The 72,089-nt window shown below is 40.6% G+C and overlaps 2 protein-coding genes and 1 long non-coding RNA gene across 4 annotated transcripts in view; 2 read left to right on the forward strand and 1 right to left on the reverse strand.

The window, feature by feature from the left end:
- Nucleotides 1-27,142: 27,142 nt before the first annotated feature.
- On the reverse strand, nt 27,143-58,036 carry LOC146545812 (uncharacterized). The gene is made up of 3 exons (XR_014881112.1): nt 57,948-58,036; nt 33,495-34,050; nt 27,143-27,257 (listed from the first exon to the last, which is right to left on the reverse strand). It is a non-coding gene; the product is annotated as an uncharacterized LOC146545812 (long non-coding RNA).
- MMP7 (matrix metallopeptidase 7) lies at nt 39,966-44,491 on the forward strand. Of its 2 annotated transcripts, XM_085216297.1 has the most exons (7): nt 40,029-40,186; nt 40,296-40,375; nt 40,701-40,924; nt 41,031-41,179; nt 42,978-43,103; nt 43,613-43,774; nt 44,298-44,491. In XM_085216297.1, the coding sequence occupies exons 3-7, from the start codon at nt 40,773-40,775 to the stop codon at nt 44,318-44,320; spliced, it is 612 nt and encodes a 203-aa protein (XP_085072423.1). In that variant the 5' UTR covers nt 40,029-40,186; nt 40,296-40,375; nt 40,701-40,772; the 3' UTR covers nt 44,321-44,491. The 2 variants fall into 2 exon arrangements, with proteins under 2 accessions (XP_003203531.1, XP_085072423.1); XM_003203483.5 differs by lacking the exon at nt 40,296-40,375 and having other exon boundaries at nt 39,966-40,186.
- Nucleotides 58,037-67,964: 9,928 nt separating the features above from the next.
- Nucleotides 67,965-72,089, forward strand: part of TMEM123 (transmembrane protein 123) — a 17,064-nt gene continuing 12,939 nt past the window's right edge. Inside the window, exon 1 of the mRNA XM_085216301.1 lies at nt 67,965-68,127. Coding sequence (XP_085072427.1) covers nt 68,058-68,127 — 70 coding nt within the window. The 5' untranslated portion in view covers nt 67,965-68,057. The remainder of the gene's footprint in view (nt 68,128-72,089) is intronic.

Here is a 72,089-nt window from a genome sequence, read left to right on the forward strand (position 1 = left end):
CACATAGCAGGAGGATTAAAACTGGATGATCATTGTGATCCTTTTCAACCCAGGCCATTCTATGATTCTATATGATTTATGGATATTCCTGACCACCAGAAGCACTTGTGTGTTGTGCAGGTGACAGAGCACATTTGCTTTAAAAGAAATGACAAACTCATGAGGAAGGATCCTGAACTTTGAGTGAGAATGATGATTAAGTGACAAAGGACAAAAATAAGGACTCTGCCTCTTAACAGCATCTACTAGGGACAGGAGATAAGTGACTTTAATAAACTAGGACCAGTAACTTAGTAATGCATTAGCATTTTGTTTCAGAGTAGCAGTGCAGTTTTGAAGTCAGTCTCCTCCTCGTTCTCACTTGCCATGCATAGTTTCAGTTTGCAGAGCAGTCTGGGGCCACAGAAATAAGATTGCTGGTGGAGGACAATCTGTCACAGCTGCCCACATACTGACAGAGATCAGGGTTCAAACTGAAGAATGGCCCTTTGGGTACTTTCTAACGATGTGGCCACTTCAGAACCAGAAATCTGTCCCAAGTCTCCTCCTGAGTGCTTTGCCTGTGGGCAGCTAACAGCAGGGAGTTATAAAACAGATGAGTCGAGCCATCTGGTAATGTTTCTATCAGCAACAGTTATAGAAATGCAATTATGCATGACTGGGATTGTGCTGGAATACATTTGTGTTGTTCAAGGCAAGCAGATGAGTACATAGTCTGGGCACGTCTCCCTGACAAAACTGTGTCTGTTTGCTGGTGGTAACCACAATCACCTACACTGATATCCATGTATAAGCTTCCATTTCATATTTTTTTGCTTAGAAATTGCAAAATCATTCAGTTTTTCAGAAATATAACTGTAAAGTCTCTGGCAGGAGTAAATATCTAGAGTAACTCAGATGCCAAACAGGTAAAACAAATTTGTGCAGGGAGAAGTCAGTGGAACTGAAGGCTAAGTGCACAGTCAGAGGTGTAGCTGTCCCACAGAGTTGTCCTGCAGCTATCCAAAATCCCACAGCTTCACTTCAGGGCTGCACTTTGAAAGGTCATGTCAGAAATTAAAGTTCTATGAATGATACAGAGCACCTGTCAGTATCCAAGTGTTGCAATGTGAGCTGAATTCAGCAATCCTGCTGAAAAAATCGAAGGATTGAGTTTAGTTTTACACAGAAGCGAACAGAGCTGAAGAGCAGTGATGAGCCAGAACCTGCATTCAAAACCTATCTGGGTTTCTGTATGTCCCTCCCATATTCCCCTGGCTGTTCCCTGCACCTCATGACAAGACAGCTAGAGACATGTAGGCATACCTAGTGTCCAGGGACAGCGGAAATGGCCCACATCACTATGTTCATGCTCCAGAGACCATGACATAGGGTTCCTGACAGCAAACTACCAGCTTTTTTTTTTTTTTCTTAGAATCACAGAAACACCAAGGTTGGAAAAGACCTATAAGATCACCTAATCCAGCTTTTTCCAGAAGCTCTGAGTTCTGGATTTTCTGGCTTTGGAAATGAGTAGGCATTGTTTGGACGATTTAATGGGCCACTGGCATTTCTGAATTTATATCAACACTTCTCCTGTTTGTTACTCAAATCTCTTACCTTCATTCTGAATTTAGCCCAAAAGATCCATAGTGCAATTTTGCTATAAGGTACAGTACTTGAAATTACAGAAAGGGTCTATTATAAAAAAAGGCAGAGTGCAAGTTCAGGTGCAGGATTTTTCATCTGTTTTAGTGAGAAACACATGCTACACCAAGTACGCTGCAATATGTTATGAAGACTTTTGAAAATATTTTAAAACATAGGTTGGTTGTCACTAAACGAAATGCTGTTACTGCATGCTAATCAGTAACATTTTCACCTGCTATCTCATTACTGTTACACAACACTGCCACTAGATGTCATGTTATAAAACACATTATATTCATCCCCACAAATGCACGAATGTAGTTAACAACTGAAGTAGAGGAAAGTATTGCACATCTTACTATTGATCTTTATCTTTCAGCAGTAGAAAACTATTGGTCTCCCCTGAAGACTCCACTGTTACAGCATATAAAACTATAGGAAAGGCCATGAAACCACGAAACCACCTCTCTCATTTGGGCTCATACAGTGTTTTTAAAGCATCTTTCAGAATGGATCCTGGTTCATGACAGGAGGGTTTAGGATTTATCACATGGGAAAGTGTTTGTGGAGTGCTTTTTGTTCACAATGCTCCAGTCTGTTAGCAATAAATTAGTCTCCCTGAGCTGTTTTGCTTGCGACGGAAATTGACTCATGATAACCCTATCCTTATCTCAATCCATGAACCTTTTTTTCCCTATATTTTCTCCCTCCGTTCTTTTGAGGACAAAGAAAGAGAATGTGGTATTGTGGAGTTCAGCAACCCTTCCGTATGAAATGACCACGCAGATCAATTCTGAAGCATTTATCTGCTTGTAATGTTAGAGGAAAAGGGTCCAGAAATACATGTGGATCACAGTGGTCCCTTATCTATTCTTGAGTAAATTAAGCAGTGTCACAGAAGCATTAATCTATGCCATTACATTATTACCTTGGTTCCTGGCACTGCTTTGCCCTGGATAAACATGATTCAGGAGTCAGTACAGTTCATCGACGTTTCTCAAGAAGTAATCTACATGTAGCTCCTTGTATTAAAAGATAATTTTAGATAAGTGGAGAGTGTACAGCGATAGCCTGTGTTTGTATCTTGATAGCTTGCCGCACTCGTGTGATAAGTACGATGTGCCTGAGCCTACCTTCTTGTTAATACCACCAGGTTTTACTCCCACCTGATAAGCAATCTTTCATTCACCTGGATCTTGCACAATCCTTTCCCCTTCTCTGAAGTCCTGGGTTCTAATAGCCTTTCTTTTGGGGGCTGGAAATGAAGGCAAACCTGACCCTCGGAAGTCAGAGATCCAACTTTAAGACCTTTTTAAAAATTGCAAAAGCTTGTATTTTCTGGATATTCCATTCATACCTGGCTTTCTAAAAGCACATCCTCTCATTCATCTCAGCCCTTCGCTCAGTTATGCCACTGAAATCAACTGCAATGGGAAGTCTTGTTCAGTGCCCAATAATTCTTTATCCTACCATTCTCTATAGACTCCATCTCTGTAAGGCAGACCTAAGAATAATGTCTACTACTGCATCACTTGTGCTCTGTTCAAAACAACCAAGTCTGAACATACTCAGATAAACTTCCTTCTGCGAATCTTTCTGCCAAGTCTTAGGATCTTCAAAATCTGGTCCTTTTTCCAGTCTGTCCCAGTGTCCCAGCTTTCATCTGCCTGATTCCAGCATCATACAGATTGTTTAATCTGAACGATTTAGGAGCCCAATCATTGGCCAAGTGAAAGCATCCCAGGGACAAAACAGATTTCAAGTATCTCTTCTGAGTTTCTGGGAATGATCATCACTAATTTTGTTTTTCTCAGATATTGTAGCATTTGGGAAATGTTTAACTTTTCTAAAAGTCTGTGTAAACTCAGAATCCTGAACTTCAGTTGTTAAGTGGTAAGAAACAGAACTGTTTGCACGTGATGGAAATGTGGGCTTTTTTTTTTTTTTTTTTTTTTTTTTTTTTTTTTTGTTATGGTGGTAGCTTTGTTGTTGGTTTTATTTTTGTATTTTTGTTTTTTAATTATTTAAGATTTAATATTTTTTACTGTTGCTACTCATGAATTTTGAACACACTCCAGGCCTTGACCATTCCACTGCCCCCTCTGCTTTGATGTATCCTACTTACAAACAACAGTCTCCTTTTGAACTTTGTTTGCCAGAAGACAATATGAAAGGCATCCAAGCATATAATATACTTTGTCCTATATCGTGGTGTTGTATGTATGTGTATCTCTTAATAAGCAATCTGCTAAATACGAAATGAAGAGAACTGCAAGAAGTTTCTGCCACTTTCAATGCTCTTACATTGCTGGGAAAAAAAAATCTCCTCCTCAGAGATGGGCAAGGTTACACCCTTTATGTCATACAACACGTGATTTCAGAATCAGTAAATGTTTCCAGAGGTTTTGTGAAGTTCTCTTTGTTAGCTTTTGTTTGCTTGTTTTGTACAGTTTCTCAGTGCTCTGTATAGTTTCATTTTGGAGTAGCTGAAACCTGAGTTTCTTTTCTGGCTATAAGCTTTTGAAAGATATGAAAACTGTATGTTTCATTAAGATTTTGTTGCCCAGTTATGATAAAGGATATGGATGTTTTTATCCTTCCAGGCAGTTTTAACGCAGGTCTGAATGAAAGTCAGTCAAAAATGCATTAAGACCTGAGGGGAATCTCTGTCTTCCAAGGATTTCAATACTGTGACCAAAAAAAAAAAAAAAAAGAAAGAAAGAAAAGAAAAATTCTGAGATGATGGGATCTGAGCTATGGGACAGGTGAACCCTCCTGATTACACAGAGTCATTTGGAAACACATAGATCTACTTAGTCCTGTTACCTCCAGAGCAGACATTGCAGAGGTTGCAGAGGGTGAAGGAAGATGGGTGTCCTTTCTGCAAGAGCACTGACCAAATTATCACTTTGAATGGGGCTGCAAATGGTTGTTTGGATCTTTTTGAGCCCTAGTGTACAGCAGAAATGACTGAGACAGGCAGGATATCATTGAACCACACAAAAATCAGACCATACGACTCAGAGCGCTGCCCAAACACTCCCTGAGCTCCAGCACTGGGGCCCTGCCCACTGCCCTGGGCAGGCTGTTCCATGCCCACCGCCCTCTGGTGCAGCCCCTTTCCCTCACCCCCAGCTGCCCTCCCCTGATGCAGCTCCATGCCGTTCCCTCGGGCCCTGTTGCTGTCACACAGAGCAGAGCTCAGTGCTGCCCTCCCCTCCCTGTGCGGAGCTGCAGCCGCCATCAGGCCTCCCCTCAGCCTGCTCTGCTCTGGGCTGAGCACATCCAGGGGCCTCAACCGCTCCTCATACGTCTTCCACTCCAGATCCTTCGCCATCTCTGCAGCCCTCGTTTGGACCCCCTCTAATAGTTTTGTGTCATTTTTTTGTGCTGTGGTGCCCAAAACCGCAGACAGGACTCAAGGTCAGGCTGCACCAGTGCAGTGTAGAGCAGGACAGTCACTTCCTTTGACCAGCTGGCAACGCTGTGCTTGATGTACTCCGTGACATGGTTGGCCTTCTTGCTGCCGAGGCAGAAAAATCAGTGCCAGCAAAATGCATTTTCAAAATGCCATAGTGCATGAAAAACTTCTCAGAAAATATAGAAAACTTTCTGAAATACAGTGTAATTACTTTTTATTTCGTCTTCTCACCAGAAAACTGAAAAAGGCCCGAGATCCCAAAACTGTTTGCTGTATCTTTTGTGGCCTACTCATTGCCTGGATCATTAGAAAGGAGAATTTAAAGAAATAGCAGCTTTTACTATAGTTTGGTCTTTCCAAGGCTCTTCTGAGGCTCATAGAGGAGGTAGTGCCTGTGAAGATATCTGACTAACCAGAAGCAACATGCTTATTGCCAGATTAATGCACTGATCAGTGCTGGGGAGTGATCTTTAGCTACAGATGTAACCTATATGATCAAATCAAAGAGAAACCATAGGACTGATATGATGAGCTACAAAATTGAAGTGCATGAGACAGCTTTTCAAATGGAGACTAAAACCTAAGCTACCTCTGTAGCAGGAAATCAAATATGATTGGGACATGGAGGCCAACAAGTTTAAAATTGCTTATGCCCACACTGTTTGCTCACTCTCCAAAGTAGGTTGGATACATCCAAACCAGTTACTGAAAATACTCCTTGGCTCATGACATATCCTGAATATTCCTGGGAATCGTTCAGAAGGGTGAGATAAAATGGAACCACCCAGAAGCAAGTCCAGCAACAAAGCAGTACAAACTTTGTGCCTGGGAATGCTTTATATACTTTATATGCTTATATTCTTTATGACATTTTAAAATATCATCCATAGCCTGAACATCCACCCATCTGTCTCAAACTTCTGCTAACATCAGGCTCACAGATTCCAGTCTAGCAGCTTCCAGTGAGGCCAAAACTGTATGCTTTATGTTCTTCTCTTTCCTTTTATTTTTATGACCATTTAATTAGTCTCCATTTAATTTCATTCTTGGTAGTCTGAGAAAATAGATTACTTCAACAAGAATTTCAGTCAGAGTGGCAGCTGTTGAAATCGTTTCACAAGACACAACATAACAGCATCTCATAGGAAGCCACAAGACCACAACAGAGAAGGAAAGATATACAAAGCAGGATATGCTTTGGAGACTGCTACTACTCATTCAAAACAGATGTGAAATGCATTGGTCTAGTGAAAGGATGAGCAAACACAAGATTACCTTAGAGAGCTGGCCCACTAAACTTACACAGAATATTTTTAGACATGCGTACATTCACATGCAGATGAATATAAGCATATATATGTATGTATGTATATATTTAAGAGCAGAGGCTCATCTGTGAATGCCTAAATAGATATGTAGGTACATATGATATGCAAACAAGTGTTGGATACAACATGTCACCAAACATTAGCGGAGGACTCAGCCAACATACTTCTGAAGTGCTGTGTGGGTGTTTAGTGGCTGCAAATGAGAAAGACACACTCAGTAGATACATAGTGTTTTGACTGTCTTCTGCTACTTGTCCTGTTACATGCAGCCTACAGTCTGATAGCTATGGTCTTCCTATGAGCAAGGCAGAAGTCATAGTTGCAGTAGATACAGTGCAGATTTCCTATAGATTTCTCTCAATGGATTCTCCACAGAGTGAAACTGTTTTCCTACTTGCTGAATGAAAGCTCTACAAAATTAGTCTTTTATGTATGTTCCTCTTATATTATGTGTTCAGATACAAATGTAGGACACTTTCTCAAACAGAGCTCTTTTCTGTCCCAGGCTCTCTGTAGTGAATAATCATGAGCTAGGTCATTCCAGTAGCACATCTACATGTTACCACCAGTTAAGAGAAACAAGTATTTTTGTGGAGTGAGATGTTTCATTCTGAAGTCAGGAGAGATTAATCCATTCTTAACATCCAAACCTGCTTCTGACAGTATGGGAAATACTCATGCATGAGTTATTTTAGTGTCCTTCTTGCTAGTCCTATGGTGCTGGTACAACTCTGGCAGATTTCCTGAATGTCTTTGTTTCAAGGGAACATAAGGTAGTAGCTGACAAGGAAGTCACTGCTGTGGTGAGCCACTGAGCAAAGCAGTGCCATGTAGAACACAGCAGGGAGCACTGAGCAGTCCTTCTCAGAGACAGAGTTTTCATCTGTTTCCCAGAAATGTTCTTCTGAAGAATACAGACTCAGATGACCACAAAGGTACAGCCAGTTAACAGCAGGAGTTCCTCTCCTGAACTCATATCATATGTTGATGCTGTTGATGAAGTTCTAGAGACACACTTGGCTTATTTTTTTTCAAAAGCCAGTTATTTTTTTTTTTGGGGGGGGTGGAGGGGGGGAAGTAAAATAATTTAGGAAAGATAAAGTTCTATTGGCCTCTTGAAAGATGAACACAACTGTCCATAATTTATATGGAACTTAAATCATTGGATTTGGTCAATGGAGTAGAGAGACAGCACTGAGGATGAAAGTCTCTGAAGTAGCTGTCACAGAATCACAGAATCACAGAATGGCCTGGGTTGGAAGACTGTTAGTTTATATGGATCATGTAGCTGGAGGTAGAGAAACATGAGTTAAAAGTTAAATTTAGTAATCACAACAGCAAATTAAACCAAATTCTACCTACTCCTAAGCTACCTTTAGACGCATAGTCTGGAATTTGCTAATTCATGGCAATATGCTAGTTTCCTGACAGTCACTGGAATAATTCTGTATGAACTAGGACTTCAAGTTTTGTACATAGGTTCTAACTCTGTATAGAGAAGTTATTTCTGCAGAGGAGAACACTTAGGGATGATAACTGAGCACTACTGAACACTAAGTAGAAGTAAATATACCAATATTTCTTAAGAAAGGAGTTGTTTACTAGCATATTTGCATTTAGAAGATGCTATTCTATCATTTCTTTTCACTTCTTGCAACTCAGAGAGTATAAACATCTCCAGTAGTTCTTATTTTCCACTCAAAAGGCCTTATAGTTGAGTAATTTTTTTAACAAATGTGTCCAAACTTTCATGAAATACATCGAGTGATGAAGAATTTCCAAATATTAAATGAGGTGTTTTAGTATTTGAACTATTTTCTGTGAATGTGGATGGAAAGGTACAGCATCTTTAATAAAATCCAAGAACTTAGGGCTTCAGATACCATCAGTCAGTCCTAAAGCTATGCAGAAAAACCAGTGCAGACTCTGCACTGGTGGCACTTACATCCCAAAGAAATATATCATCGGTTGCATCATACAGCACTTCTTTTTTTTTAACTTGTGCTGAACTGTAGCAGTGGCATCTTTTTCCCTAAATTCATATTCAAGGACTGTATCTGCAACTGCAATGCAAAGAAGCCAACAATTTTGGTATAACATCTTTCATTTCCTTAGCATGAACACCTCTTCTGCCTTGGTCACTGTTCATCTTCTCTCCAGGAAGATGTTCTGGAGGAATATGCACAGTCCTTACGCCCATCCAATCAAACCTGCAATTAAAATAGAATCAATCATCCTTCAAGTTTTCTGGTTTTCTTTGAGTAGAGGTGCAATTTTAAATACTTACAATACTTAAGGAAACAAAGAATAAAAGTATCTTTAAATTGCTGAATGAAAGGAAAATCTCAGTGGAAAAAAAAAAAATGTTTTTATGTATTTCTCTGCCTAAACAGTTCTGATTATTTTTTTCACTTGTCCAATACATTGCAGTTTTTTCTGATCTGTCTAAATAATTCTGGTTTTTTTTGCTTTTCAAAAGGAAATGAGAAAAATAAACAGTACTGAAAATTGCTGAAAGATGCAATTACTCCAAAAGAAAATTTTTAACAAATCCACAACTTTTCCAAGAAAAATTTTCTGGGAAATTCTAGTCTATCTATCTTACAATCAGTTCACACTTACTAAGCTTATGAAGTAAGGATGCAGAATGAATGCAATATTATTACAGCTGTTCAAATGACTGAGCAAACACATTGATTCATTCTAAAGAAACCGCATATGGAAAAACTGTAAAATCTTTAGAGGAGGTATTAAATTAATTTGACTTGGTGAATACAGAGCATGTGTATATTGTGGTACAGGCATGGGTAATAAAATAAGTAAGAATGAAACAAAACCAAATGTCTGTGCTGCTGTAGTTGTACTTAGCAAACTTGTTCAGCTGATGGACTCTGAATTTTGATGAAGTCTAACATTCACAGAATCACAGGAATCACAGAATAGCTGAGGTTGGAAGGGACCTCTGGAGATCATCCAGTCCAACCTCCCTGCTCAAGAAGGGCTCTTTAGAGGATATTATCCAGAACTGTGTCCAAATGACTTTTAAATAACTTCAGGGAAGGAGGCTGCACAACCTCTCTGTGCAATCTGTGCCAATGCTCTGTCACCTTCACAGTAGTTTTTTCTCTTGTTCAAATGGAACTTCCTGTATTTCAGCTTGTAATTGTTGCTTGTAATTATCTTATCACTGGACACCATCGAGAAGAGACTGGTCCCATCTTTTTGACAATCTCTCATCAGGTACGGGTATTCACTGATCAGATCCCCCAAGTCTTTTGTTCTTTGGGTTGAACAAGCCCAGTTCCATAGGAGGAATGCTTCAGTTCCTCAATCATTTTAGTAGCCCTTCAAGTTCTACACTTTTGAGTCACTAAAAGTCAGCAGCTGTACTGTCTTTACTGAATGCTCTAACTAATCACAGAGCCAGTCGGGGAATTGCAATAATGCAACCATACTTAATGTCTAGTTTTCTGCAGAGTTTCACAGGGCTCAGGTCATTAGGAATAGCCACCCACAATCTATTCATGGAGTTACATTATTTTTGGCCATGCAACAAAACAGGTAGCATTAAAGATTTCAATCTGATTTTCCATTTTACAGAGTTGACACTAGGACAATAACTTTAGAGAAAGAGACATTGAGTTAATTTCCAAGAGTCTTTTCTACCAGTCCTAGAAAACTTCCGTTATTTTATACCTACTGATTGTTACTTTCAGTTTCTATAGCTTTTTAAAGATTAAGGCTACAGCCTTATAAGTTTTCTCCTGTAACCAAATTTTTCATACATTTCTTTGTTCTGACCTGTGCCATCTATTATTCTTAAAGTATCAGAATGCATCCATAAAGACTATACCATCATGTCTGCATAATCCAAGTAAAACTGTCTTAAACCAATTGCAGTGATGATAACAGTTAGGCATAGCAGGTGTACTGGGACTGCTCATGCTGTTCTGAGGGAGAGGCAGCAGAAAGAAAAAGGAGGAAGGAAGTACTTTTGTTGTCTTACTTCTTCTTGAACGCCACTGAAAAGAGCTGTCTCTGCCCACTTTCTGATATTCTATATTCAAACTTCTGTATCAAAGGCAGTTAAAGATCTTAATTATTGATTACAGTGAAGAAACCTTCCCATCCCAAATATATTTTTAAATATGTGAGAAAATAGTGCTACCATGGACCTATCTATAACATTTATAATAGAATTCTTCCAAATCTATTATGAAAAGCAAAGGGCAGAAAAAGACTATCCCAAGGGCATTGGGAAGGATTTTGTAGGAATCAATGGCAAAACAGATGCAGCCCTGGAAGTGAATGGTGAGTATTTAACTATACAGCATTTAGGCCTGCTCCTGCCAGTCCGCCCTCTGTGAGAGTAGGGAAGTCAATATAAACACAACATCTACATCAAAAAAAAATCTTCTTTATTGTTTGATGAAGCTGAATAAGACTTCCTGTACTGCTGCTTTAACCAAGACTCTGAAGGATATCAGTTCCGGATTTGAACTATGAAATTCCCTATTGATTTCAAATCCTAAGTTATAACTTGCATTTAGGTTAGCATTTTTCTCCATGTTAATTTTAAACTTAAGAAATTAAGAAATTCTTAATATTTCTTGTCTTCAGTTTTCTGCTGAAAAGCCCACAACACACAAAAATGATGAGTTTCCAATTAGGAAAAAACTGTGCATATTTTTATTATGCAACTGAACAATAATCTCTTTAAAAGTGACTTGGAAATCTCACACAAAGTCTCTGCCAGAGAGGATGTCTTTCTGTTGAAATATCCTGCCTCGATCCTGGGTGCTTTTCAGGATCAGAGCACCCCCATATGGGCACATTGCCCCTTCACAGGGTGTCTGGTCCTTGTCAGCCTTCTGAGTCTTTCAAATTGGAAGTCTCCTGCTGGGACAAGCTGTGGATCCTGGGGGAAAAGCAACATAAACTACTGAATTTTTAGGCATCTTGTTTGGTCAGCCTCTGAAGAGTCCTACTCCTCTCCAGAAAGAGGATGAAGAACCTGGACCCAAACACAGACCTTTACAGGATTATCTTTTAGATGAACTCCTACTTTAGAGTTCTTCATATTTTGATTCTTGTTAGTATTTTGTAACTTAAAGATGAAGCATAGTAATATTCACTGTTCACCTCTCCTTGTAGACCTCTTATTACCAGTACTAATTACTTTATAACATCCTGTTTTAAGGGCACAGCTGGAAACTTCCCTTCTGAAATTGGCCTTAAGCCTACCTAAACCTTAGTTTGTGCAATCTGAATGCAAAGTGGTTTTAAAATGCTGATCAATTAAAACTACAGAACTGCATTGTGAAACTCATTCTTGTTCACTGAGCACAGAGCTGTTAAGCACACACATTGCATGGCCCCCTTCATAAATTTACAAAGCCCTTTTCTTAAATCCACTTTAATTATTGCTCTTCTCTCTAGAGAGTTATTACAGAGCTTCATTCATGGGGTGATTAGAAACTGGCTTGTTATTTCTTTTTTATTTTCTCCCTATAAATTTCCATGTCCTTTAAATTCGTTTATCTCAGCTCTTATTTAATCTCAGGGATGTGTTCTAAGAGAGCAATTGTGTGTCATCTTCATTTCAACAAAATAAACCATTATTGCCAACTAAAGGTGGTTGGACTTTGCTTGTGAGATTAGTAGATGTTCTCCAATATTGATCTCATTCATTAGAGTTAAAGAGAAGCACTCCAGAGTAGAAAGCGAAGACCTTCATACTGTATAATATTCAATTTCTTCAGCTTTGAATGTCTTGGGTGTTAGCCTTGAAGTGGCTGTTAGGCAGTTGGACTAGGTTATCTTAAAGATCTCCTTCAACAGGAATATTCTATTTTCTCACAGATAGTTCTCCCACACAGTATAAGAGTATAGAGGCACAGTGGTGCAGTGAAAAGAAAGGCAATTTAATGGTATTTAAAAGGAAGGCATATTTCTGCCCTTCCTCTGCAGTCTTACTGAGTTTTGCATTCAGTACTTCATGCATACATGCTACAGATAACTATGTGTAGGATTACTCAGTTAATTCAGCAGAAGACTTAATGCATGGCGTAGAAGAAAGTGTGCTTTTATAAATGCTTTTGTAGCTTATAGAGAATTCCACCCTTTTGACAGCTTGCTATTGTGGTTGTGTAGCAGATCAACAAAAAACACTTTATCTGTGATATTCCTGGAACTGTCTCAAACACTTGCAAGATAAAACCACTGCTGTAATAACAGACTAACAACTAAAGTTGTGGTCAGAGGAGGCAGCTCTGTGGGGACAGGACTGACCTGCTCTAGCCAAAACTCCCCTTTTGAAGGGAATAATACAGATGTTGATTGTGGGCATGTTGACTGCAGACTTCACCAATTGAGCAGGCATAAAAGAATGCCTCGGAGAAGCTCAGATGGAACTCTGGGACTTTGTAATATCCTAACTAGTCCAGAGCTCTCTCACAAGCTGAGGACAGCCGTTGTCTGAACCAATGCTGGAATCCAGATCAATGATCTCTGTCTCCCTGTCTCTCTCCTGCCTTCTCTTTCTCTTCTTTCTTTTTTTTACTCTTAAAAGAGGCTTATTTCAACTTCTGGTAAAGTTGTGTAGTTTAGCCACACAGCTTAGATAGGCATTATTGTAAGAGTGTTAGTACTTTTAAGATAATTGTATTATAGAGATTCTTATTAAAATTTGATTGTGTTTGGACCTTGAGTGTCATTTCAACTAAATTTGGAAATCTGGTCACCCCTCCCTGCCTTCACTGTCAGGACATGACAGGTTGGACCTAGACCACAAGTAGATGTACATTATGATCAGAGTGAAAAATAATGTCTACTGGGGTGCATCGTGGAAACAAAGAAAATAGAAGGAAGAACTCATCTTCAGTGCTTGAGCATGATTAGACCAGGCCACAACCACATTTTGTTCAGGTCTGTCCTGTATCAAATCAGAAATTCCACAGCTGTTGTTTGATATTTCTTCCTGACTGAAGCTATATACCACTTCCCTGTGACACACCATTGCTTCAGCTTTTGGAACAGCAATTTCTCCTCTATGTTAACTTTTCCACCTGTTAGCTTACAATTAGTTTGTCTGCTCAGTCTGACTTTCCCTTTCTAAAAACAATCATCTCTGATGCATCCACACAACAAAACAGTGGTTGGGGCCACTACATTTTCTTGAGGATATGTATATGTTGCTAACACTCTATGACATGAGCTACATTTTACAGTTTTGTAATCAGTGCATCAAAGTGCGTTTTATGTTACCCAACAGGGCTGGATGCCAAAAGCGTCATTTTGTTTAACACCAAAATACAAAGATGATCAATGTGAGGGAACATAACATAAGGCTAATGTTTGTGAACTCAAGGATATGAAGCTGAAAGCAAACATTATGTGAAGAGGAAACCATAAAGGGTGCCAAACTCAGCAAATCTCTCCTAATACATACCTTTTTATGCCCGCATTCATAAGTGTCCTTTCTCAGACTCAGTTCTGGAAACACTCAAACATGGGGAAAACTGTTTCCTGAGAGCAATCTTGTTGGTTTCCCAGAAAATGCGTACGTGCTTGAAGTCAAGTGCATAGAAACAACTGAAGAACCAGAATCTTCTTTTAAAAAACTGTCTTGATTTTTTCTTTGCTTATGGCACTGTTAATCTCGTGCAGTGCTGCTGAAAATGAAATAAAACTGCTAGAAGTGGCTAGGAGAATAAAACTCAACTCAGGAAAGATAAATTTCAGAGGACACAAATCTGGAATATAACCACTGTGCTTGTTTCTCAAGACCATGGATCCTCTTGCACTGCATCTCAGGCTGTAAACACATCCCACCTTGTTTGACATGAGAGAGAACCTCCAGCTATACTGACTGCTGTGCGATGTCAACAGGAATTGTTTATTAATAAAATATTTTCCACCTTACTTAGAAGATTTCATAAGGATTAAAACTATCCTTGGCTGAAATCAAAGCTGCCACTGACTTTAAGAAAACATGGTAATTCCTTGCTGGCTGAGATTCAAGATTCCATGACAGTCAGTGGCAGATGCTTCGGGAAAAAAAAGTACAAGACAAAATACGTTAACCATAGTCCTTGTCCTGGAAAATAACTTTAGTGTTTGACCAAGTACTTGCATTCACAATTTCATTCATTTTAAATTTCCTAGGAACAGTCAACCCAAACTCTCAAGTGAAACTAACCTAACATTTGTTCTTGTTGGTAGTTTGAGGGAAAACTGTTGCATTTTTTTCAGAAATAGGTACAGTAAATATTGTACCATATAAATTCTGGGAAAAAGGGAGATATGCAGAAACAGGGGTTTTTAATCACTCTTTTCATCAGTGAAGTGTCATTAGTGTCTAAAAATATTTTTTCTTGCCGGCCAAATGTTATCTCTGAATGTTATAGCCAGAGTAACAAAAACACAGACTGTGGCCAAAAGATCAGCAGAGAGGGAGCCCAAAGAGTGCTAATCAGCATTTAAACATCACTTCCTCTGCAACAATGAGCAAGGAGCTTGTAGATAAACTCAAAAGGTAGGAGAAGGTCCATGAGATGTGGGAAAAGGTCCTGTTCACTTGAGAATAATAAAAGAATGTTGTCAGGTCTTGCAGAGATGCAATGGGGAAGGTGAAGGTCCACTTGGAATTAAGTCTGGAAAAAGAGTTCAAGGATAAGAAGCAAGGCTTTCTGAAGTATGTCAGTAGTAAAAGGAGGACTAGGGAACATGTGGGTCCACTACTGAATGAGGTGGGAGCTCTGGTGACAGGGGATGCTGGGAAGGTGGAGATGCTAAATGTCTTCTTTGCTTCAGTCATTACTACAGATAATGTACCTTGGGAATCCTCAACCCTGGAGGTAAGAAAGAGAGTCTGGGGAAGGGAAGACTTCCCATTGGTCAAGGTGAATCTCATTAGAGAACATCTAGCCAAAATTAACACACACAAATCCATATGCTCTGATGGAATGCACTTGTGTGCTGAGAGAACTAGCAGAAGTCATTGCTGAACCACTCCCTACCATCTTTGAAAGGTCTTGGAGTATGGGAGAGGTGCTACAAGACTGGAGGATAGCCCATATCCCTCCAGTCTTCAAAAAAGTCAAGGACAATCCAGGAAACTACAGACCAGCTCCATCCCCGGAAACATGATGGAACAACTTGTTCTGGATGCCATCTCAAAGCAACTGAAAGAGAATGAGGTTATCAGGAGTGGTCAGCATTGATTCAATAAGAGGAAATCATGCTTTACCAATCTAGTAGCCTGCTACAATGTCATAACTGACTGGATAAATGGGGAGAGAGCAGTAGATGTTGTATACCTTGACTTCAGCAAGGTGTTTGATACTGCTCCCACAGCATCTTTGTAATGAAGCTTAGAAAAAGCAGGAGAAATGAGTGGATGTTGTGGTGGGTTGAGAACTGGATGACTGGCAGAGTCTAATTGGAGGCCTCTAGTGAGCAGTATTCCAAAGAAGTCAGTGCTGGGTCTAGTCTTGTTTGTCATCTTCATCAGTGACCTGGATGATGGGATAGAATCCACCCTTAGCAAGTTAGCTAATGATACGAAGCTGGAAGGAGTGGCTGGCACACCAGAAAGCTGTGCTGCCATTCAGTGAGGCCTGGAGAGACTGGGGAGTTGGATGGAGAGAAACCTGATGAGGTTCAACAAGAACAAGTGTAGAATCCTGCACCTGGGAGGAATAACCGCATGCATCAGTACAGGTTAGGGGATGATCTGCTGAAGAGGAGCTCTGCAGAGAAGAACCTGGGTCCTGGTGGACGACAGGTTGGCCATGAGCCAGCAGTGTGCCCTTGTGGCCAAGAAGGCCAATGGTATTCTGGGGTGCATTATAAAGAGCGTGGCCAACAGGTTAAGGGAGATGGTCCTCCCCCTCTGCTCTGCCCTGGCCACAACTGTCTCAGTTCTGGGCTTCTCAGTTTTAAGAAAGACAGGGAAATGATAGAAAAAGTCCAGTGGAGGGCCACGAAGATGGTTAGTGTCCTGGAGTATCTCCCATACAAGGAAAGGTTGAGAAACCTGGAGCTGTTCAGTCTGGAGAACAGAAGGCTGAGAGGGGATCTCATTATTGTTTAGCTAAAGTGTGGGAATCAAGTCAATAGGGGCAGAGTTTTTGCAGTGGTGTGCCACAACAGGGCAAGGGCAGTGGGCAGGAAGTGGAATACAGAAAGTTCCGTACAAACACAAGGAAGAACTTCTTTACTGTCAGAGTGACAGAGCAGAAAAACAGGAACAACTAGAGAGGTTGTGGTGTCTCCTCTGCAGACCTGTCTGGATACCTTCCTGTGTGACCTACTGTAGGGAACCTGCTTTAAAAGGGGTTTGGACTTGATGATCTCTGGAGGACCCTTTCGACCCTTACAATGCTGTGATTCTGTGAAAAATGGAAAATAGAAAAAGCAGGCATCATTCACACATAGTCTAGGGGGAAAAAATATGGTTCCTGTCATAATAGAAAAAAAAATTCAGTGTGTTTAAAGGTATTTGACAATACCCTTAAACATTAAATTTTCATCTATCAAGAAATGTCAGGATGAGGCAGATGCTACTTTCAGAAGATAAATAAAGTTTTATTAGAATGATCTTACTACATACTTGATTAAACATCAGTGCTTTTTATTAAATCTTCTCATTTAAAACATGATATATTTTCCAAGATAAACTTACTTCATTCTCCTATTCAGTCCTTGAACATTTGGAAAATTTGTATTTATACATACATACACACAACATATTTCATCATTTGGTGACCATAGACATTATTACAATGTCTGAAGCGATATTGATATATTTTTTCTGGATGAAACTTAACAAGAAAAGAATCCAGAAGACTCGAGCTCTGTTTTGTTGTCTGGCTGTCAGTGTGAACTAAGCACAGCTCATGTTGAAATCATAATCTCTGGTGCCAGAGTGCTTCAGCCCTGGGATGTTTTTACATACGCACCGTTACATATGCACAAGATTCTCCCTGCCTGTAAGATACTGACCATTAAACATTTTACATCATTTTTCTGTATTCCAGCTACAAAATCTGGTCTATGCTGAAACTTCTGTTGAATTCCACAGATGCATATTCCTAGGATAGCTATATGCAGAAAATAGCAAGTGATAGATGTCATCAGTGTTAAAACTCTTTTGTTTGTCTTTGTCAGTGAATTTTTCATACTGTATTCCATGTCTACCTTAGCAAGGTACAAAAACACTAAGACAAACAAAAGAGAGCTTAGCTTTCTTCTTATAAGCTATCCTTTCCTCTTTGTTCAACAACATTCTCTTAATTCCTAGAAAATGCCAGACAGCAGAGGTTGCTGTAGTCTTCTAGGAAATGTTTCATCCTCTTTCTTGCTTATGCTGGAGTCCTACAATCTATTCGACTGTGCCCCTCTCAGACTTGTTTTTGACCCTCTCACCATCTGCCAGTTCTCCAAAAGCTGCCTTTACCTGAGCAAGTTTTATGGGAGAATTGATTTCCTTCTCCTGCTTTGGATTTTCTCCTGGACTCAGAGAGCTACAGACAAGAAAAGGATACAGGAAGCCTGTTTGGTGCCAAGGAAAGTGTATTTAATTAATGCCAACACAGCAGGTCTTTGACTGCAAAAACAAGGAAGACAAAAGGCTGTTTAAAAGAGTTAACTTTCAAACACAAGAAGTTTCAATGCCTTTCTGTTCAATGTAAGCAGGCTTCTTTACCAAAACAGATTTTGTTGCACTTCAGTATTAGCTTTAAATCTATGATCACAGATCTGGTGCTGTGGACATCTGGATATAGATGGTTAGTAAGATGCTAGCAGCAATTAGAAAGCCCCTTCTTCAGGAGGCATATGAACCTTGTATTTTCCATGTTTTAAATTTTGTTGCAGCTGATGCAACTTTCTAAGAATAAAAGCAAAGTTACCAATATTTTTCTGATCTTTTTGTAATTTGCTCTATGACATTCATCAGTCAATGAAGGTTTTCAATGTCACATATCTTCAAAACAAAAGAAAAAGGATGTTTTTTTTTTCTTCTTAACTGAGACTTAAACACATACAGTGTATCTATTGTTTGAATCCTAAACAATTATCTGCCTTTTAAGAGTGACTTTCTGGTTCTTCTGTTGAGAAACTGTAACTGCATGCAGCACACCAAGATATTTTTTTTTTACTAATACAGGATTCTGTCACACATTCTGTAATCTCTACAGATACAAACTATTAAGAAATTGGAAAAGTTTTTGAAAATGTAACATTATAAGAAAAAAATTATAGAAATAAAATGCAGTATTTAAGTACATAATGTATATTTTTTATATCATTAAGGAAAGAAAAAAAAGAAAACATGGCAATAAAAATTCATGTGTTAGGTTTATTTTGCAGTGTGACTGTCATGGTTCTTTTTTCATTTCCATGAAGAGATGTTCTGACCACAACAGAGTATGACACTTGAAGGCACACCAAAACAGCATATCTTCTACATTCTTATTTACTCCATTGTCCATTAGCATTCGCCACCACTCTCTGTGTTTGGCCATCCAGCCAGTTCTTTAAGCAGCTAAGATCATTCCTGTCCAAGCCATGGGCTGCCAGCTTCTCCAGGTTAATATTGTGGAAGACAGTGTCAAAGACTTTGCTGAAGTCTAATTGGACTGCATCAACAGCCTTTCCCTCATAAACCAGGTGTTCACCCGGTCACTCGACCATAGAAGATAGAGTTGGTGAAGCAGGACCTGCCTTACAGAAACCCATGCTGGCTGGCCTGATCCCCTGGTTGTCCTGTACATTCCATGTGGTCTCACTCAAAATCTGTTCCACAACCTTTCCTGTCACCAAGATCAGGCTGACAGGCCTGTAGTTCCCCTGATCCTTCTTGCAGCCCTTATTATAGATGAGAGTCACAGTGACAAGCAGAAAAGCATGAGATAATCCCCCCATTCAGGAGGAAGACATGACCCTGTGACTTAAAATTTTTTTACTACTTGTTTCAGGTGATCAAAGTATTTTATTGCCTGTTTTAGGATGGGATAAATCATTTCCTAGTGGCGTTTGCTACTCTTGCTAAGTACAAAGCACAAGTGGCCAGCTAACATTAGAGAAGTCCTGTACTCATAAAATTGCAGACACTGGTGTAGCAGGGGTTAAGTTCCCCATTTAACTAATCTGTGCTCATCTATCCACTCTTCTGATACATTCACAAAGGAAAGCAAAGCCATGAAGGCATTAAGTTTAACTGGTATAGTGTTGAAAGGCTGGGGTTAAAATATAGGAAAGAAAAAAAAGTCTGTTTTTGAAGTATAAACATGAAGGAATACTATAATAGCAAAAAGAAGTATGGGAGCCATTGGGAAAATTTGCCCACCCTAACAATATCGACTTTGCATCTTATAACATTCTCAGACTGTCCATGAACAACTGAAATAAGGTTCTATCAGCAGAGAATGAAGACGGACTGCTAAGAATAGAAGTGTAGCATCAAAAAACATAGGATCAAAGAAGTACCTTTAGTTATTCTTCTCACTGAATGGCATGAAAAATGAGAAGAAAGAAACCTCCACACTGATTTGTAAGTAGGCTTAAGAAGATGACAGAAGATTTCAAGGTTATTGGCCCTGCAGATCTGAGCTTCAGTTTGTCATGTTAGCAAATACATATTTAGAAATTGACATTTCCAGTTCATTGTTATAAGTTATTTGTCGAAAGATAGAGGTTTTGACTATAATAATTAGTCTTAAATAGCTGCTTGATTCTTCACTTGTTTAATACGAAAGACTCAGTGTCTAATGGCTATTTAATTGTTCTTCATTGTGCAGAAAATTTCCTGAATTCACATGCAATCAAGCATGCATATGTGAAAAACAGAATTAATCAGATGTAACATATTATGAAATTTCCTGTGAAGGAGAGAACACAAAACAATCTCTCTTCTCATAAGTCTCAGGAGTCTCAGTTCAGCAAAATTCTTATCAGACACTGCACATCATTATGCTTGCACTTCTCCATCACTTTGTCATTCAAATTTCCTACCATATTCAGAAGCACAATCCATATACTATGAGCAACATTGCAAATCACACTTGAAAAATTCGTGTTGGTCAAAGTGAACAGTTCATAAGCCAACCATAGTTCATAACTGTATTTTCTAGCAATCTGTGAAAAATGAACACATTCATTAGCAATCCAATGGTCAAATCTAAGCACAGTACAAGTCTATACACTAAGCAATTCCATAACAATATCATTTAGAAATCTCTGGTCTGTATGCATTTGTGTAACTCTTGCCAGATCTAGAGATGAGGAACTGGGCTGGAAAATCTGATTTGGGAATGTAAGATTCACAGTGGGAAATTGAACCCAGACATCTTCTCTTTCAACTGCAGAGGGCTGGCATTGTCTCTACATGCTTGTTAACTTAAGAAGCCCTGAGAGTTCTCAGGAGAAAACTGGGGTTCTGCATGATTAAATTCTAATTGGAGGAAGTGATTGTTTCACTATCACATAACACAGCTGCTTCTCCATTGTTTGTTGTTGTTGTTGTTGTTGTTTGTTTTGTTTTTTTTTTGACTGGATTTTAATGAACAATTCATTTGCATAGAATGTTTTGTTTCCTATTTTGTTTAGGGAGGACAGAAGAAAGGATTAATGTGTCCTAGTTTCTTTTAGTTACATGCTTCTGGAGATTATCCAGAAACTAGGGAATAAGATTGTTCTGGGTGTACTGAATAGGGGCATTAAAACAAAAACACTTGATTTGCCATGAAAGGAACTCAGACACAAAAAGTTCATCTAATCCAACTGATAGATGCAAATGTTTTAACAAAAGTTGCTATACAAGAGGAATTGGGTCAGTATATCAGATATGTTAAACTGTAGAGACTACAAGTTAGGGCTTACTGTCCGGATAAAGCTCAAAGTTGCTTTATCTGTGTCTTTAAGCTTGTGTTGTTAATGCTTCCTGCTCTAAGTCAGTGTTGGATGTACATCATGTTGATCATAGAATCATAGAATGGCTTGGGTTGGAAGACACCTCAAAGTTAATCAATTTCCAACATGCCTGCTGCGGGCAGGGTTGCCAGCCACTAGACCAAGTTACCGAGGGCCCCATCCAACCTGGTCTTAAACACCTCCAGGGATGGGGCATCCACAGTCTCTGTGGGTAGCCTTTTCCAGCACCTCACCACTCTCAGTAAATAACTTTCCCCTGACATCTAATTCTCCCCTCCCTTAGCTTAAAACCATTCCCCCTTGTCCTATCACTATCTATCTGTGTAAAAAGTTGATTTCCCTCATGTTTATAAACTCCCTTTAAATACTGGAAGGCTACAATATGGTTACCCCACAGCCTTCTCTTTTCCAGGCTGAATAAGCATAGTTCCTTTGTCCTGTCTTTGTAGGAAAGAATGCTATACTCTGGTCATCTTCATGGCCCTCAACTGGATCCTCTCCAAAAGCACCATGACTTTGTTTTGTTGGCTGCCCCAGACTTGGATGCAGTTCTCCATCTGGGGCCTCCTGAGGGCAGAGTAGAGGGAGGCAATCATTTATCTGTCCCTGCTGGACATCCCTCTTCTGATGGAACCCAGGATAACATTGGCCTTCCAGGCTGCAAACGCACACTGTTGGCTCATGTTAAGTTTTTCATCAACCAGCACCTCTATGTCCTTCTCAGCAGGGCTACTCTCAATGAGTTCTTCTCCCAGTTTGTATACATACCTGGGATTACCTCAGCCCAAGTGCAATACGTTGCACTTTGCTTTGTCAAATCTCATTAGGTTCACAAAGGCCCAACTTTCAACTTTATCAAGGTCCTTCTGAATATCATCCCTTCCTTCTGTTATAACAACCACACCATTTAGCTTGTCATCAGCAAACTTGCTGAGGGTGCAATCAATCCCATCATCTATGTCATTGATATAGATGTTAAAGTGTTATTGGTCCCCAGATGGATTCTTGGAGGACAGTGCTCATTATTGGCTTCTATGTGAACATAGAACCATTGACCACAACATTCTGGCTGCAATAATCCAACAAATTCCATATCTTCTAAATAGTCCTCCCTTCAAATCCACGTCTCTCCAATTTAGAGATTAGGATGTGATGGGAGACCATGTCAAAGGCCTTGCAGAAGTCCAGGCAGATGACATCAGTTGCCTTCCCTTTGTCCATTGATACCATCACTCCATCAGTTGATGTACAGGGGTGAGCCTTTAAGACCACAAGAAATTAAGCATTCAGCCCATAGTCTCTTAAAGCATAGTCTCTTAGAGTTCTAGCCTTTATGTCATCTCATTTCAAGGACAAAGAACTGGTTATACAAACCAAAGGTTTCCTACTCAAAGTATTCAAAGGCTCAGGACCATTTTTCCAGTCTGACCTCTTTAGAAAAATTGATGTTCCTTTCTCAAAGTACAAAGAACATATTTGAAGGTATGGCTTTGTTCCAAGAAAAAATTAACATTTGGACCCTGGATTATGAAGAAACTGTTGCTTCAATATTCAGTGTATCCACACATAAGCAGGTTTTAGTGGCAAGATTACAAAAGGGGGAAATTTGACAGGATTGAATCATTGTTCAGAATCAGTCATCACCTGTAATGTAAATGCTTTGTTCATCAAGCTTAACGCACATTCACAACATTCTTCCAAAAGTCTCTGCTCCGTCTATTTCCTTGTTGTCACTTCCATAATAATATTGGGCTCAGGAGTAGATTTAAGTTTTGTAAAACATGAGTATTATCAGAAAGAGTTGACACCTGTGAAGCAATTGCTGTTGTCTTCATTGAAACAAGTCAGACTGAGAGAAGCTGCCTGCAGCAGATGGGGGTACCTCCTGCATTAGCTCTCAGGAATTAACCTCACTCCAGTGCATTATTTTGGTTGACTAAAACAGTACTGGAATTCCACATGAGATGAAGTTTATGACTGGGATAAAAAAGTGAAAAAGCAGAACAAGTAATATGTCTGTCAGGACTTGCTGATGTTATGGGTCTTTTGCAACCCAATTGATGTAATGATTATACAAATATGGTACCTTCACACTGTTGTGGATTGTCACAATCACACAACCTCACGTCCTTCCAAATTTTATGGAAACTCTATCTAATGTATGCTCAAAATATACCTGCACGTTATAAATTCAAGTGCCAAAAAAACGATGAAGGATAGACAAGCAATATGCAGCATGAGTTATTCTGACGTGAGAATAATTTAATGTAGCAACACTGTCACCATGCTGGTGTAGGCAGTATAGCCCTCTGTTTGAGCTGCCCTCATTTCCCATTGCATTTGCTTCTACCAGAACTAGCTTCTCAGGAGTCAAAGCAAGCTTTACTTCATGTCCTGTTTTATGATCATGCATATTTCCCTGAACACATAATATTTGAAATATTTTTTTTTTAATTTCAGAAGTGCTTTGTCAGAAGAATAATGTTGAAGTTCTATTTACACTGAAATTCTGAAGATACAATAATCTGTATTGTATCTGGAAATAGAATGCGATGACACCATTCAAAATATCCATTAGGTGACAGAAGTCACAGATACACAACTTTGCAGAATGAATTGAGCAATAAAATAGCACTGAATGTAATTAAAAAGAAAGGACCCTTTGGTCTACTAAGATAGTCCATCACTATTATTGTAATTCAAAGTAAGAATATGAAATAATTCCCCTTGATAATTTTGCTTCTAGAGATAGAATAATGGTAGAGATGGATTACAAATAAATAAATAAATAGGAAAAAAAGTCTGACAAATCCATTTTGAAGTTAGTTCCTAAAGCCACGTAGTCAAAATCCTTCCTGGATCAACTTCAGTTGATCAGAGTAATTGTATCACTAAGCAGTGTGATTTTAAAATATTGAGGTTCGTGCTCTCTCCAGAGCATTAGGAGGATCTCAAAGGATGTGGCCAAAAGCCTGTTTTTCTTGCCTGTAACTCTTTCTCTCTCATGTGGATAAACTTTGAGCAGTGGTTCATATCTTTGTCTCCTTGATTTTATGTTGAAATGCCCCACTGCCTTCAAACCATGATGAATTCATATTAAAGGGAAAAACAAAGAAAACATTTTCTGTCATTTTGTTTAAGCAATACCAAAAAGGAAATTTCAGTAACATGAAAATCTGCTGAAGGAGGGAAAGTACTTCACAATTTCCTTATTTCTCCAGATAATTCTCCGTACAGAAAGGGAATTTCCAGAGTAAATCTATAACTGATTTAGCTATAGTTAATATTATCTGTGTGAGGTTATAAATTAATCAAAACTTGCTAGGCCAGAGAACAAAATATTTGTATATCAGTACTGATATTTTTGGAACATTCTTTGCATGCAATGATACAAAACTGCTCCAGGAAGAGGTGACTCAAAAAGACAAAACATTTCTAAGAAATTCAGGTGATGTCACACCTGTGACACCTTTGATCTTCGTGCAGCTGCAGGGTGGAGACACGGGTGATCAGGATAACCGCACTTTCAAAGGTGTTTTCTTTTCCCATGTGCTCCTGTAAATCACCTGACCAGAGGAGATTTTGAAAGGAGAGGTTTCCTTCTAAACAAAATGATGAGAATTTTCATGCAATGTCACTTTCTAATGTAAGTACTGCAGAATAAAGAAGCAATTTTGAGCATAAGCTCCAAAAGGACTTTGAGTACCACCTGTGGAAAAACACCAAAGACCAAAGATAAGTAATGATTTTATGTGATCTTTTGGCTTCAGAAGTGCAACCCTACCACGATAGAAAGGAGCCCTCATACAGAGGAGTGGTTTAATGGGAAAGCTTTTGAATTAGTTACCTATTTCTTGGAACTCACACAAACTGCTTGCAAAGAAACACGTGCGTGTTACATGAATGGAAAAAACCTGTTAACTGGAGAAAATCTTTCTGAATCTCAGTTGCAGGCATCTCACCCAGTTCTAGGCATGTAACATTTTGGTGTCTAACCTAGGTCCCATCACTGGCCAGTAGTGAGAGAACAAGTACTCCATCCCACCTATAGAGTTTGTCATTCTGGAATAGGATGATTTGCCTCTTGGCATTGACTGTGTCTATATATTTAATAGTGCGTAAAACTTGATGAATGAAATATGGCAATTTTCAGATGGCCAAAATACTTACTGCTGTGCTTTAATCCAGCAGCAGCTGAGCCCCACACAGCTGTTCACTCCCTTCCCTCTCAGTGAGATGGCAGGGAGAATCGGAAAAATCGAAAAAAAAAAAAACGAGTGAAACTTATGAGTTGAGATAAAAGCTATTTATTAAGACAGAAAAGAAACAGAAAAGGAGAATAATAATAGTAAAGGTAATATAAGATGTATTTACAAAATGAGTGGTGTGCATTGTAATTGCTCACCACTCACCAATTCCCGACCAGACTCAAAGCAGCAGCTGCACACCTAGGCAATTCCCCTCAGTTTTATAGGTTTTTTGATGTCATATAGTATGGAATATCCCTTTAGCCAGTTTAGGTCAGCTGGTTTGGCTCTGTCCCCTCCCAACTCCTTGTACCCCATCAGCCCCTCTCACTGGCAGGGCAGCCTGAGAAGCTGAAATGTCCTCGGCTCTGTGCAGCACTGCTCAGAAATAACTAAAAACGCTAGTATAATGTCAACATTGTACTTCTTCCAAAGCCAAAGCATAGCATCGTACCAGACACTATGAAGGAAAAAAAAAAAAAGAAACAACTCTGTCTCAGCCGAAACCAGGAAATGTATTCTGGCTCTTCTCATAAGTTTCTTTCTTTTTGAAATAATTGCTTTAGTTTGAATAGAAGGTGGCAATCAAAATGCAAGTTTAGGATAAAAACAGATTTCGTTTGTAATTATGATTGAATATAATGGAGTGAGAATGAGAGAGGGAAATGGCATAAGTAGGCTAAACTATGATCCATTCTTGCACCGTTTACTAGGAGAGAGACACCATAGGATAATCTCTTTAATACCGCCCTTAGAAATTAAACTCTGGAAATTCCCACTTTGGGGGGAAAAAAACACTTGAATCAGTCTGTATACTTTTAATTCTCTGCAGCCCTTGATGCTGCCCATACTGTAGATAGAAATACAGTAACTGTTGACTTAACACTACAGATTTGAAATAAAATCAATTGAACAGAAAAGGAAAATTCAACAGCTATCATCCTCTGGGTTCAAGTTACAGTAACTATTGCTTGAGATGATTGTTTTCAAGCATCGCCACCACCAGCTCAAATTCAACGTGCATTTTGTTATAGCACTGAAAATTTGTTCCTATTTGATGGGCTTCGTGTTGGGCTAAGTCATGTATAAGGAAGTGAAATAGAATAAGTGGGAGGTGATAATGAGAAGAAGAGGAATTTTTGACATTTGGTCATGTTCGTTTGCTCAATCACCTACCTCCTACCAGCAAAATCTTGTTGCTGATTTCCATGAACTTTGGATCCTGACCAGGATGATGACGCGGCAAACCAGGAAGTGTGAAAATCCAAAACCACTTGCATGCCCCAACTAACAATTGTGCAATTCAGCAGGCATATTCACATCAACCATCACTCAAACATATTTGTTTCCTCCAAGGATTTTGTAAGTCGATACATGCCAAAGAACAATCTGTTTACAAGAATCCTTTCAGGAAGGGTTTTTACTGCTTCCTTCTATTTCATAGCTCTAGCTGAGAACAGGTGTATCTGCTTGGAAAGTTTAAGGTTACTGCACATGTTCTGCATGTTGCCCATTACCCCTCTTAGCTCCCCATCCACAGTGCTGCTGAGTCGACCCAAAAATATATATTTATTTAGACATGCTCACCATTTAATCATATTCTTCCTCTCAATTCTTTCTCCAGATGTGCTCCTCATTCCAAGTCAAATTTGACTTTTTCCAAGGAGATAACCACAGGGTTGGTGCCCCAGGAAACTGCAGACAAAAACACAGTAGAATTTAATGACAGAAGTTAAAGACATTTATTTCAAAACTGATTTTATATTTTAGTTATTTTTATAATCTGAAATGGTGCCCACGTCAATGAGTAAGTTTCAGTCCTCTCCTGTGGTGGAGCACAAGATCACAGCACAATAATGTACATTCCAGTTAAAAATCTGGTGATCCATTTGCTGCAACCTGAAAGAAAAAGTACAATTATAGGTAAATTAAATATATGTGTGTCCTTTAGCAATATAAGTCTTCATTTTTAAAAAATAGCATAAAAAAGCTTTTGACTACTGAGAGAAAACACGTATGTCCTTTGGAAAATTAGCTCAATAAGACCATCATTCTGAAACAAATCCAAGAATTTTGGTACAACTTCAGCATTTGGAAAAGAGAGGTGCCCTACACTGCTGTGGTTCTAAGTACATACACATTTTCTCTAAATAGATAGCTATGGGCTCTTGTCATTGGAAGTGAGTATCTGGCCTCAGAAGAAATAAGTGAATAAATAAATGTGTTTACTAACCACAAAATAGTCCTTTTTGGAGTGGCAGCAATGGCAGCACTGGGAGAAGCAAGAGTGGTTTAACATTGAAATAGCTGAGTCAAGCAGATTATAAAATCCAAAACTGCTGTGGGCCATTGAATGACACTGCACACAGACTTAATGCTGCTAGAAGTTTCTGATGGACCTTTGTCCATTCTTGCAGCCAGTGAGAGAGAAAAGTGAAGAGTAATTCATAAGACTGAGGTTACATTTTTTCAATACATGAAGATAATCAAAATTATATTGTTCGTTGTTAGAGAATTACTGGGAATGTTGTAACACCTTCCTTAACACTTCCATTACAGTTGGCATCACAACTACCGTGGCGAAATGCTGTGGCATCAGGATGCCCAGCCATGAGAAGCCATCTGCTATGTTGTAAAGACAGAGGACAAGTAATCAGTGATGCCTGAAAGGAAAAGAATTCCCATTTTACCAGACTGTGTGTGACCCACACAATATCACAACTTTTAGCAAAAATCAACAATAATAATACTTTGTAATCATTACACAATACTTCACAATTCTATCAAATTATTAAAGTCAGACATTTTTTCTTTGAAAGAGCTACTGCTTTTAAAGGTATGTAACAAAATGAACAAAAATCCAGAATGCAGAAGAGTGTATATATCGCTATTTTTGTTCCAGTAAAAAATAAATGAATAAAATAAATAAATCCTGTTGTTATGACTAATGCATTGTGACCTTACTCATATTCTTTTAATTAAGTTCATATTCTCTTCTGCAATACTATTTCCTTCTTGAACACGTGGTATATGCTGCAGGGAAGGGATAGCTCAATGAACTGTATGACAAGCAACATGTCATCTCTACAAGGTACAAGTCCTAACAAAATATGCTAGCTGATTCCATCAGGCAACTAACAATACTGACTTTAAACTACTTCCCTGGTTATTCTACAGAGGGTGCAGGGCTGTAAAATGACAAGCAGAGCTTGCTGAGACCACTGGCATGCTGCAATCATTCCTGCAGAGTGCAGAGAGGAAAAGCAGGTGCTCCTCAGTCTTTTACACTGCCTTCACATTGGTGTGTGGTCAAGAAAATTGATGCTGGCCGTGATCCAGCACACTCATTATTTTCTTGACCTCATCAAAGTTTATTGTCTTACACATAGTTCATAGGAACTATAAACTAGTAACACTAATTTCTTTTCTACCTTTCATGTACCTTTTTATTGAACTAGAAGAACATGTAACTGCAAGTAGGAAAAAGTCCCATTTGGATGTTGATGTTTAGAAGCATCAGAAGGATACTGCCATTCTGCAGCTGTGGAATTGAGCACAAAGCACTCCTTTGCATGCCGCAGCTTTGAGCATGTGGGTAAATATGTAGAATATTTCAGTTTACTAGAATCCATGGCACTGTGAGAAAATGGTGCATGCAGTGTACATTTGTTCACATAAGATCATAACTGGAAAATGTTTCACTTACTTTTGTATATGATCTAATAGCCAGAGTCAAAATTCTGGTTATCATACCCCTTTCTTCCTAAAACCCAATGTTGCACTTGGAAATGCGGTTCCAAATCTCCAGGGAGAGTAATAGGTAAGTGGCTGATGTCTTTTTAACCTGTTGTCCTCAAAAGTTTCTTGTTACGGAGATTTGAAAACTCACCAGGTAATCTGCTGCAACACTCAACTATCTTGACATGAGAGCACATTTCCTGCCTGCTATGCTAAATCTTATCCACTGCAGGCACTGAGAAAACTTCCTTCCTTCTTTCCCCTTTGTCACTATAACCCATGCAGCTGTGGAGTGCACACATCTTTCTTCAAGTCTCCCTTCTCCAGACTCAGCAGTTCCACTGCCTTAAACCTTCCACATAGATAATGTTTAAAATAGCACTCCTGTGACTCACCACTGTACTCTCTCCAATTGCTCCCTGCTTTTCTAGATGCATCCTGTTTCCCCCTGGTGTGGGGAGCAATTTAAATGTGTATCACGGTCCACTTTAATGTGCAGCTGCAAACTCCAGAGGCCTTCACTACTATGAAGTTCAATACCCGTACTTCACATTACATGCTTAGTTAAAAAATAATGGCTGTGGCTGATTTTGTTTCCTAACTCTACTATATAAAACACTTTCTAGCATGTTTTTAATGTCTCTGTGAATATTTATTTCTAGTATTAATCATTCACATTGCACTAGGAACTGATATATCCTTGTGTTTTTTCCAAGTAGGAATATATCAACAACAACTTAATAAGCAGAGCCTCAGCAAAACAGCTACTGCTCTCTCCCCAGTGATCAGCTTCCCTTGGGTTACCTGCAGGATGCTGACGTGAGCTGTTCTCGGCTCCACATAGAAGAAGAAGCTGGGGAAGTCACATCTATTTCTAAGAAAATAAAGCTAACCACTTTGAATGAGACACTAACATGTAACACCCCAGTTTTAATAATGTGGTCAGACAGAACTTGGCTAGGCCTTTGTTAAAATGTAGTGGCATTGGTAGGTCTAATATTAATTACCTCTTGTCATTGTTAGCATTTTCTACAACTTTTACAAGAGGACTTTAGCATTAGGTAAAAGGAGCCATCAAAATTACGGCACCAAATCAAGACAAAACATTGAAGAAGATGTCTGGCACTACACTAACTTCTTCAGGGAACATATCTGTGCTCTGAGAGATCAGTAGCTGAAGCATGTACTGAGGCTGAGCTGTAACGGACAATGTGATCCCATGGAGGAAGTGAATGTTGCAATGCTTTGTCATGTGCTTTGCCAACCTGTGTCTCAAGGCCATATTGCCACATTTTACATTGAACAGATTACTCAACTTGCTAAAATTATATTTTTCAACATCTAAGGAATCAATATTATTGTTTCGCGAACCCTTCCCTCATTATACAGAATTAAATTTGATTGGTCAATCATACCAAACTTCCACACACCTCACATGACTCCATCAATTCTTTTAAGGGCAGAATTGATACAGGGTTTTTCTCGGTCATTTTGCTGTAATTTTGGATTTAATAAAACTTGATACTTTAAGAACTTTAGAAATACTGATCTAGGTTAACATGCAGCATACCTCCTATGTCTGTGGTTGCCTTTTTAAAGGCAATTCAGTCCACCTTCATCCGTGCAACTTTGGCTGTCTCGGAATCTCAGAATTATAAGATTTCTGAGTTTGGAAGAGACCTCTGAGTCCCTCAGGCCCAAGCCCTGCTGCAGCCGGGACAGCCAGAGCAGGGTGCCCAGGGCTGCGTCCAGGCGGCTTTGGAAAATCTCCAAGGAGAAGACCCTACAGCCTCTGGGCAGCCTGTGCCAGTGCCCCGTCACCTGCACAGCACAGCAGTGCTCCTGGTGTTCAGAGGGAACCTCCTGTGCGTCAGTGTGACAATTGCCTCTTGTTCTGGCACTGGGCACCACTGAGCAGAGCCTGACTCCATCCTCTTTGCACCCTTCCTTCAGATATTTATGGATCCTAAAGAGATCCCATTGAGTCTCCTCTTCTCCAGAATGAGCAGTCCCAGCTCTCTCAGCCTCACCTCTCTCTCCTGTTGTAGAATTCCTTTTCCTCAGTCCCGTAATAATTAAACATTAACATAACTTAAATTGTGAGGTGGTGGGTGGTGTGTTTCAGTACTGGCAACAGCAACAAGAAAGACAAGTCATGTTCCAGATGGCATTGCACAGTTGCCACACCACCAAAATGGAGAGTAACTCAATCTGCTCATCCACATGAATTGGTAGATTATAACCAGGGCAACGTGTACAGAGCTGAATATAGGAAACAATGGTGACAACATTGGAATATCACAAAGTTTGTCCTGGATGTGTACCATAAATGCACCCACAGAAAGAACACTATGCACATTTGTCAGGACCTACAGAATAAATATGAGGCTGCAGGTAACAGTTTCCTGGATTGCATTATTACCAGTGGTGAGATGTGGTGTCACCTCATCAAAGAAAAGGTTCCAGTCCTCAGCAGGTACAGTGACATGCGCTGTCTTTTAGGAAAGGGATGATCCTTCTGGATTTCCTGGAACCCAGATAAACCACCAATTCTGACCACTACATTGCAACACTAAGGTGAAGTCTCAAACTTCCAGAGTCAGGTCAGAGAAGAAGACAAGCATTCACTTGCAACACAATAATACCAGGTCCCTTCCCAGTTTGAAAACCATGGATCAAGCTGCCAATTTTGGCTAGACTGTCCATCCACACCCACCGTATAGTCCTGATTCAGCACCTTCTGACTTGCATCTGTTCTTTCCAATGTCAGGCAGACAGTGTGGGCAACATTTTCCTAGCAACACCATCATAGCAATTGTGAAACAGTGGGTTGCCTCCACTGGTGCAGATTTTTGTAAGTACGACATGCAGGCTCTTTTTTATCACTGGGGAAAATGTGCAGCTAATGGTGGTGACTATGTTGAAAAACAGTGTTTTGTAGCTGAGAATTTGCTCTATCAAACAGGGGGTTGGAGATTCATGATCCTTGAGGTCTCTTCCAATCCGGGCCATTCTGTGATTCTGTGATTTGTATCAGTTGCAGTTCCCATGGAAATAAATAGAAGTCATTACTTTACTACATAATTAATGTAACTAACCTCATTATTTCCAATCAGACATCCCAAACAAAAGCCTAAAGAGATGGAGATTTTGTCTTTTCTCGAGAAATCATGGCAATGAATGATACGACATAATGAAGACTAATAATTCTAAAACCGCTGGTGTCAGCAAGTATATGATGCATCTGTTCACTCAAGACTGGGACTATTGCTCATATTAACCACAGGAAAAGACATCCCTGCTTGACAGGAACGTTCACATCACTGAAATGATCACTTTTTTTCCCAGAATTTGGGAAGCCATCATAATCCAAAGTGTAACATCTGTAAGAGCCAACACAGGCTAACATCTTTCTGTTGGGATTAATTTAAACTAATTGTAAACTACAGAAAAAAAAAACATCCGTAAGGGAAATGTATAAAGCATGGTGTACTTGGTATTTTTTTATTGGTGATAGTACAGTCACTGATCTGTTAGCACAACCTGTTAGCAAAGTCTTTCCACTCTTTAGAGCAGTAAATGACAAGTATCTCCAGAGCAAACCAGATTAAAATCCATCTAGGGCAGTTCATATTCAGACAGGTTGCTGTCACAAATTAATTCTAACTGTAGAACTTACATATAACATATCAGTTATAATTGTCTCTAGAGAAAATGTAGTGATGACAACTTGATTTTAAAGGCCCAGGATGATGGGCAGTATTTCACTCCATAGGAAGTGTGGGGTTCTGAAACCAGCCCCCTGACCATCCCCATTGTGTCCATACTGGGAGCAGCCAGATGTGGGCAAACTCAAACCTCTTTAGATGGTACTGACAAAAAGCACACTGCCCTTCACCTCCCAGATCTACACCACAATATAGACATATGCTGGGAAGGAGTATAGGCAGACTTTCAGCAGTGACAGAATTGTGATGCAAAATTCCCCCTTCCCTTTTTTCTTCCCTGAAAGCTTAATAGGTACTGGGCTGACCTTGACTGGATGCCACATGCCATCCAGCTGGTCTCTCACTCCTTGCCTCAACAGGACTGGGGTAGGGAATATGATGTACGAGGTTGGGGAAGATTAATTTTATTTACTGTCAATTAAAAATATAGTAGAACAGTGAGAAACAAAGGCAAAACTAAAATCACCTTCTCTCCCAGTCTCTATTAAAACTTCTTCGCTACTCGCTCTTCTTCCACCAAATCAAGGGGCGCAAAATGACGCAGTCAGTTCATAACACTTTGTGTTGCTCCTTCCTCTGCACACTCTTCTGCTCTTGTCTGAGGTCTCTCATACAATCTTTCACCAGCTGCTCCATCTTTGTTGTTCCCAAGGCCTCCAGTTCTTCATGAACTTCTCCAGTGTGCACAGTTCCTGCCAGCCCTCCTGCCCCACTGTGGACTGCTTTCTGCAGGCTTCAGCAGCTCTGGCCCAGGGCCTATTTCTGCAGAGGCTCTCCATGGGCTGCAGGCTCCCTCAAGCCATAGCCACTGCTGTGCCGTTTAAACCGAAAATATCACATTTTTCATTCAGAAAGTCTCAAAAATGACATTACTTTGATGTAGGACAAATGAGTGACTGAAACATTGAGAAGTCTTTCTATCCTTGTGGTATACTTTTCTATCAGAGAAACTTATCGCTTTGTCTTATCAACTCAGCTTTCCAACAGCAAACCATTCCACATTTCAGTTTTCATTGTGAAATCTAAAAATAATGAAGTTGGAAAGAATGATTAGAGGTCATCTAGACCAAGAAAGATGGACCTTGAAACAAATCAGCTATTTCTTTCAGCATGTGTGGGTGAACTCTGTTTGGTCCCATGGATCTATGCGGACCAGTTTCTGTAAGTGAGTGGTCCTTGCTTGGACCTCCTTCTAGATGGGGAAATGCCTTCTTCCCTCACTCTGCCACCAGCCTCCAGGGCAAGTAAGCACAAGGGCAGGTGACAACAGTAACAACAGTAACAACAAAAGAGGCATCAGTAAGTACTTCAGCCTTATTCATGCCCTTGGTCATAAATTTCCCTAGGCTGCTGAGTCATGCAACCACAGTTTCCATAGTCTGCTAATGTAGTCTGCCACAGTCCTTTTGCTGCCAGTGTACTTATTGCCCTTCACATCCATCACTTGTTTCAATTCCAGCCCATTTCTGTCTTCTCAAAATCCACCCCTGCATGCCAGACAAAATGTTTCTACCCCTCAGATAGCCCATCTCCACATTTATCTCCTGTCAGTCTCCTTTGCATTTGAGCTCACTCAGGAGTCACCTGTTCATTCACGATGGATTTCTGCCATATCTGCTGGAGCATCTACACATCCAGGTGGACTATTGTGGCTTCATCCAAACTGTCTTTAGATGATCTTGTAGGTCTTTTCCAACCTTGTGATTCTATGATTCTGACGTAAGCAAACATCAAATTGAATTCCAACCTCAGGGTTACTCTTTCCTCACTAGTGTGGACTTTGATGCTGTTGCACAACAGACAGATGCATAAAACCTGGCAGAAGGACATGGTTCCCTTAAGGAACATGACTATACTTAAGAATGAAAATAATAATGCTAAGCCATTTCTGCACTTCTGCTGGTATGTGAATGAATAGAGTTCACTGATTTTCTGAAATTTCTTCTTTTGCTTTCCCTTGCATTCTGATTTGGTTAGTCACATGGGGTCTGGTAAAGTAACCACTCAGGCTGGTGAGCAGCTATGTGAATAACTGTGCGAAAGTTAGCAAGGCTGCTTTGTGACTCAGTCTTCACCACCTGAGTGCAAGCAGCTCTTGTATGTGCAGCTCTGTAATGCTTGTGTTGCTTTTTAATGGTGTCAAGATCAAAACACAGCATTCTAGAAAACTGAACTTGATTTGTGTGAAACAAAGGCTGCAGCTCTGCTCCAAGAAAGACATCTTTGGTGACAGAACATCTTAGTGGTATAAACAAGTTTATGGAGAACCTGAAGTTATTGGCTTTATACTCAGTTGCTGGAAATTGTAGAATAGAAGAAGGACCCACTCTGCATTCAGGGCTGTCCGACCAGCAGGCTCTCAGCTTTCTAGACGTGAATCACTGCCACAAATCAGGAACCATTTCAAAAGAGACAATAATGTGAACCTTTCAGGCAGGTTCTGATCACATTATTGTCTCTTTTGAAATCTACTCTGCCTACTCTGTCTACTCTGCCTTACAAACCCTGGTCTCTATTATCACCAAAAAACAAATTCACCATGATGTATCAGCAGGTATGGATCTGCTAAGAATATGCAGATTCCTAGAGTGAATCAGGAAATGCCTCAGACATTGCCTTACTCCTTACTTTGGGTTACATTTAGTGGGAACAAACTGAGTGCAGTATATCTTTCCATGCTACTACAGTGTACTTTGCCTGCCCTTACAACACCACTGCATGACCAGTCTATTTTAAATTGGACTCTTCTACTAATCTCAGAGATTTGCTGCATTACTGGAATTCTGAGGTTGCCTTAGGCCAAGAGTGAACTTAAAGGTTTCCTGCATTAAGGTATATGTCTTTGTCAACACATATGCACTACAACTTGGTCCAGTCCAGCATTGAGATAGACTTAGAAACGGATGGGGGCAGCCAGCTACAAGAAGAGAATTCACAAATGAAAGTGTCTCTAGGAGGTCATGCCCCTGCTCCATTGCCAGCAAGGTTTGCATCCATACTGCAGTGAAATGTAGCTGATTGACCTCCCGTCCTCTTCCCTTCTCTCTGTCCTGTACATAGGGGAAGGAAAGACTGCATGCACACGAAGGTTATATCTTATGACTTCAATTTAAATTGAATAAAGCAAATTATTATGAGGAAAATTTTGAGAGATCTGTATGTTTCCCTTACCTAGAGACTTCTGATCCATGGCATTGAACAAAGAAGCAAACAAATTCAACAAGGCAGGATGTCAAAACTAACACAGGGAGGCTACTTCCCTTGTATTTTACTGGCCAAGATGTTTATTGTAAAAACTTTTCTCCACGTTTATGTATTTTTCATGCATGATGTCTCAGACAAATTGTTCTAAATAGAAAGTCATTGAGTGCAGTGCAACACTAAACAACCATAAGATGGTAAATCCACAAGCTGAGATTGCCTAATTATTAGTAACCTAAGTCTGTTAGTGCTTGTCACGTTGTTTGTGCTGAACCCAAACATATAATCCCTTCCTCAGGCCTTTCTTCCCCTAAAGCCACAGGGCATGAGCTACATCCTGCTGAGAAATAGCTTAATGCAGCTTGATCCAGATGAACAGAAAGAACTGGATTGTCTCCCTCCAGGGATGGGCAATGCTGAGAGGCCATGGCAGGACCTCAGTGGCTAGGCACAAGTAACTGGAACTTTCTATTCTCACACAAAGGAGCCCTGGATTTCTTGTGCCAAGAGGCTATTAAAGAAATACCATTAGGTAGTATCTATAGAAGTGGAGCGCAGATACCTTGGAAATGGGGCATCATCTACAGCCTAGACTCAGCCAAGAAAAATATCCATCAGTAACCATGAGGAGACTCCAGATTTGTGTTACTCAGAGGGAAATCATCATCCACAAGGACTGAGCCATGCAAAGCTGAGATGAAGATACCAAAGTTTTGTTTTGTGGAAAAATACCACCAAGGTCACAAATGCAAGTTTGAAATTTTTTTTTAGTCATATTAAATAACCAGATAACAAAACAAAAGGTATCAAATGTTCTAGAGACCATAATAATCCAGGTCTATCCGGTTTGGTAAGAGCTTATATGCAATATTACATAATTCACAGGTGACCCAAACAAAACATTTCTCAGAAATTTTTGGCCACTCCTTTTGCCTGTTCTCCACTGCAGTGTGTTGTCCATGGCCACAAACTAATATCTACATAACTGATGGCTCACTCCCCATCTGCACTGGGATGCATGAAATAGTAGAAAGAGCAAAATCAGAGAAACTCATTGATTGAGTTAAAAAAACAATTTAATAAGTGAAGAAGGTTAGGAAAAAAAGAAAAAAGTGATGTCAAGGCAATCCCTCATCACCTCCCTCAAGCAGATTGATGTCAAGCCAGTCTCCAAGAGATTGCCACCTCAAAATTTTGCCTTCCCCTCCACTTTCTTCTTCTGCTAGCCCAATTTTATTTCTCAACATGATATTATATCATACAGGATATCTCTTCAGCAAATTCACACCAGCTGTCCTAGCTGTGTCCTTTCCTAGCTTTTTGTCCACCACCATGCTATTCAACAGGGGAAAGAGAGAAAGCTTTGCTCTTTTACAAGCACTGTTGATCAATACACAAAGCACTGATCAACACTTTTAACCACAGATCCAAAAATCATATAGTCTGCTACAAATAAAACTAACCATATCCCAGTCAGAGCCAGTGCATTCACAAAGACAACTTAGAAACTCTTGATATACATCAACTCCATTTTTGGCCACATTCAGGTTAGCCAGAATCCAGATGAGCATCCTGTCCAAGTCAAATGACCATGAAACAACGATCATTCACCACTGAATCATTCAATTTTACTTCCTTCTTTCATCCCACTGCAGAGCACAAAACTGCCCATGTCCAAAGGAGCCTCAAGTCTTGATAGCTGTTTCTATTTTTTTCCCTAGACCAGAAAGACTCTAATGCTCATCAAAGGGCTCTTCAAAAGATGTAGTTTCGTGAAGTATCCTTGTTCACAGCAGTTACTTGCCTCAAAAAAAGACAGGGTGTAAATATTTCAGTAGCATTATTCCAAACCTCCTCAATTGATTTTTATACATCATGGTGCACTTCCATTTTCACTGTGTGGCTACAGTTCCTGTAGCCATTATTTCTTCCAACCTCCTTGAACTTCCTTCCTCCACTTGCTGTCATAGGCACAGGTTCTCTGCTGAATGTAAATGCTGTGACTATGGTGATAGGGCAGGAAATGTTTTTTTCCCAACCCACAACATTTTTTGTCATTTAAAACGAAGGTAAAAAGACAACATGTAAAATTCACACAGATACATCATAGAATTAACATCAATTTCTTTTTGATATTGATCTTATTAGTATCAGATATATTCCCAGTGATTTTGAGCCCCCCAAAAATGACTTCATTTTCATGGAAAGATCTTTGTTTTGATTTTAGTCCCCTGTTCACTGAAATCTTCTCTCTTTTTTGAGAGAAAAGGAAAAAAGAAGTATTAGTGATAGGTGAATTGTTGGACTGGATGATCTTGTAGCTCTTTTCCAATCTTGGTGATTCTATGATTCTATGATTCTTTGAAAAAGGAAGAGGGTTGACAAATTTTGAGGAGAAAATAAAATGGAGCATCAAGTCTGTTCTTTCTCAGCAAGCTTTCATGCTTAAACTCTTAACTTTATTAAACTTTAACTTAAACTAACTCTTAAGTTTAATTTTCAGCTGTGGCCATGGCCCAGTTAAAGATTCAAAAGATAAAAGGGAGTTGCTCAACAATCTGTTGATTGGAATGGGGCTTCAAATTCTTCTGAAGTATGTGAGGAATTAATCAGTACGACATCAAAGACTCACAGATCTCAAAGAGGCTTCAACACATCTCACCTGAAACCCAGGCCCTGGTCCAGATTCTACTTAATTGCCACAATGAGACATAAAGTCAGTTGTTGAGGAAGAAGACAGACCTGCTTCTAGAAGTAAATCACCTTTTGTCATCATGTTTTCCAATCTCAAAATTCACAGGTTTCCCGTAGGCCTACCAAAATGTTCAGAAGTGATCATATGAAGACCCAGTCCTTTGACAGCTATTCCAGATGTGCAATGAAGTTCTCCTCCATAATTCATCAGTTCTTTTTGGTACAGATTCTCTCCGTCTGAAATCAGAAGTTTTTCTAATCAGCCAGAAATATAGTGAATTAAATCAGTAACCCAGAAACTCTTCCATAGGCGTTTACTTATACCCACATGAGCTATCCTGTCTGATAGCTCATGGGAAGCAGTAACAGTATTTTCTCTTTTAAGTGTAATTCCTTCTAGATTAGTGCTAACACTGTCACAAGAATGCATAGCCTGAAAAAAATCACGTCAGCTTGCAGACTGCTGCTTGCAATTCTCAAAACTCATCGCTTCCAGTGGGGTTTTGTGGAGTGCAGCTGAGACAGTGTTGATCTCAGGGGACCAGGCAAGTAGTCGCTGCCCTCCTCAGCAGTGGTTTCCTCCACCATGGACCTCCAGGAAGTTGCGCAGGTAGAGATGGAGGTAGAAGATGGCTACATACTTGTTAGGGTAAGCTCTTTTTTTCTTGAAGGCTTTCACATATTCTTCTCAGGTGATATAGCACTCATATAGCATTCATCTCACCTCTGCCTCTGCATCAACACAGACAAGCTGTCAGACCAAAGTGTTGCAAAATTGTCTTTGTGTATAAAGAACTTTGAGGGAAATGCAGTAAGAAGTGATTATACAGTGACTACATTGATTAAGTTACAGAAAGTGAACTCTGCAACCCTGTGGTTTCACTTCTAGAATAATATGAAGAGAGACAGCCAAAGCTGGCTGCTAGCTGTGACATGACATCAACAGGGAAGTCAAAGGGAGTATTTGTTTAACATGCTTTCGTTTATTTCTTAGAATAGCGATGCCATTACATTTATACCACCGAAAACTGAGTCACGTCCAGGATTGCTGCATGGAGCTCACAGGATCTATATAAGCATCTTAGCTCTGGTCTTGGGAGACAGAAAGTCTAACACTTTCTGCAGCAGTGAGGCTCTTTGGCAATGCTGGTCACCACACAACACCTCCTACTTTGTGCTGCCATTCTCCTACCTCAGAGCCTTCCTTTTCCAGTATCACTTAAACCAGCATTATGGAGCAACGCAGACTTAGACATTGCACAGGTATGTTACCAGGGAGACATCGTAACTGCATCATGAATAGCCTGATTTTTTACTTAACTTCTACATTCCTTTCCTGTCTGTTTATATTATCTTCTCTTAATTTTTGCAGAGATGACATAGAACTACTTTAACTTGCTGATTGGCTTAGACAGCCTAGATCTGACTTGCAAAAGAGATGAGTTCCAACTGGTAAATAGTGGGGGGCATATAATTTTTAAAGCATTATAAAAATATTTTTATACTATTTTGGAGCTCTGTGTATTTGAATACTCAGTAAATTGCATTTACCTGAAAGAACTGTTTGCTAACAGTGTTCTGCTGTTCAACTCTTTTCATGTACATTAATCTATACTACAGAGAAAATACCATTTGTTAAACTGAAATGGGATGAAAAAAATACATCTAAACTAACCACGACTTCAGGACAATGGAGCAATTCAATCAAATGTAAAATGCAATTGCTGAAAGATCACAGGTATAAATATTAATTTTTGTTTTCCTTTTCTTTTTCCAGACATATCTTAACAAATTCTTTCCACTTCTTGAAAAACACCCTGCCATCAGCCTAGAAGAAAGGATTAAAGAAATGCAGAAGTATTTCCACCTGACTATAACGGGAAAATTAAATGCAGAAACAAAAAACATAATGGAACAGCCCAGATGTGGAATCCCTGATGTAGCAGATTACCAAACATTTTCTGGAAGTCCACGATGGAATAAGAAATACCTGACTTACAAGTTAGTGGTGGTTAAGATTTTATAGAGAAAGGATTTGTTTTGAGCTTAAATTTGAAGGTTTCCTTCACAACTTATATATCATTTATCTGTTTCCTTTTGCTGTTAGGATTGTTAATTACACACCTGACCTACCCCGAGAATATGTGAATGATGCAATTAGAAGGGCTTTGATGGTATGGAGCGATGTGACTCCACTGCGCTTCAAAAGAGTTACCCAGGGACACGCAGACATCGTGATTAAATTTGCACGTCGTGGTGAGACTATATAGTTTTTAAAATTCAGTGCTCCTTACCTGATTTACAGCATGCATTCTTATAACCAGAGGCTTAGGAAAGAATAACAAGTTTGGAATTACCAGTAAGTTTATCTTCCCTTTATCATGCCACCAATTTTACATATAATGAATCAGCTTAACTCCTATGTAAGCGTTAGAAAATCTCTTAGGATTTATAGTTGTGAAAGGGAGGGAGAATTCAACTCCAAACTGAGACATTCAATTTTAGATGTTCAGTGACCGTCTGCCTTGACAATCAGTGCAAACCAAACAAATTAGAAGATGTGTGTAGAGGAAAACAGCTGGTGCTGAAGACCCAGCATCCACAAAGCTGCATTTAGGCAGGTTCAGGTAGCTTTACTTTGGTCTAGCTCCAGTTTAGTAATCTGACTGAACACTTTATGCAAGCTGGGGTGCATCAGGGTTCACAGAATCACAAAACTGTAGGGGTTGGAAGGGACCTCTAGATATCAGCTAGTCCAAACCAAAGCAAAGCAGGCTCCCTGCAGCAGGCTGCACAGGTAGGTGTCCAGATGGGTCTTGAATATATCTAGAGAAGGAGAACCCACAGCCTCCATGGGCAGCCTGTTCCAACCTCACTGCATTGGTGCCAGAGAGGATCTTCTCATTGATTTTCTTCTAGAAGGAATCTCACTGATGGACTCCAAGACCACAGGTGCAAGCCAGAGCATGCTAAATGGGGATGATCATTAGGGTCACTTATGATGCTCATATGTGCATCACATGGGCATATTTTTACTTACACCTGGCACTAAATTGACTCAGCATAGCCCAACTGAATGCCTACACTAAGGCCAGCTGACTTATTTTCTAGACCCGCTGATGATATTTACTAGATCTCCAGCAAGGGAAGTGAAGATCAGACACCTGGTTTACATCACAGATAATAGCATATAAACACCAAAACATGCCTAGCCCCTGCTTTGTTCCTGGGCAGCATATTGCTAGGAGGAATCTATTGATGTGCCCATCAAAGTGAGAAAGGATTCTGCAAGCTGGAATGGGTTTTAACCCCTTGTCGTGCAGTAGGACTAGGTCTCTTCTGCCTGTGCTAGCTCTGCCACACGGTCCATGCCTTTTGGTCTGAGGAAAAGGACACATATTCATATTCAGTACCCCAGAAATTCTCACTATGGTCAAAGATCTCTCAGTGGGAGAGGAACATTTTCAGATTTGGTACAAATATACTGTCCTGTAGATTCTCCATGTAGGAATTGGTAGCATCCCACAGACACTATGATAGCAGTAGGTAATAGATCGTACTAAGACTGGGGAGAAAAGAACTTAGCTAATCAGATACACAGTTTTCTGTACCCCAAACAATTGGCTTCCACTACAGTCAGTACAAGTGAGTGTTTAAAACTTACACTGCACAGCACTGATCTACATTAAAAACATTCAGGGGCTTATAACATCTACCAGTAAGGATTTATTCTGAAATAAACACTGGATGCTGCTTCAGAAACAGGTTTCTGGCAAAAGCTCAGCTGTCCATGCAGAAGTTCCAAGCATGCAGAAGTTCCAATATTTGAGTTTAGTTTTTGGATTTAAGTCATGAATCAGGAAAGTGTTTCCTAAAGCCTTGCTCCCCATTTTCACAAATTTGCTATTATAGCTTTTTTTTTTTTTTTTTTTTTTTTTTTTATAAGAACAGGAATGAAAAAAAGGCAGCACAAACAAGCGACTTGCTTTGGTTTGCTGAACGTGAGCATTAGAGCTCATGCTGTCTGATGACATTTCTTTCTTTTCAAATGCAGCGCATGGTGACGGATATCCCTTTGATGGAAGAAGTGGCACATTAGCTCATGCTTTTCAACCCGGAGAGGGGCTAGGTGGAGATGCTCATTTTGACGATGATGAAAGGTGGTCAAAATACAATCAAGGTAAAATTCACTTGTCTTTAGGAAAGGGAAAGAACAAACATTGCATATTTGTGTCACAAGTACACAGCCACAGGAAATGTTTTCCATAACACTTCATGCTTCAGCACCACTTCAGTATCAACGTTTCCCTCTTTTCAACAGCCTAAGTCCTTGTGTTTCCTTATTATTTGCAGTTACATAATGCTTGTTCTGTCTGGATTTCAAAGCAGTTTTTGCAGGCTAAGCAAGGATCACAATCTACTTAACTTATGAAGAGATACAATAACCTGCTTGTAGGTGTAGGGTTGATTTAAATCAGAGGGGGAAAGAGACTCTGAGACTCTGTGTATGAAAGGAATAAGCAATATTTTTTATTAAAATATTACAATTAAATGAGAAAGTTCAGTAATAAATAATCAAAATTTCAATGCTTCAGTTCAGCTGAATGAAAGACACAAATTCTCCTGCTGCTTGGATTCTTTGTATGTTAAAAAGAAATGCCCAACTTTTAACATGCTTTTATGCTGCAGGAGTTAATTTGTTCCTTGTTGCTGCTCATGAATTTGGCCATTCTTTGGGACTCGCCCACTCAAATGTCCGTGGAGCCCTGATGTATCCTCTCTACTCATATGTGAACCCAGAAACCTTCACACTTCCTCAGGATGATAGGCGAGGAATTCAGAAGTTATACGGTAAATTCACTTGATTTTCAAGATAAAACCTACCAGTGTATAGGTTTCACTCTCCCTGATTGCAGAGGCTTCCTGTACTACCAAAAAGAAAGAAAGGAGTAAAACTCAGGAAAAAAATATATATATATATTTCTGTATGCACTATATCTGTTCTGTAACATGCCCCCATTGCAACCAAGAGCTGATGAAGAGGCAGTGCAGCAGCCTGGTGCACTTTCTTCCTGCACACCTGTGCATTGCCAGACACTTCCTATGGACCTTACTTTGTAAATGAGCTATTTCAGCAAGTGGAGATATTGGCTGCTCCCTGGGAAAATGACACTATCCCACTAACCAAGTCAATGGGACAGATTAGTGAAAGCAGAAACTACTCAGAAGTAATAGTGGAGCATAGCTGCAACAGATCTCATGGGTTGCCATGGTTTATTTCCTTTAGGCACCATTTTCATCGGGGAATAAAACATAATTGTTTGTGTTGTCTACTTCCAGCATAGTCTCTATGTTTTGTGTTTCTTTCCCACAGGGAGAAAGTCAGCAAACTCTTGAAGAATGTGTTTCAAAAAAACCTAAGAATTCAGATCTGGTAGTTTTGGTGTTCCAAAACCATTTAAATGCTCTGGCTAATTACACTTCTAAGCATCACCTTGAACTTTTCATGATTTGTTTACATGTTATCCAATTTCATGTGACAATAAAAAAAATCAAACATGTTGTATACTTTGTTGCCTAATGCTTGTTGTTTGTTGTGCTGGATTTTTTTTGTTTGTTTGTTTGTTTTTTCTTCTGGCATTTCAATGCTGTATTGAAGAACTCCTACAGGTATATTATACAGAAAAATACTCTCTTGAATAGAGGTGTGGGTACCAAAAGAGCCTGCGTGCAACTACTGCTGGATTTACAAGCCCTCTTCATGGCACACTTCCAGTTCCCAAACACGTCCCGTCCCTTCTCAGTCACTGCTACTGACTCCTCAGAATCACAGTGTGCTTACTGTATGGCTCACACAAATCCAAGCACAGACAGTGTTTCTAGAGCTCTGGGATCACCTTCTCTTTGTGGAGCCATTGTCCTGGGGGACCTGAGCTGCTCTGTGCTGCAGGGTGGACCTGCCTTCCTGCCATAACTGAAGAGCTCAAATGACACAGGGAGATGCATCAATGTCTCTCAAATCCCAGGACAAATTGGGCATGGCTTCCTGGCTCCTTGAGCACCACCTGTGAAATCTCAAAGTCTCCACTGGGCCCAGTCATAAGATGAGAATGAGATGGGAAGGGTTCTACAAGTATAGCTTTGCAGGCAGGCACTGATGTACAAACACTTGAGCTTTTTTTCCCCCATTCATCAGGATAAAATGTTAGAAGACAAAAACTCTTTCCACTAGGAGTTCTTGTGTTCCCTCTTGTGGAGAAAACGCTCCTTCTACTTCAGCACCTCTGCAAAATGACAGCATTTCCCAGCATTTATCCAAAAGTAATGGATGAAGTAGGTCACTGGGACATCTAGAGTATCAAGATAATATAAGCATAGGGTGTAAAGCATTTTTCTTGAGGCGCTTTTCCCTCAGATAAGTTTCTCAGCTCTGTTAAGTCAGAAGTTTGAAAGCACTCCTATCAGTTACCAGACACTTCTTATACCTGAAACTCAAAGATGAAGCATCTAGGACTATTTGGACATTCTCCTGAAGGCCTCAATGTAAGAGAAAAACAGAAAGTCCCAGACTAAGGTCAGGTCCCAGACTGCGTAAAAGGCTGCAGAAAGAAATTAGTGAGCTCCACAGCCTCTGTGACTGCTTGACCAACTTACTTAAGCTGTATCTCAGTGCTGTATCTCAATGCTGTTTCACTGATACCAAAGGGAAAAAAAGGAACTATGTTGGTTGCTCTAAAAGTAATGACTCCTATTTATTTCCAGAGAAACTACTACAGATACGGAGAGCACAGTAACATTATTTGATAGAGCAAATGCTCAGCTACAAAGAACATTTTTCAACACGATCACCACAATTAGCTATAATTTTCAGCAGTGGTGAACAAGAGCTTGCATGTCACGCTTGTAAAAATCTGCATGGCCATCAGAATGTAGCTTGTCTTTCATGTCACTGTCACCAATGCTGAAACACATCACCCACTGCATCGCTGTGCTCACACCCAGTGCTTGGTATCCAAAACATTCAAGGCATCAAAGAATGTCAGTGGATGCAATTTTCACCACATGGAAGAAATCAGTGATACACCTTTGCTTCAAAGGCACTTCCATGTACATCTATGCAGACTTCCCCTCTGCTGCCATCAGTCACATGGCCACACAATGTAATGCAATTGCCATACCACCATCTGCCTCTGACATCAAGGGTCAACATCATAATATAGGAGGCATTACTGGGCACACTTGGTCTTCTCAAATCCAGCTGACAACTGAACCCATGCCAGTGGAGAAGTGGGTCTCTATCTCCTCCTGTATTGTGAAGAGTGTATTCTGCTCCACATCTCAGACTTTGAGGTCAGGGGGTACCCTGAGGATAACTGGTCTGACTATTAAAGACAGACGTAAAGAAGGCACTGAGAACTTCAGCTTTTTCCTTATCCTCAGTGGTCATTTTTCCCACCACATCCAGAAAATGATGGAGATTCTTCTTAGCCCCCTTCTTGTTTTCCCAAAGTCTCAGCAAAAGCTCCCTGTTCATCCACATCTCATCCTCTATCTCATCTTATAGCACTCAGGGACAGCTTGCTCCTGCGCCTTCAAGACTTCCTACTTGAGGAGCATCCAGCCTTCCTGGACCCTTCACCTTTCAGGATGAATTTTCTTCTAAAGTAGAGCCTTTAGGAGCAGCTGTCCTCTGGGCCCCACTGAGGTGAGCCACATAAATAGCCCTAGCCACTTCTTCTCACACACCATCATCACACAGGAAGAAAGATGAACACTATATTCATAATTCCTTCCAAAGGCAGCATGGCAGATTGCATGGCCATGGAAGAGAAAGATTAGTTAAAAAATCTTTTCAGCTGAAGAAAAGAGGAATGCCTGAAGAAATGGCCATCACAGTGGATAGTGACTGAGGGATCCTGAAAAGGTTTAATGTTGACAGAAAGTAGCCCATTCTCTTGGCCAAGGTCGCACAGGAAACATAGAGATAAATCATGCCTTTTGTTGAGCTCAACCTGATCCTGGATGCTTCAAATAGAATGGAATAAAATGGAATTGAATGGTTCAGTTAGAAAGAATCTTCAAAGATCAGTGAGTCCAACTTCCCAATAACTTCAGGACTAACCAAAAGTTAAAGCACATTAATGAGAACATTGTACAAATGCCTCCTGAACAACCACAGGCGCAGGGCATGAACTACCTCTTTAGGATGCCCGTTCCAGTGTTTAACTATCCTCACAGTAAAGAAATGTTTCCTAATGCCCAGCCCTCCCTGGCACAGTTCTGTATCATTCCCATCCTGACATCAGTTCCAGGAGCAGAGCTCAGCATCTCCTCCTGCTTCCACTCCTCAGAGAGCTGCATAGAGCAGTGAGATCTTGGCCTCCTCCAGATTGGACAATCCAGGTGTCCTCTTCACAGGATGTGTCCTCCAGACCTGTCATCAGCTTTGTTGCCCTCTTCTAGATGCTTTCAAGTATATTAACATGCTTCTTATGTTGTGGCGCCCAGAACTGTATGCAATAGTTAAGATGAGATTGCACAAATGCTAAATATAGTGGGAGAATCATCTCTTTTGAGCAGAAAAAGAGAAAACAGTCATAGGAGACAGACTTCATCAGAGGAAATTGTGCAAGATGCTAGAAAGAGGCATTCCTAAGGTCTCGTGAGACAATCCATGTACCATACTGGAGCAACCACTGTGCTGACAAAGGAGGAAGGCATGAGAACAAAGACTTGACTGAAAATAGATGTTTTCTAGTGTGCAGTTACTTTCCATATGAACTGAGATGAAAAACTTCAGAGGTATATTCCTAGGAAGACCATCCTGATCACAGGACACATCTGAAGATCTCTTCCAGCAAGCACACAAGCTGTCTGCCCTGCAGCAGGGCCAGCACAAGGTGGGAGTGAGCACTCTTTTATCTCCAAGGAGGGATCGCTGCAAGAGGCAGGAATTCACATCTAGCACATCTACAGCATCTGAAATCCAGTAAGAACCAGGATCTTCTGCCTCAGAGATGGAAAGGCAACACTTACTGAGCAGCCAGCGGCATCTCATCACCTACCAAGCTCTTGTTGTGTTCCATTCATGTAACAGGACATCTGCTTTGGGGAACACAGCTGTCGGTGGCTCACCTCACACATTCGGTCTGCTCCTCATCCTTTCTACTAGATCGGAACAGTACAATATCTGCCTCCACCTAGTGGTACAGCTCGGCAAACTCTGTTCTGGTTTACACCCTGTTGTAAAGTGCATCTAGCCATCCCACATGCCCACAGAAGTCACAATACAATCCATTATTGAAAGGAAAATCAGAGAGAAGAACAATTTAACAAGGGACTGCTGCCTCTTCCTTCTTCATTTTGTTCTACTGTGTAAGTTTTCACATGATTTCCTCACTATACTCCTGAGGACATGGAAGTTCATTCTGTTATTTAAATATTATCTGCTCCCTCCTCTGCCGTACAGAAAAAGATATGGGTAATTACATAAGATTTTGTGTCAGCAGGGGTTTGAAGTTTCATTTGCCTGCAATACTGTTCTGTTAAATACATAAAAAGATATCTAAATGCAGCTTAGCACTACAATGAGCAGCAAATTAACTCTGCGTTTGGAGAGAAAAGTATTTACAATTAACATGGATCCTTTGACTATCCACATATGAAGGATAAGCCTTACTCCTGTGAATATGTTCCTACCATAGAGAAGCTATTACTGAGCCTTTACACAGAATCACAGAATCACATATAATTACAGAACTGTAGGGGTTGGAAAGGGCTCTAAAGGCCATTGAGTTTAACCCTCCTGCTAAAGCAGGTTCCCTGCAGCAGGTCGCACAGGTAGGCATCCAGGTGGGACTTGAATATCTCCAGAGATAGAAAGTCCACAGTCTTCCTGGGCAGCCTGTTCCAGTGCTCTGTCACTCTAACAGGAAAGAAGTTTTTCATTGTGTTTGTATGGAACATCTTGTGTTCCAGTTTCTGCCATTGCCCCTTATTCTTTTTAAAGTACTGGAATGGGTTCCAGGGAGTTGATTGAGTCACCATCCATGAATGTGTTTAAAAACCATTTGGATGTGGTGCTCAGGGACAAGATTTAGTGGAGGATTGTTAGTTAGGATTGTACAGTTAGGTTGTGATTGGACTCGATCTTTAAGGTCTTTTCCAACATGAGTGATTCTATGATTATATTATTCTATTGCTACCTGTCACCAAAAAGAGTCTGCCCCCATCGATTTGACTCACACACTTTATATATTTATGATCAGAAATCAGGTAACCTCTCAGTCTCTATTCTCCAGGCTGAACAGTCCCAGCTCTCAGCCTTTCCTCATACAGAAGATGCTCCAGGTGCCCAGTCATCTTTGTGGCCCTCTGCTGGACTCTCTCTGGGAGTTTCCTGTCTGTTTTGAACTGAGGAGTCCAGCACTGGACACAGTGCTCCAGATGCACCAGAGCAGACTAGAGGGGGAGGATCAACTCCCTTGACCTGCTGGCCAGGCTCTTTTTAATGCACCCCAGGATACCACTGGCCTTCTTGGTAACAAGGGCTCATGGTCAAACTGTTGTCCATCAGGACACCCAGGTCCTTCTCCACAGAGTTCTTTTCCAGCAGGTCACACCCTAGACTATACTGCTGCATGCAGTTATTCCTCCCCAATTGTAAGACTCTGAACTTGTCTTTGCTGAACTTCATCCACCCAACTCACCAGCCTGTCCACATTTTGCTGAATGGCTGCACAGCCTTCTGATGTGTCCGCCATTCCTCCCAAACTTCATATCAGCATCGTTACCCACTGCTTCAGGTAAACTGAGCCTAGTTCATCAAATGCAGGGTGATGTTCTGAGAGAGCAAAGTTGATATGCTTGTGATAGAAATGACATGCACAGAAAATGTAAGAAAAAATAACTTAGATTCACACTGCATTAGTAATTACATTTCATTACAAATACTATACGTTGTCTGTTAAAAATTTAAAGACAAAATGCATTTTTTTTATAAATTTAATTGTATCATTCACTATTTTTCTTTCATTTTATAAATAGTTTTAAATATAATTGCCTTACATAAGTTAATCTGTATCTACAGACAGATTGTCTTTAGTATTTGCAGTTCTTTGAATCAGACCAGGGTTCACCTTAAACTATGAATAAAAAGAATCAAATTGTTCTTACTCCTTCATTTTTTCCCCCAAATTAAACAGTATTTACTGTCTTTTGCTAATTCAGGAATTCTCTTTATTTTATAATCTGAGTACTTAAAGTTCACAAGGATCAAATACTGCCTGAAGAAATTCCTGAAGGGGAAGAAAGAAGAACACTACCAACAAAGAAATATTAAATAAGTCAGTGCAACCCACTCATTCACAAATTACGAAGCCATAAGCCATTTTTCTGCGATGGTAAAATTATTAATACTTAAGATTTGAGAGGTCTTGCTCTCATTCTCTCTCATTCCTTTTGCCTAAAAGCTCATAGTCAGATAGTTTCCAGCCCGGTCACTTCTCAGCCAAGATAATGCTGCATGTGCCACTCCTACAGGCTCCACCAAGAACCCAATCTCCACAGGATGTGCATCTGGCTTTGTTAGCATTGAAATGATTTCCTCTCACCTCTTCCTTTTCTTTGAAGCAGTATGTAAGTGAAGTCTCTGCAATCAGTTGGCAGAGAACAGGAAGCAGAGCAGGAGCTGCTACCCAAATGGTCTCTCGCTACTGTCGTAGTTAATGAAGCCTCTGCTTGACCTGTCCTAAACTGTATTTGTGTTACTATGTGCTCAGAGTCTCTGTATTCTCTGACATGAGGAATTACTACTGTATGTTTGTCCTGTTATTATATGCTTATCCAGATGGACCAAACTCTGAACTACACAAATCTCTTCTGTGCTGTACTAAGTCCAGCCATTCATTTTTTTGGCTCTTTTTTTTTTTCCTCTCTACAGGAAATATCCTTACATCTAATCTGCTTTTTCCAAGTTTCTTTGCAATCTGCTCAAATGCTCTTACACTTCTTTTACCAGCCTATTTTGCTAGCCTAGTTCTCCCTGTCTTCATCTATTTAACAACAGTTAAACAGCATTTCTTCCTGAATAGTTCTCCATTTTCACAGAATCACAGAATGGCCTGGGTTGGAAGGGACCTCAAGGATCATGAATCTCCAACCCCCCTGCCACATGCAGGGCCACAAACCTCCCCATTTAATACTAGACTAGGCTGCCCAGGGCCTCATTCAAACTGGGCTTTTTCACAGAATGAATCTGGCCTATTTTTGTAGAATCACAGAATCATAGAATGGCCTGGGTTGAAAAGGACCGCAATGACCAGCTAGTTTCAACCCCCTGCTATGTGCAGGGTCACCAACCACCAGAGCAGGCTGCCCAGAGCCACATCCAGCCTGGCCTTGAATGCCTCCAGGGATGGGGCATCCACAGCCTCCTTGGGCAACCTGTTCCAGTGTATCACCATCCTCTTGTGAAAAACTTCCTCCTAATATCTAACCTAAGCCTCCCCTGTCTCAGTTTAAGACCATTCCCCCTTGTTCTGTCACTATCCACACTCGTAAATAAACAGCTGTTTCCCTTCTTGTTTACATGCTCTCTTCAAGTACTGGAAGGCCATAGTGAGGTCACCCTGGAGCCTTCTCTTTTCCAAGCTGAAAAAGCCCAGTTCCCTCAACCTTCCTCATAGGAGAGGTGCTCCAGCCCTCTGATCATCTTCATGGCCCTCCTCTGGACACACTCCAAGAGCTCCACATCCTTCCTGTACTGGGGGCCCCAGGCCTGGATGCAGTACTGCAGATGGGGCCTCACAAGAGCCGAGTAGAGGGGGACAATCACCTCCCTCTCCCTGCTGGCCACCTCTTTTTGAGTGCAGCCCAGAGCACAGTTGGCCTTCAGGGCTGCAAGCACACACTGCTGACTCACATCCAGCTTTTCATCTACAAGGACCTCCAAGTCCTTCTGTGCAGGGCTGCTCTCCAGGAGCTCTTCCCACCATTTGTATAAATACCTGGGATTGCCCCGACCCAAGTGCAGCACCCTGCATTTTCTTCTTCATTTACATACAATTCCATCCAGGGCCCCTTTTCCTCCTCAGATGAGTAATGAAAGTATTTATTTGCCTTTCTGAGTGTTGACCTCAGAACTCTTTCACCTGTGATGCGCTCAGATCCAGGGAAAAGTGAGCTGTCCGACAGCTGAGCTCCCAGCCCAGCTCTGCACGGAGCTTGGCTTTGCACAGCAATTCCTGTTGTTTCAGCTTTTAATTCTGTAATGGGACTTAATTGCTACATATTCTAGATGAGGGCCATTATTATTAACAGGGGAATGAGATCTCTGGAGTATAAATTTAATGACATCAATGGCAATAACTCCAGCCTTAGCAATGTACATTAAAGCTGCTGCAGGTTAAAGGTTTACAAACATGTCATGGGAAAGACCTGATGAGCCACAGAATTAAGAACTATGGCCTCTCACACTACCATTCTCTTGGTTTTTCCTCAACAGTATTAACTGTAAATTTCTTCCAGTCTGAAGACACATTTATTTTTTTTCTGTTTTTATAAAATTACATCTTCTACAGAACCTGCCTCAAACAGGATGTTCTTAATGTTATCGTATTTATGTTTTCAGTTTCAGCTATGTCAATCTGAAGTAGAGCCACTGACGTCAATGGAATTACTTTGGATTTATCTGTGAGAGTAAATGTTAGCAAAGGACCAGAGAAAATATTATCTGTTTTGATTATAGTTACAGCAGGAACCATAACAAGCCAGAGAGCTATAGATAATCACTGCTTGTTGGAAATGACAGAGGAAAATTATTTGGGAGTAGAAATTTGTACTGTTTTCTGACAGCTGTAAAAATAAAGTTCATAGATAATAAAACAAAAAGCATAGAGAAAAGCAAAAGGGTAGTCAGAGATATAGGAAAATGCAGATGTCCATCTGTAACAAAAAAAAAAAAACTCCTGAACAGACAGAAGGTCTTCAGTTTGCTCACATGAAGGGATCTGATGGAGCTAAAGGGATCTAATGGAGCCAATGTACTGAGCATAGAGAAGATGTCCATTGCTTCTGGTAACTCAAAAGGTAAAGTACTCCCAATTGAATGCTCTGTTATCAGGAGATCTTAAATGAAGAAGAAAGTCCTTTTTTTTACTCAGCGTATAGCTCGATTGTGGAATTCTCTAATACAAGATATTTACTGATTGTGGAAGCTCAAATTATAAACAGAGTCTGGAAGGGTCAGATATATTTATGTAGGATAAGAGCTTTTGGACCTGACGGTCTGGAGGGAAATGGTCACTCATTATCTTACTGATGACCAAAGGAAGGATCAGTCAGAATTTACCCAGTTTTCTTAGCACTGCAAGTCTTGCTATAGAAAGGAAACATCTTGTCTGCAAAGTCAAGAATTCTTAATTTAGCAGCTTAGTCAAAGAATTACTATCATTCCAGATGAAATTATTATAGAGAAAACAAAAGAAGGAAAAATGTAAAAGAAAGAAAAGAATACTAACAGGGAAGAAGCCTCAATAATGATATAGGCAAAATAATTAGCTCTCATTTCACACTGTTTATCCATTTATCTGATTTTGTGCTCACCCTTCTCTGCCCACTCTGGATTCTACAGTTCTTGGTGTCGGTCCAAGGGGATAGTTACAGTGAGGTGCCAGATTTTGTTCTCCCTTCACTCTATAGTCTGCCTTTCGTTAAGCTAAACAAAACAAATTCTATTTTCAGTACACATCCCAGTTCTCTACTCAGTCTGCTGAAGCAACATTTTTTTTTAAATTGTAGGCACCATAAATGGATATATTCAAGTGATTATTTATCATGTCAAAGAAATGAGTGGAGCAAACAGAAGACCTCCATCAACATGTTCCTTTCTGAGACATCCTTATTTATTTACATAATGAGTGTATTAAATAAATGCTTCTATTTCTGCCTCACACTGGAATATCACGTGCAACTAGTTATCTACCAAGACTTACAAGTCACAGAATTAAAGAGTCACAGAATGGTTTAGGTTGGAATGTAACTCTGGGTCCACCTGGTCCAACTTCTGCTCAAGCAGGGACATCCAGAGTAGGTGCCCAGAATCATGTAAAATCCTTTTCAGAATCAGTGTCCCTACATCATCCTGCTCTAAAGGTCGTGTCCGGGTGAAAATGATCCATAGTATTACTCTGGGCTTTCTCTAGATGGAGCTTTGCACTCAAAACAGAGATACAGAGAGCAAAAGTGAGATAGTGCACAGAAAACAGTTTTCATTCTACATATCAGAGCAAAATAATCTAATTAAATCAGGCATTAAATGAAAAATATAATGCAAAAGTATTTGCCCATTCCACTAACTACTGTTAGTGCAAATATTTGGAATATAAATTAGAATGTCTAATGTTAAATATTTTTGTTTCTCAACTACAGGAAACTGTCATGGTGGCATTCATGATCAGTACTACTCCTCATAAATAACTCACTAAGAATTGAACTGTAATTCTGAAATTAACAGTTACTTGATAAATTAACAATTTATTCTTTCCAAAAATTTTCTGGCTCGGCTGCTGCTTTACGAAACCTTGGGCAAACATAGTCCAATGAACAGAGCAGGGACAGTCAGTAGCAAAAAGAGACTGTAAGTATAGCAATCCTGCACAGGGCAGCACTTGGTGCAAAATTCTGGCAACAACAATTGGCCCCAAACATGTAAAGACTTAAACTTATGTATATATATAATGTATGTGTAAGGCTGAGGGACCTAGGACTATTTAGTCTGGAGGAGACTGAGAGTGGGTCTTATCAGTACTTACAAATATCTACAGGTGGGTGCCTGGTGGACGGCCCAGGCTCTTTTCCATAGTGTCCAGCTGCAGAACAAAGGGCAACGGGCACACAGACTGGAACGCAGGAAGTTCCACGTGAACATGAGAAATAACTTCTTTACTTTGAGCATTTTAAGGCACTGGAGCAGGCTGCCCAGAGCTTATGGAGTCTCCTCTGGTGGTACTCAAAAGTCAGCTGGATGCTTTCCTCTGCAACCTAATGTAGAGAACTTGCTCTAGCAGGAGGTTGAGCTACATGATCTCGAGATATCCATTCCAACCCCTACAATTCTGTGGTATATTTATCTGATAGATTAGTATGCATACGTATATAAAGCATATCAATGTATTTTAACTAGATATGTAAGTTTAAGTGCAGCTTTTGTGACATGTAACTAATTTATTAGCCACAGTTTCAACAGGGAGACAATTCACATTATTCCAAGCTTTGACTTTGTGATCTAGAGATACGTCCATATAGTATGACGTAAATAAGAAAGGCAGTAAACCGATAATTTAATGGCTACTAATCAGTTAAATCAGAGCTGAAAAGTGAGGTTAAGCCATTGCACAAATATCTAACAAATGTCTGTTTCAACTCAGAGGAGTTCTAGAAAGGAGAATCAAAATCATATATGTGCTATGATTACTATAGGAAAGAGAATTATCAGCTGCTTGCCTTCTTTTGAGGAAAAATTTGAGAGATCTGGAACACAAGGTCAGGGAGAAAATTCTCTTAATTTACAAATCCATTGCTCAATCTCAAGAAACATTCATTTACACAAATTCATGCAAATGGAATGAGGATTCTTTTATGACTAGCAATGTATTTATTTCTCATGGTAGTTACGACTAGAAGACGAAGATGAAAAGGAAAATTATTGCAAAATACATCAAAAGACTGTCTCCTATTACTTTAAAGCTTCCAATACTGTTGCATTCATGTAATACCTGGGGAAGCATACTGTGTGAACTGACATTACTTAATGAACAGCTGACGTCTATGAGGACAACAGTTTTGTCATCTATCAAAGAATCATAGAATTGCTCAGGTTGGAAAGGACCTTAAGGATCATCAAGTCCAACTGCAACCTAACCATACTACCCTAACTCTAACAACCCTCCCCTAAATCATGTCCCTGAGCACCACATCCAAGTGGTTATCTATTGAGATTATTGAAAACATTTTTGCCACAGGCTTCCTTTTGAAACAGGTGGATGGGGCCCTAAGGGACATGGTTAGTGGGCATGGTTGTGATATGTTGATCGTTGGACTGGATGATATTAGAGGACTCTTCTAACCTCAACGATTCTATGACTCTTTGAATATGCATGGAAAGAGTGATAGAAGAGTTGGGAAAGAATCATAATTTGGTGAAGCATTTTGTTTCTAACCATATTCTTGCATCCATTCCTGCTTTTGGAGCCAGAAATAGGAATCCTAAGTCAAGGTTACACTTCCTGAAAATGAGAGGATAGGTAATGATCTGAGCAGAATTCATGCAAGCTAAATGCTGGGAAAGCACTAATAACAGCACATATGCTTAAATGTGCCTTAGGTTTGCAAATAAAACCTGCTCACTTTTAATTCCCTTAAAATAATTTTACAAACTATTAGATAAGTATCCAATCCTGATGTAAAAAGATCTGATTTTTATTTAGCAATAAGTAAAATTGTATGATAATAAGGAAGATACTATTTTTTGTAAGAGTCCAGAATAATTGAGAAAGAAATTGCTTCCTTCTCTTAGTTATGCTTGCTATGGCTACAAAGCAGATAGCTGATACCATATTGCTATCAAGCTAGTTCAAACAGTCCAAAGTTAACACAGATTGCAACTCATGGTCACAAAGATGGATAAATATTGGTCAGTGCTTTCGCTGAGCTATTTGCTCCCACAGTAAAGCACACAGAAGCACTTTAGATGTTGGACACTTTACGTAAGTATACATACGTAAGCTGAGGAATATGATCACCATTTTCCTATGTTCCCTCATACAATCTTGAAGAATAAGACAATCCCAACACAAATTCCAACACCTATTATATTGCCCATCTTCACACTTTGGCTTAATCATTTCTACTGTAGTTTTTCCTAAATTCTCCAGTGCTTAAGGATCCTGAACACCTGCTTCCTAATGCAACAGTCCTAACCTTTGTTTCCTACTTTTCTAAGAGTTCTACTACACTGTTACCACTTAGCTTTGCGTGGTAAAACAGTTGTTTCAGCTGTTAACAATTTTTTCATCCTGTTTATACAGTATCTCAGACAACTGACCCCCAGTCAAGGATGTCTGGCCTCCTCACAATTACAGAACAGGTAGTGGTTTAAGATAATATCCTCTCCCTCCATCATCCACATGCTAAAACTGATGTGTAGAATCACTTACATAAATGGTAATGATACTTCAGCTTATAACTCAGATATAAATGCTACAGACCTTAGGTCAAAGTTCTCATGGATAAACATTATTAGCTATCTAGATAACAGCTAAGCTACAGCTAGGTAGCATCTTAGCACTGTTTTGCTTAACAATCTATATGAAGAAGAAGAAAAAATACCTGGCAAGTAGTTCTTTGTGAAGAACTGTGGAAGTGCCAGATCAGGTCAAACACACTGCTTCAAAGAGGATGCTGTGTCTGGAGTCTTTTTCTTGACATTCCTTCAAGCAGTTTTAGCTTCTGCATGTCACTTGTAAAATGTTTCCACTGTCGTGTTTTTTTTTAATTTTGTACATAATATATACTGCAGTGCAGTCTACCTCACAGAATCACAGAATCACAGAAACACCAAGGTTGGAAAAGACTACAAGATCACTCAGTCCAACCATCCACCTACCACCAGTAGTTCTCACTAAACCATGTCCCTCAACATAACATCCAAACATTCCTTGAACACCTCCAGGGTCGGTGACTCCACCACCTCCCTGGGCAGCCCATTCCAGTGCCTGACCACTCTTTCAGAAAAGTAGCATTTCCTCACATCCATCCTGAATCTCTCCTGGTGCAGCTTGAAGCCATTCCCTCTGGTCCTATCACCAGTTACACAAGAGAAGAGGCCGACCCCCAGCTCACTACAACCTCCCTTCATGTAGTTATAGAGAGCAATAAGGTCTCCCCTGAGCCTCCTCTTCTCCAGGCTGAACATTCCCAGCTCCTTCAGCCTCTCCTCATAAGGCCTGTGTTCCAGACCCCTCACCAGCTTTGTTGCCTTCCTTTGAACCTGCTCCAGGGCCTCAATGTCTTTCTTGCAGTGAGGAGCCCAAAACTGGACACAGTACTCGAGGTGCTGCCTCACCAGAGCTGAGTACAGGGAACAATCACTTCCCTGTTCCTGCTGGCAACACTGTTTCTGATGCAAGCCGGGATGCCATTGGCCTTCTTGGCCACCTGGGCACACTGCTGGCTCATGTTCAGCCAAGACTCAATCAATACCTCCAGGTCATTTCCTCTACGCAGTCTTTGATCCACTCTACCCCAAGCCTGTAGCATTACCTGGGGTTGTTGTGGCCAAAGTGGAGGCCCAGCATTTGGCCTTGTTGAACCTCATCCCATTGGCTTCAGCCCAGCTCTCCAGCCTGTCCAGATCCATTTATTGATTCTCAGAATACCACAGTTCCTTCATACCTTCAACCCTGTTTCTCTTAATGTGCGCTTTTGAAATGAGAAAGATGAGGTAATATCCAGAAGAGTTTCCATGAAAAACAAAGAGAAAAATAGAGCATGTAAACAATGCAAAGAAACTAAGCAAAGTATGCAGCAGTTTTATAAATAAAACTAAGTGCCTAAATGCATTCCCATTTAAAAAAGTTCAAGCAGGAACATCATCTTTGCAGACATCAAAATTCAAACACTGAAACTTGCAAACTTTCCATTATTGACCTTTATTTCAAAATGCCTTTCTTCAATGTGAGAAAAACATTTCTCTTTATGGTAATTTCTGCTATCAGAAAGGTGCAGTAAATGTAATGTTAGCTACTGTATGTACTTTATTTATAGACTATGTCTATAAAACAGAAAATATTTTTGTGATCTCTTCAAACTTCACATCATGCAAATCCCAGCTTGACTGTGAGTTCACAAACTGATGTGCACATTTATATGAAGTCTGTGAATGAGACTCATTGAACTGCAAAACAGCCCATGGATTCAAATTGCAGATGATAGCATCTCCCACAAATGTGACAACTCAGAAGAAACTGAGAAGTGAGATGCTCACTAATTGTGTAGTTTGGGAACCAAGTCTCAAGGTGCTGTCTTACTGTTGGCTTCTATCTTAGAAGTCAGTGACACTGGTTTCAGTTGTTTTTTTGTTACCGCTGCAATAATTATTTTCACTGAAGTGAATGAAATTTCTTTTTGATAAACAAACCACCTGTGCTTAAATCTCTACCTATTTATTTATTTTTGTCAGATAATTCCCTGGAATTTCTGACAGCAAATGACTTAAATAAAGGAATTTGGGAATGGGTTGGTGGTTGGACTTGGCAATCTTAGAGATCTTTTCCATCTTATTGATTCTGTGATTTTGTACATCAAATAAAGACAACATAGATGCATACGTACCCATAGTAAGAAGTCCGGGTATTTGGTAAATCCTTTTCAAAATGCCATGAATTACTGATTGAAAATAGTTCCTGTGATATCTGTTTTTGCCTTCTGAGTTCTACAGTATTTCTTTCAGTTCAGGATCAAAACGTGACATAACTTTTTTGCCGTCATTGGTTTATGAGGTGTTTGTTTTCCAGTTGCTTTGCAGTATTGTTCTAATATTGGCCCAAGTGTTTCAATATCGTGGTGCACACAATGAGCAGTGTATCAAATCTGCCTGTGAGTTCACAGCTCACAAACTAAATTCCCCAAAAGGTGATCCAATCCACCAAACAAAATGACTGTCTGACTAAACTAACTCTGATATAAATATTCCATATTAGCGTTAATCCCAATTTTGGAAGAAACAGAAGCAGAAACCTCTGGAATCAAAAACACAAGATGAAGAGTTAGCTTTCAGCATATTGCAGCACTGACCTACTTTGCGTGCATTTTCATAGCAACAGCAGACATATCATTAGTGGTTGCTTAAAAGATACCAGCTTAATTAGGATCTGGAAACAGTATCTGCTAAAGTGGGTGAAAGCATTTAAAGACCATTAGTAGTGAAAGTGTTGGCCTATATGACAGACAACATCTGCAGATTTTTCTGTTGCTAAATCACAAATAGTATTTCTGGCTCTTAGAAAGGGTATGGTTTGTATTTTCTGCAACAGTGCCTTGACTGTTTTTCATTAACAAAGAAAAGAATAAACATGAAATACATGTGCTATACTAGAAAAGCCAGCATATTTCAAGATTCCCAGTAACATTTAAACAAGAAAAGAATGGAATAAAAATTGGCAGCTGGACTAACTGAAGTAAACTGCTGAGCACTGTCTTCATTAAAATGCATTGTCACAGGCTGCTAGTCTCTACATTAATAAAGTCAAAAGATAAGAATTCTTTGTAACTGATCTAGAAAATTTGGCTCTTTAAAAATAGAAACTGTATTTTACCAATCTGTAAACATTTTTTGCATGAAGCCAAAGGAATGCAAAGCATGTTTATTACGAAGAGCTGTGAATAATTTATTGGATGTACAAAACAATTGATTTGAGGATTTTTGAATATTTTCAAACGTCTCCCAAAAATATGAAATGAGAAATTTTAGGCACTGTTATGTGTCTAAATGTATTGCATAGAAAATCAAATGTACTTACCAACAAATAATCAGTCTGATGGATGTTTTGATCTTTCTCTGTACACCTCGTAACTTCTTTCTCAACCTGTGTGATACAATAGAAGATAATACATGACTGCTTTGAAAATGAATGATACAACTGTATCATGTCTTTCTTTTTATCACTTCGATTTCTCTTTACATTTTATACAGTAAACATTAAATTTAAATCAAATAAGGCATCTATGGTGCTACAAAAGTAAAGGTTTAATTTTCATCTCTTTCCCTTCAAGTCTGTTCAAATGTTATGCATGCCCTGTATCAGTGTCACATAGAAATACTCATTTGAGTTTGTTCCCAAATAACGCGGGGGTTTACTGTGTTTCTTATATGGCGTTTGCAATGCATATTTCTTCTCCATTAGTGTTCTGATACAAAGTTAATTTAAATCAAGCACAGTGCCCAAAACTTAGTCCTGGAGATATTTCAGCATAGGTCGGTTTGCTCAACTGAAGCTACACATCTAAACACTGCATTAATGAAGACATGCAGTAGAGTAGTCCATGATTCGTACTCAGTTCTGCAAAATGGGCTGAGACTTTTGAAAATCCTGCAAATTGGAAGCCACTAATTGCTTCTGTGACAATCTGCTGTCTTTACAAATTAACAGGCTAATTATTTGAATATTTCAGGAGAAAAATATATATTTGAAAATAAATTTATTTTCAAAATCTCTATTGGAATAGCTGCATAATAATAATTTTAAAAATCACTTAGTAAGCGTGTAGTCACTGAAAAGAAAGGAGGAATAGCATTTGGCTTCATACACCCTTTATCTTTTCTCATGAAGTTTTTCTTCACCTACAGGACTCTTATCAATGCTTTGTCACATGTGACAATCATCAGATCTGCTTTTATGTTTTTACACATTTTATTTATTTCACTTGTGGATTCTTCAGCTTTTTGATGAAGCTTATCTGAATCACTGAACTCCTGTTTCTATGGCCAGAGGGAACTGAGAGGCAACGGCATCTTTAGATATTCCCAGTACAACAACACTGAATCTGCCTCTTTATGACAGATGGGATTCATTAAACTAATCTGATGCACAGCACAACCCCCACAAATGCAACAGGCATGGCTAGGATATGCAGTATGGGATTAGGGATAAGTGGTCAGAAGTTCATCAAAACTGATTGCCTGAGTTTCTCACAGTGTAAGATGAAAGTCAGTGTTGCATTCCTCCTTATTAACATATCTTATGTAGTTTCTATTGCATATTTGCTACATCAAAAAAATGGCGAGCGTCAGTTCCACATGATTTAAGAGCTATCAGTTCATTAAGCATAGCATGTATCCATGGGGAAAAGGCACAAATTCCCAACAAAAGACAGAACCCTGTTCTCAGTTCTCCCAAAAAAAAACCCTCATTAATATTGTGGAGATGTTCTCTTTGGAGAATTTATGCTATTTCCTTTATTTCTGATCCAACTATTTTTATATTTTCCCAGTGGGATGCAATCAACAAAATGGAAGCAAACAGGCTTGTACGTGTGCTGAAATCATTACAGGATTACAAACACTAACCATTTTAGAACTGTATAGCAGAAGAGTTCATAAGCTAAAATGACAAAAAGGCCTGTAGCTACAATATATGCTCTCCAAACAGCCTTGCTGCAGTGCATTATGTGCTGCAGTGGGGTGACACCAGCCAGCTGCAAGATGCCCACCACTCACTCACTGTTCCTCCTCAGCAGGACAGGGGTTAATTGGATGAAAATGCTCGTGGGTTGGGATGCCGACAGGGAGACCAGTTACAAGTTACTGTTATGGGCAAAACAAACTTGAGTTAGAAGTAAATATTTTTTTCCAGATAAAGTAGGCTTGAATAGTGAGAAATAAAAATTAACAAAAAGTTTTCTTCCCACCACACCCTCTTTTCCCATGCTCAGATTCACTGTCCCACACCACAGAGCTGCCATACCTGGCACAGGATCCATCAGAGGGCCCTGCAGTGGTCTACTTGGGCCAGGAGTGTATGAAGTGCTCTGGACATCTAACCTGAAGTCCATGCAGCCCCAAACCTCCTGCTGTGGGCAGGGTTGCCTCCCACCAGACCAGGCTGCCCAGGGCCCCATCCAGCCTGGCCACCTCCAGGAGTGGGGCATACACAGCTTCTCTAGGCTTCTCTAGGCAGCTTGTGTTAGGGCCTCACTGTCTTCTGAGTAAAGAATTTCTGCCTGACATCCATCCAATCTCCTCTCTTTTACTTTAAAGCCATTCTCTTTTGTTTTATCACAATCAGACTGTGTAAAAAGTTGATCTCCCTCCAGTTTATAAGATCCCCTCAAGTAATGGAAGGCTGCAGAGAGGTCTCCCCAGAGCCTTCTCCAACTAAATAAGCCCAGCTCACTAAGCCCTTCTTCATAAGAGAGGTGCTCCAGCCCTCTTCATGGCCCTCCTCTGGACCCACTCCAACAGATGCACACCTTTCTTGTACTGGGGGCCCCAGGCCTGGACACAGTACTCCAGAGGGAGCCTCACAAGGCAGAAAGTTATCAGCAAACTTGCTGAGGGTACACTCTACCCACCAAATAGTCCAGTCTTCAAATCCATCTCTCCCCAGTTTATAGATAAGGATGTGGTGTGGAGCACCAAAGGCCCTGCACAAGTCCAGGTAGATGGCATCAATTGCCCTTCCATCATCCATTGGTGGTGTCAGTCTGTTAAAGAAGGCCACCATATAGGTCAGGCAGATCAGAGGATGCTCTGAGATCACATGGGTGTAAGTTTCAAAACATGACAACTGGCCTATCAAATAGCAGTATGGAATGTCCTCTGTAGCCTAAGAGTCTTATCCTCAGGTCAGCACAATAAGAGGCAACTGTGCTACATTGGCCCTATATGTGGGCTCCATACTACAAGGACTTCTGTTGTCGACAGCATAACTGGGTTGCTCTGTGCTGTCTCTGGTAATCTTCATCTGATGCCATTAAAGAAGCACAATTCATTCTCTTGCCATTTTCCTTGGAAATTGTCCGTAATCTATGGAATTCCTTACAGATTCACAAGAAGATGCACATGACGGATATTCTGAATTTATTGATTGAAATATTGCCATGCATTATGTTCAATTCCAGGGCAGACTTCAAAGATTTTTCCCAACATTTCACAATGTACTTGGCTTTTTTATTCTTGGGTTTTTTGTTGTTGTTGTTTTGTTTTGTTTTTTAATATTCACTTTCTCAGAAAATTGTAAGGCTAAGTCAACAATAATAATACAGTCCTGGGTCATAATGATACCTCGGTAACATCTCAAAATCATGGCAGAATCTTTGTTTTACCAATGTATACAAGCCATTTTTATGATTCAAATGCCCCTGGGGTCAGCTTTGCGATGAAAGACAACACAGTGCTCTTTTAATTCCTACAGAATAGAATCCCATTTACCACCTTTCTATCATTAATTTTTGTTATATTTTGAACCAATGAAACTGCTAATCAGATAATGAAACAAATGTACAGAATTAGAATAGTGTCTAGATGAGATCCAGAGCCTGAAGCTAATAGGCAATTTAAAACCTGTGCCCTTGTTTCCACACCCTCTGTTCCTCTTAACGCCTTCTTAAATTGTATCAAATTAATGTAGTTTAAAATTTTGTTTTGTGGAATCCTTTATTTACATGCATGACTTTCATGCATTCCATCCAAAGGTATGAAGGATTCCCTTAATATTCAACACAAAAATATTTTAGACCAAAATTCCACTTAGAGGAATGAGAAGGAAAAGCATTTGAATACACTAGCCCCTTGTCAAATATCATAAAGCAGTTCATTCTGTGAGAGAGTACAGCCAATTTCACAGAGGCCAGGACTAGAAATACATTTTTTAAGACTTATCTAGAAGCATAAGCCTACTCTAGTGGTACATGTGTCATGAGATTAGCCTACAATGAGAGAAGGAAACAATTATGTTTCCTGAGAGTACCAAATAGAAACCATCTGAACTAAATGGAGACAGACAAATTAATCTCTGAGTCACATCAGTGTAAGTCCAGAAAGTCTCCAGTGATATTTACGAAAGCCTCCCTGGATTGAATCCAGGTAACATGAAATATAATTCATCCCATCCTACAGATAATAAAAACAACACTTCCGGATGTTTTTATTCCATATTGTAAAGCATTTCATGGAACTTTTTCTGTCCATTCAAACGTACTTTAATATGATCAGAAGTGTCATATTCCATTCCCTTCCCATTTTTTTCTGAAGGGTAATGTAGTAAAAATGAATCTACTTTGGGGAAGAGAAAGAACTTCAACCAAGATCTTTCATTCATGTAAAGGAGAAACTATGGCTTACTAGACTGTCCAAAATTATGAAATCCATTCAGCACAGAGGAACTTTGACTGATTTTCAGTTTTCGCATTGACCCAGATGTAGTCAGAAGTTTTCTAGTTCAGCTTAAGGACAGCTGAGGTTTTATCTCACTTTTTTTTTTTTTTTTCTTTTTTTTCCTCTCATAGGAAACAAATGCAGATTGGTTGACTCTGGCTAAACAGACTGACACTCTGGTCAGCAATGGTTCTCATCTCACTTAAGGGCAGGTTTCTACCGAGCCTGTGTTAAATCTGCACCAAGAAGCATGAATTAAAATTACTCTTGCCAGTATTTCAGCAAAATATGTTGCATGTTCCTGTATTTCCCTGAACAGAAGCACTTTGCTGAGCCTGCAATGTTGCTTTAACTCTGACATCTCAGAATATAAAAGCAACACGATTTATAAAGCAACAAATCATCTATTATGTTTGGAATAAGAACTTTGGGGTGGGTAATAAAAACTTTTACAAGATGGATCTAGTCACAGCAGACATCAAACTAAGTAAAGGCTGGGAATTTCTGTTCTGGGTGTAACGTAACTTAACGTTATTCAAGCACTGTGAGAAAGGAGACAGCTGATAAAATATGTCAACAGGAGAGATGGCAGTCTCACTGATGACATATGGGAGAACTATAGTGGTTAAAACTTTCACTGAGTAAATACTGAGTCTACATTTTTCAATACTGTTTCCACTGTTGCAAACAGTTGTGGTACCACCGCTGCAAAGTGGCTCAATTGCACTTAGCCAGCAACCCCATTTTTGTCACAGACTACAGCAAGAAGTTATCTACCTTGAACTCGCCCCACTCATCACCAAAGTGTCTGAGCTTCCACTATAAACTGAAGTCAGAATAAGGAGTCCGTTGCACTTGATTTTCATTAGGTGCTTTGATCTTTGTAGAGAAACTGCTGTATAAGAGAAAAGTGTACTGACAATGTTACTCAGATACCTTGAGAAAGGAAGATAGCTAATAAAGAGAGATGGCAGACTATGGAAGTGAACTTCTGTGCAAGAAGAATGAAATGACGTGTCTGAATGACAGGGCCATGAGTGCACTAATGAACCTGAACTGATAACAACAGACCCTAGGACTTCCATCGACATGCCCTCTGCTCATTCATCCAGAGCTCTGTTTCACCTCAGGCCTGCCCTTAGTGACTGACAATGGGAGCAGCACCATGTTCTGTCCCATCCCCTGCACTGACCTTGGGCTTATGTCACAGCCTTGTTCCTGAACCATCTCCTGCCATTCCCAGCTGGACTCCCTGGATCAGACTCATCACCATGTTTGAGACTGTTGGCTGACCACCATGTAACTATCACCTGGCTGCTCACTCCCTGGGACTACACCTGGTCACAGAGCTCCTGCCTGTGCTGCTGTCACCCCTTGCACACAGTCATTTGCTCCAGGGGTAGCCCCATTTTTGCTGCTCCTTGACACAGAATACCACATGCAAGATGAGGAAGAGAAAAAGAAAACCTTCACCAATCCCAGTTTTATTAGGGAATCTTGATGGGGAATTGTTAATTAGACTACGTACCAGAAGGAGATGGTAACTTCCACTAGATTTTCCCAGCACTTAGCATATCAACAACTCCCTTCCACCCCCAGGTATAATTGTCCAGAATTCACGTCCCGCAGGGCTATGAGCACCTAGTGAAATGAGATCATGTCAAAACAATAAGCATCACATTTTCCAGTACCTCTGTCTCTACACAGTAAAGAGCCCGTACTGATTTTCAACACATCTCAGTTCCTGCTAACTCATCACTTCTACTGCAGTTACGTACATATCTCCCATGACGTCATTGCTCAGTGTAGTTTGACTGCTCTTCTCCTGCAGATATACAAGTTGAGCAATGTTAACTAGGCTAGCCCCAAAATTGTTTCCAGTCTGTCCTAAGCCTGATGCCTGCGAGAGTTGTGCAAGAGCTGAAGGACTTGCATAATTAATACTTTACCTTCTAAATACTTATCTCAGTAGAAAACTACCACTGCAGCTTTGCTCTTCTAACTAAGCCCTTATGCTTACCAACAGATGTATTTTTACCTTTATTGGAGTTAGGCTAGCTTGCAGATATTATTCCTACTGCCGTCATAACGAAAAGCTTTGGAGAATAAATTCAGAAAATTCACAGGAAAAAAATGCACGTTGGTCTTCATGTACCTTACTCAGAAGAATTGGATAGGAAGCAAAGAACAAAGGCATAAGAAAACCCCATAGGTATAACACACATTATCTATTTCCACCAAATACAAAACCCTTGTTCAAAATTTTAGTTTAGCACTCCACAGGACTTACAGAGCAAATGTGTGTAGCAGGGTCACGTAGGAGGTAAGCCAGGGCTTGAGCAGTTCCTAAACTCAGCTTCACAGCTGTGTCTACCGTCCAGACAGGCCCTTCCTCTGTGCCTTAGATGCTGCACTTGGCATGCAAATATCTCTGTGCTACAGTGATGTGGAGGTGCTGTGTTAAACATCCTACTGTGACTTTGACAAAGTCCCCCATTAAAAGTGTTTTTCTTATTAGACTGCAGTCTGTAGCAGCATGTGCAGTTATTTTTCCTTCCTTTCTAGCTGTTTTAATTTGTAAGAACACTGAATCACAGAATAGTTTGGGTTGGAAGGGACCTTACAGCCCACCCAGCCCCAACCTCCTGCCATGGGCTGGTTGCCCCACACCAGCTCAGCTGCCCAGGGCCCATCCAGCCTGGCCTTGAGCACCTCCAGAGATGGGGTACCACAGCTCTATGGGCAGCTGTGTCAGGACCCTGAGTAAAAAACTTCCCTGATGTTTTAAATCTCTCCTTAGTTTCAAAAATCAATTGTAATTTTAATTTTAATTTTTAGAACTACACAAGAAAACTGAAAAGCATTAAAAACGGTTGTCCCCTTTGACTGTTTTCTACGGCCCTCGTAGTTGATTTCACAGCTAATGAGAGATAAGTTTGTCCAAGCACGTGGGAAAACTTCAGGACCCCCCTGCGGCCTTAACTCCTGTTATTGACGGCGCGAAGCACGCGCAGAGGTACAACGATCCCTGCCGCCTCAGTGCCGCCTCAGCCCCACCCCGAGCCTGCGCCGAGCCGCTCCGGGCGGACCGTGCCGCCATGGCCGCCCCTCGGGCCCGCCCCGCCCCGCCCCGCCCCGCGCGGACAGGCAGCGCCCGGCGTGCCGCAGCTGTCCCGGCACCGCGCGGCTGTTTTGGAGGCCATGCGGTTCTTCTTTCCCGGCGCTGCCTGCGTGCTGCGGGCGCTCACGCTGCTGCTCCTGCTCGGCTCCCGTGAGTAGCGGCAGCGTGGGACGGGCGGGCCGAGGGGTGATGCCCGTGGCCGTGTCCCCGGCGCGGGGAGCGCTGGGGGCTGCGGGGCTGCGGCTCGGGGCGGCGACGGGCCCTCGGCCGGGAAGTTGTGTGTGCCATACTGGGGTGGGCTCCGTTCGGTTCCCGCCCGCGCGGCTCGCGGCGTCGCGTTCCGTTCTCGGGCGCTGTCCTGACGGCCGGCGGGTCCCGCTGCCTTCCAGCTCCGCCGTCGGGGCGGTCGGTGCGCTGTATCGCGTTGCCCTGCACTACGGCGGCACATCCGCTCCGTGACTGACCCGCTTGACGAGCCTGGTTCGGGTGGCAGAGGACCACGTTCAGGAGATAAACAAAGTGCGCTCAGATAAAAGGCGAGATGCAGAAATCTGAGCTGCCTGTGCTGCACTTTTGAAGGCTGAAATGCCCCATGCTGTGCGTCACAGCTTTCTAAAGATGCAGGGGGGGAAAAAAAAAAAAAAAAAAAAAAAAAAAGGGTACCAAAATTAACTTGAATGAAAGAACATTATTGCCCTAAAAATAATAATAATAAAAAAAGCTTTTTGAAAAAGATTTTTTAAAAATGTATTTACAATGCACGTACCGCCCTGCTGGGGTGCTAGCATCCCTGTGCTGTGCCAGGCTGCCTCCTCCTCCTGTACAGGTGGGCCTCGGCTGCCTTTGGCTGCGTGGTTCTGCCTTTGTGTGCTGTGGCTGCTTGCAGGGCAGGGCCCGGCTCACCACCATGAGGCACTCAGATGTGCTCCTTCCATCACAATTGGTTGTATGATCTCCGTTATAACCTGCTCACAGAAACCATGCCCTTTTGAGGTTCACTTCAATGCACCTGCAGAGGTACTGGCTGTGCGTTGGGGCAGGGAGCCCTGCAGAAGTCCCTGGGTTTCAGTGTGTTTGGATGTGCGTGGTTACAAAACAGCTGCATTTGGGTCGGCCTCCACTTATTCAGAAACTGAAGTTTGTGTTGCTTTCGGCAGCATTACTGTGCTTCACTAGGAGTGCTGCATGAGAAAGTGTGAAACTCAACAAATAGTTTAGGTTACAGAACATGAAAGTGGCAGCAGGTTTGCCCTCACTCCTGTTAAGATTTTAGGGCCAACTGATTATTTCTGTATGATGCTGCTCTTTTTACTCTGCTAGAAAGTTTGTTTCTGTGTCAGGTAAGTGGAAGAAACATTTAGCAAAATATTATGGTCTACAAAAACCCAAGAATCCATTGTTCTGTAAAATCCAGCTGATTCCATGACATCTTCCTTTCAAGTACTTAAGAGGTACTTAGAAGCAGGAGGGAACTGACTTTTTGCATGGTCTGATAGAGGTGGGACAAGAGGGAATGGCTTAAACTTAAAAGGGAGATTTAGGGTAGATGTTAAGAGGAAATTCACTCAGAGGCAGTGCGGCCCTGGCACAACTGTCCAGAGAGCTGTGGTGCCCCATCCCTGGAGGTGCTGAAGACCAGGCTGGATGTGCCCTGGGCAGACCGAGCTGGTGGGGGGGGGCAATCAGCCCATGGCAGGAGGTTGGAACTGAGTGATGTTTTAGGTCCCTTCCAACTCAAACCACTCTGTGGTTCTGTGATCTTAGTGAGGAGACACAAGGCAGCCCACCCCATCCAGCTCATTCAAAAGACAGCTACAGCATCTCCTGTGAGCCCACCTGCCCTGAGCTGCTCATGAGACCAGGAAAAAGCAGCAGCAGTGTCTCCAGGCCTGACAATGAGTGTGGTGTTTTGGATGCAGTATGTCTCTGTACTTCATTTAAATCCTTGCGTGGCAGCAAAAGGTGTAGTTGTGTTTCAGTCTCAAACTGACTGAAGCTGAGTATCAGTTACTTTGATCCCTGCTGTTTCCATAAGCATCTGCGTAATGGTTTCTTTTGCAAGACCGTGAGATGGATTTCACAATGCTGAGGCATAACAACCTTTCCAAATTGCTGCAGAGATAATCCTGTGTGATCTCTGTGCCGGGCTCATGCAACAACCTTCTGTTAACTCAAGGCCGCTTCAAAAACTGGTATCAAAATCCCTTGTTGAGTCAAGGGAAAAAGAAGAATGGAGTGTTCGGATGGCAAGTCTCGGGATTTACAGTTTGTCAGTATAGCCTATTGCAGTGGATTTAGGGCCAGTGGGTAGTTCATGTTTTAATCTCCAGAACTGAGTTTCATCTGTTCCCACTGGAAGTTGGAGCATGCTGGGGGTGGTGGTGTTCCTGTTGCTACTGTTACCACTCCAGCACTGTGACTTGAACATGTTTGGATTGATCAAAGGCTGCTGTGCCAGCACAGATCTTCACAGCAAGCTGTGCGCTGTCAGTGCCTCCCTACTTTGTTGTTGTTATATTTAAACTAACAGAAGCAGAATGGCTTGAAGATAAACCTACCTCCTTACCTGCTTTGCATCAAACATGAAAAGGGAAGCTTCCCAGGCACAGTTTGGATGACTTTTGAAATGTCCACAAAGTGAATATGTAAAGCTGTGCTTAGAAGAAAACGTGAGTCCTATTCCAACATCTTTCTGGAGTGCTGGGTTTAGTTAAGCCTGGGTATAAAGCCTGAGAATGCTCAGAGATGTGCTTATCTTCTCCACGAGTGTAGGAGTGAGCAGACCACCCCATCTCACGCTGGGAACTGCCTGAGTTGTGCCACTATTGGTGCGTGAGTCTCCTGCCAGGCTGCACCTGCAGGGAGCTGCAATTCAGAGTGTGCCTCAGTTGGGGACTGCGCATTTCTAACATTAAGAGCTTGTGGGAATTACCCACCATGTTGGTTTTTACCAGATACAGTGAAATTATGTCAATTTAGAATTACATCCTGTTTATTTTCAGCTCTCACATCTATTTCTGTATCTGAACACTGTTCCTGGAAGCTACCTTCCAGCCATAAAGCTGGAGGAACTGGATTGAGTCTGCCCTTCTGGAAGTTCGTATATCCAGATTGTCTTGGGCTTACAACTTCATATGCATCAGACCACCAAAACTAGGCCCTGAAAGTGCTTGCTGCAACCAGCTGTGCTGTGGCATCTGGCAGGAAGCACGCCTGCCTGCAGTGCACCCCAGCCCGCCACAGGTGCTGCTGTTTGTAGCTGCACCTCTGCTTGACCTTGAAGAGAGGAACGCATGGAGATGTATGATGAAAAGGCTGCTTGTCCCCTTTCTCTGTCCTTTTGTGGTTTCTGGAGCTTTGGTGCGTTGTTGGAATCAGGCATTTCCTTGATTCAGTTCATCGTGAAGAATGAACACAAAGATCTTTTTTCTCCTCTGAATCACAGTGCGAGCAAACATCAGCAAACATCAGCAGATTTTCTCCGCCCAGGATTTCACACCCCAACAGCTCATCCTGTGGCCTCAAGAGCCATATCTGCTCATGCACAGAGCTTCCTTGCTGCCACAGCTATGCAGAAGGGTGTAATGCTTCTCCCTTTGCTGTGACCCAGGATGTCCTTACAGTTTCCCTGGCTAAAGTCTCTTGGTTTCCCCAGTGACTGATGTACACATCTTGGATACTAAAACCACTGTTTGGGGATGGAGAACAGTTTGGAAATTCTCAGCTGTCCTATTCACGTTCCACGTGTTCCTACATGGCATATCCTTTACTCTATCCCTTATTAGGATGTCTTTGTCTCCTGGAGCAGCTGCAAATTAAACCAAATTAAGGAACTTAGCAGTTTTGGTTTAAAAAAACTAATAATAAGTATGTCTTTGAAGCTGGGTGAGATCTTGATCCTCTCTAACTTCCATGTCATCCTCCAGGGAGCCCATTCTACTGACTGGGCAGGGAAGGGCATTGCATGTTCTCATTTGTATTTACAAGCTTTATCAGTCTGAGCTCTTTCTACTACTGAGAAAATGCCTTATTTCTGAGACATTTAGTTCACGTTACTTGCTTTCCTTTAACAGAATGTTGTGGTGAGTGATCAGAACAAACAGTGCTGGACA

Source organism: Meleagris gallopavo, chromosome 1 (genome assembly GCF_905368555.1).
Source record: "Meleagris gallopavo chromosome 1, MGAL_WU_HG_1.1, whole genome shotgun sequence".
In the NCBI taxonomy this organism is placed as follows: domain Eukaryota; kingdom Metazoa; phylum Chordata; class Aves; order Galliformes; family Phasianidae; genus Meleagris; species Meleagris gallopavo.

What these genes read in the sequence shown, in the direction of transcription:
- MMP7 (XM_003203483.5), top strand. Translation starts at nt 40,067, where the DNA reads ATGCTGGTCACCACACAACACCTCCTACTTTGTGCTGCCATTCTCCTA. An exon ending in AAGAAATACCTGACTTACAA is followed by an intron (nt 40,925 to 41,030) that starts GTTAGTGGTGGT and finishes TTTTGCTGTTAG; the next exon opens with GATTGTTAATTACACACCTG. An exon ending in GATTAAATTTGCACGTCGTG is followed by an intron (nt 41,180 to 42,977) that starts GTGAGACTATAT and finishes TTTCAAATGCAG; the next exon opens with CGCATGGTGACGGATATCCC.